We start from the raw sequence: 72,089 nt of genomic DNA on the forward strand, positions 1-72,089 counted from the left end.
AAACATTTCAACCCGAATAAATTATAATTCAATAAATAAACACAAATTTAAATAAATAAACAAACACATAATTAAACAAATGTAATTAGCAGAAAATGTACTCATCCTCAGCCCAGACTAGATGTAGATGCGTTTGTTTGTTCATCAGAACAGATTTTGGAGAAATAAAAACATCACAATAATCCACAAGTAATCAACGTTTATCCCCCATGTTGAATAATTTATTAGAGCAGCTGTTACTAGAATGATTCACTTTTACACTAAAAAATATTGTTACTGGCAAAAAAAAAAAAAAAAAAAAAAAAAAAAAAAAAAGATTGAAGAATCTTGCTCTTGCTTTAATGAGACACCTGAGCTCGTTTGTCTGTCACACATCTTGACAGTTCTGCGTGCAATCACAGAGAAACTTTCTCTGAGAAACACCTAATGGTGAATTTATTTCTAAATTAAATCCAGGTGGGGCTTGGGTTAACAAAAAAGTCAAATAATTTCCATTCTTTGTATTGTGGAAGATGAATACCAAGAAAACTCAACAAGTATGAAATACGCCACAAATGAACCAGAAAAAAAAAAAAAAATTATGAGAAGTTACACATTTCAGAAACAAAGAATAACAGTTTTAACAAAGAAAAATTATAATCTTTGAGCGTACCACCAGGTTGTGAATCATTGTTTTAAACCAGCAAAAAAAAAGAGAGAAAAATACTAGATATCTTTCTTCTTAATGGCTTATTGTAGAAGTGTAAATGCAATTGATTGTAAGCTTTAATAATTAAATAATTAATTTAATAATTAAAGAAAATAAAAGGAAGAGAAAAGATTACTTATTGCAACTTCAATGTTAGTTGCATTATATTTTAGTTTTATTTAATTTTGTTTGAAAAAAATTCTCAAAAGTTTTAATTCACGGAAAATGTACTCACCCTTGGCCCATCTAAGTTGTAGATAAGTTTGTTTCTTCATCTGAACAGATTTAGATGAATTTAGCATTACATCACTTGCTCACCAATGGATCCTCTGAGGTGAATGGGTGCCGTCAGAATGAGCTGATAAAAACATCACAGTAATCCATGTCATTCCAGTCCATCAATTAATATCTTGTAAAGTGAAAAGCTGTGTGTTTCTAAGATTTTATTTTAGAATACACCAAGGAGAGTTTTAGGTGTAACAACTGCATGTTTACACTTTTTACAATGTAGTTATATACTCAACTGCAGTCCAATATTCTGAAACCACAAGTATAATGTACAATCTTTCTTTCTTTCTTTCTTATAATCTCATATTAATATAAATTATATTAATAGCTTAGCAAAAATATATGATACAAATTTGCTGAATTTGAGAATGTTTAAATTCCAATGAACACATCAGTTTGATTAGAACATAGAAATATTGTTGAATACTTATTTTTCTTTCTTTTTTCTTTTTTTGAACAAAAGACTTTCGAACCTTACTAAATGTAGTTTACATTCTTAAATAATAAATAAATAAATCATTTAATTATATTGCATTTTATTTTTCTTCAAATTTTGATGTGTCATAAGCACTTACACTAAAAATATCCCAAAATGGACTGAAGCGGGTGGATGGATGAAAGCCGAGATGCAGTGAGATGGTAGAAAGAGTGAGGGTGTTTGAGTGCATGACACAACCATCCTGTTTTGTCCTTTTTCTCCCACTTTGATGTGAAGGAGGCCTTTTTTTTCCTTGTGTGATTAATATTCTGGAACAAGTGCAGTTTTCTGCTGCCGATGCCCAGGAGTGCAGATACACAGGTTATATTTACAAACACACAGATTGCTCCGTGTTTGACAACTTCTTTCTCTTTCTTTACCCCGATGTATCTAAACGGCAGTGTAGCACTGCGATCCTATTAACGTAGCCTGGCTCTCCATCCGAGCCTTGTGAGCCAGCTGTCATGCATAACAGTCATTCTGCCATTCCCTGTCGGAGGGGGCTAGATCCCCAGGGCAGATGGTTAATATATTTTTAAAAGCGCACAGATTGTCTACATCATTACACAGCGAGAGTGCGGCAAACGTGCGGCAAACATGCAGCATGTAGCATCTCGGCGGTGGGCTGATAGATGCAGAGGCAGGGCTGGAAATGGCCTGCAGGTGAGAGGAGAGCGGAGAACAGACACTTACTGCATTCCAAATGTGGGAAGATGAGCATTAATGAGCTGTGGGAAGAGAGAGAGATTGATCTCTAGTATCAGAATCCCATTAGAGTAGCAAAGCCTTGAATTCACTCTCAATTATTGGTCATTGGCTCAGTGACAGGTTTATGGCTTGATTGACTGTGCACAGATTTATGATGAGGATAAAACTTGGATTCATAGCCAGTTGTTGCTAATGAGAACTCTGAAAAGCATCATATTTGCACTGATTATTTAGCTGCAAGTTTTAGAAGCACTTTACAGAGCAGCAAAAGTTATATTTAGACTTTAAATTGGCCTTTATTTGCCATCAACAACCGGTTATGCTTAAAGTTTGACTGATATGGATAATAACATCTTGATGAGGTGAAGTTCTGTCATCATTCATAATTAGTGGTTCTTGCTTAGTGCTCTGCCATGACAGTAGTTGACATGAAGGGTAAAACCAATTGTAAAAAGTTCACATTAATGCCTGCTATAGCACTCCTTGTGACAATGCTGAGAATGCAGCACAATGTTTAGCTAGATCTTTAGTACAATAAAGCTAGTATCACAACATCTAATTAGTATATGAATTTTTTTTTTTTTTTTTTTTTTTTTTAATTCCATACATTAGCATTCTGGGGTAAGCAGTGTTGCCAAATCCCCTTTTTTCTCCTGGAATTGGGATACTCTTACATTGTTTAGTCCGCGGGTTAAACTGATCTCCCTTCACTGGAACTTGATTTCGATGGAGGGAATACCCAGTGTAGTGGAAAACTGTGGAAAAAAATACATTTGAGCTATACTTTCGGGCAAGGCCGGCACAAGCCATTTGGGTGCCCTAAGCACAAATGCTTGGCGGTGCCAATACACCACCCCCCCCCCCCAAACCAACCACCCACCCACCAAAGAAATAACTACCATTCAGAATTTCTTAGTTAGGTTCTCTTTTCTTCCAAAATAACTGCTGCAAATGAATAATTGGAACTGAACAATGTAAACACAGAAAGTTAAAAGTGCAAAAAAAGTTTAGTGCAAATAACAGTATAAGTGTATGAATTTTATGAAGTATGAATTTTAAACTGCACATTTTAAACTGCAAATAACCATGCATAAGTGCACAGTAGAAATTACTCAACAGAGGGACTACATCTCTATAAAGAGACCATTCTGCTATTCTATAGAACTATATTAAACATTTTCACTACCATCAGTTGTCAGAGGCCCTACAAGAGGCACAAGCCTACATTACATGTTGGGAACGTTACTTAAAAAAAGTAATTAGTTATAGTTACTCACTACTTGTTACAAAAAGTAACTGAGTTAGTAACTGAATTACTCTATAATAAAAGTAACTTGTTACCAGGGAAAGTAACTATTTGCGTTACTGTAAAAAAAAAAAAAAAAAAAAAAAAAAAAAAAAAAAAAAAAAAAAAAAGTTGCTACATGTCAGAGAATTTGTACTCTTTTTTTCAGTTTTCACAAGTCAGTTGAAATGAGTAGAACAGACCGGTACATAACTTTCAATATTTATTGCACTTCCACAGACAGCAAGAGTTTTATCCTGCACTTCAAGTATTATCTTTGTAAGAAGTGTTTTTGGCCACTAGCTTTGTAGATGCGTGTCACACATTGCATGTACACATTACATGCACGTTCTTGCCTTTGACCACAATGAATTTGAAGTAGTGCTTATATCTTCACCTGAAGAATGCCAACTTTTCATGGGATTGCTCCTGACTCGCCATCTCGACATCTCTGCTGCGAATCTCTATGTAGCTGTTGCGTGTGTGTGTGTGTGTGTGTGTGTGTTTGGCGCCGCTGGCGCAGCCACGTGTGCCGGCATGTGTGTAAAAACACTGGCTCTGATTGGCTACCATGAAAAACATGACTCTGCCTAAGCCAATCACAACCGCTTATCTCGTCATTAACCCACCACTCGCTGTGTGAGCCAGGGGTGTGTTCGGATTACATAGTTTATTAAATCAATGCGTAGTAACGCACCGCATTTAACGTTCAGTAACGTTAACGGCATTGTAACGACGGGAAAAGTAATAAGTTAAATTACCGAAAAAATAACGTCGTTACCTAACGCCGTTCTTTTAAAACTAACATTTTTATTTAAAACATTGTCTTACCTGCAAGCGACGCGCGAGCATCATCCCGCTGTCTCTTCTTTTTTCCGCCCCCGACTCTTGGTGCCTTTTCGAGGCCATGTCTGAGGTCGGTGTCCAAATTTGACATTGATTGAGGCATAATCGAACAGACCACTGGGAGGTGGGGAAGGGGGGGAACCAGAGGGAGACTGGCACAGAGATTCACCTTTTTCTCGACTAATTTGGTCTAGGCCTATATTACTTTTGTATTGCTTTTGTATATTAACATGCTTTTAGAAATATTTTATTTGTTATTTATACTAGTATCATATTGTGATGATTTTTTCACGACCCAGATTTTTTGGTGCCCCCCCAAGCACTTGGTGCCCTACGCGCAGTGCGTGATGTGTGTGTGCGGAGCGCCGGCCCTGCTTTCGGGCTAACTTTAATTAGAAATTGGGCTGGTTTTGTTTCGCAGACGTGGCAACCCTGGGGGTCAGTCATTTTTATTTTCTTATTTTCACCAAGCCTGTATTTATTTGATCAAAAATACAGTAAAAAAAAGCAATACTGTAAAATAATTGTACATATATTATTACAATTTAAAATAACTATTTCTATTTGAATATATATTCAAATACAATTTATTTTTGTGATGCAAAGCCGAGTATTCAGCAACCATTAATCCAGTGTTCAGTGTCACATGATCCTTCAGAAATCATCATAATATGCTAAATTGCTGCTTACTTATAATAATTTCAATGCATCTTTGCTGATATTTTTTTTTAACAAACTATTTTAACAGTTGCATTTATATAATTTCATAATACACAGGAAAAAAATGACTTTTTGATTTAACTTTATAGAGTTTAAAAGAAGTTATATTACTATATACTATATATACTATATTAATCAATGTTTATGGTATTTTAAGACATAGATTTTTAGTGTAACTCAGTCAGTGTTTTATAGTTATATAACTCAGTCAATACGGAAAAGATTCCAGTATACAAATTTGTGTTTTTGAGCAAATATAAATACTTTTTAGTGTTCACTTATTTTTAACATTTAAATAACAGGTCTTTACTTTTACTAAAAATGCATAAAATAATAACTAAATATTCAGCAACTGTGTTGCTTTAGCTCATTTTAATTGGTTAAAATGACCATAAAATATATATATATATATTTTTTGCGATTTCTGCGTTCAAGCACACACATAAAGCTTTCCACAGAGCACCAGCAAAAGTAACAATTGAATGTATCAGGAAAAAATGGTTAATTATTAATAAACTAGTTTTCTTTACTACAGAGATGTATTTTAAGTTATATCCACTACAAGGGGAGAAAAATGCAGGTTATCACACCAGCGCCTACATGTCCTGCAAGCGCGCTTTCTGCACAAACTCTTGGATATGTGCTTAGTAGTGCAACGTTTAACCTAACTAACATTATGATGTGCTTTAAGTGATTCATGTCTATGGGTTTTATTGTAGGTATAAGTTAAGCATTGATTTGAGAAGGCTACATTAATCAAACATGGTCAACTCGCTTTCGGCTACTTGATCATCACTTAAAAAAAACAACAGCTTGAATTTAACAAACAAAAAATACTACCATTGCTTGTATGAAAAATGTTTAATGAGATAAACATTACTGAGAGCTCCTTTAATTATATAGTGGGTGTTAAACAATAAAAATTCATGAGAACAGATTATGAAGTCTTAGTTTCTGTGAAGAATGACAAAAGTGGCACACAGATTCCTGTTTGCTAAGTGTAAATATCTCAAAGATAGCTTTGTCTTAGATGAGCAGCTGAAGTTGTCTTCATGAGGGATTTTCCTTTTGATCATTGCCTTTTCTGTTGAACTTACATCAGGTTTGTATGACCTTCTGTCTTTATCTCAATTGCTTCCTTCCTTCCGTCTCTTACTTTCTTCCTCTCTCTGTGGAGGTCCCATAACAGCTGAGCAACACTTCAAAAAGAGTTTAACGCCAGCCAACTGCGCACTCTTTCTCTCTGGGACAGCAGGACCATGTTAAGATTAAAAAGCGGAAGTTTGAAAGTGTTTGTGGAGAGATGCCAGTGGATTGTGCAGGCTCTCGGCCCAGTCCAGCTCCATTTGGCAGCTCCATGCGTCTTCGGTAGGCCACGCTTTCATGTGTTTTATCTCCCCATGTCCCTCCTGAGCGCATGGCTGTCTTGACTCTCGGCAAAGCCAGGATGTAGGAAGAAGAGATGCTCACTAACAAGCTCAGCTGTTTTCAGAAAGTTTGTGAAAAAAGCCTCATGGACACAACCTTGCCCCTGGACATGCCTTGTTCTACCGGCTAGTGATCTCAGTAAATAGAAAGTCTGTTTCTTTCTCCCTAAAACACACAAAGGGTATCCTACTTCTCCTTCTGTAAACATTATACATATACAGTGGTTTGGCGGCGTAATCTAAAACTTGTTGAGACGGTCACTGCTGTTGGACCCTTTTCAATTAAAACAACTTTTTAAAATGGTTTTGGTGAATGATGCACTTTTTGCTGTTTTAACAGGTTTTTTGAAAATCTTTGTTCAAAAATGATCTTTTTTTTTGCAGCTATTTATTAGGTCAAAATGTTTTAGTGTCTAATTTTGGTTCTTAAGGATACCTGGAACTGAGTGAAAATGCAATAAGAAGTGCAAAACCTTACAATCTGAACTAGTAAACAGGGATATCATTGTGCACTGGGACATTACACAGCCTTAGTCTTCTGAATTAAAGAAGCAATATCCCATTTCTGGCTTTGTATTTTTTTTATGTATTTGTTGCTGTTGGACAATTTCACTTATATATATATTATCGATATATCAGTATGTGTGTAATGAATGAATATAATATACAAGTTTCACTTTTTTAATGGAATTAGTGAAATAAGTAAACTTTTTGATGATATTCTAATTATATGACCACATAGCATTCAGAAAAATAACTCTTACCAGCTGTATGCTTGTAATGCTCTTCTCTTTCTTCCAATTATTTGATAATGTCTACAGGACGCATGCAAACAAGATGGCAGCTTTGCCCTATAGTCAGTTCTCATTTATGCAGTATATTACAAGTGTGGTCAGCCAATGCAGGAGAGATTTACTTTGCAGGCAGAAACAGCCCAGAGCATCACACCATCCATCCTCACACAGCACTTCATACAATGTTCTTACATTTCTGAAGAAAATATGCGTGCAGCTTGCCTGTACTGCGAGTGGTTGCAAAGATATTCAGAGTGTTTTTGCTGATTCTAAGCTATTTGAATACATACATTTTGAAATTATGATTATTTAAATAAAATCAATAGATGAAAATAGGTAATAGCACAATATGCCAGAAATCTTGTTTCAAACTTGCATCAGATTTATTAGATTATTTATTGTTAAAACTGTGTAATCCAAATGGATGGAAATTTGAAATGCAATTCAAATATATAAATCTAAAATCTAGGCCTAATTAGTTAGAAAAGAGCCCACCATCAAGTCTTTATGATATTCTTGCTTTGATTTCCGATTCCCTTCAGACCTTCAAACTTCCAGAGAGCATACTGCAAACTTAAGGTCATGAATAAAACATGTGAACAGGCACTTAATGTTGATTTTCCAATTTCTGCCACTGCAGGAGCCCACCAACAGACAGGAGACAGGTTCTCCACATCGCCCTCTAGAGACCGACATATAAACTAAGAGCAATGATGCGTTCTAAATCCTTCCAGACAGACCCTTGGGAGCGCCAGTCGATTCTGTACACTATACATGAATGAAACATGCCCTGTGGAAAATAGACCCTTCGGTATGTGTCCTAATAAAGTCCAGTGGAATCGATTGAGTGACCTTTTGGATGCTGCCCCGTGCTGTGGAGGTTTTGTGCAGATGTCTGAATAGAGTTTACTAAGAGGTTCCATTTGCTTTTTGTATTTAGTGGGCACTGCCAATACAGGGATCAATGCAGACCAGAGTGAAAGGGAACCCATGCAGGGACCCGTCCGGCTTTCCATGAAGGCATTGCATGCTTACTTGAACAAAATTCATTATAGGCTTTCCATGCATTTACATTAAATTGGGGCCAAGACTTCAAAAAGCATGCAAAATAATTTTAAAAGTATTATTAAAGTATGACTGGAGTTTCATTTGAATCATGTTCATGACATTTTTCTCAACTTGACTGATTCGGTCATGGATGGGACTGATCTGGTTCAACTCACTTACTCCAGTTGCAATGGAGCAGACATTCAGCAGATTTTTTAATTAGGTTTTCAAGCAGTGAATTTATGTTGTCAAGATAACATAACACATAATTTACACCAGGCTTATCAGCCTTAATCACACTAAGAACGAGCAATGCATTATGGGTACCACATAAAGCTCACAGCTGATGCTTCCTGCCAATGGGCTGGATCTATGAAAATCTCTTGGAGGAGTGTTTCTCTCTCAAAGCAGGTGATGCACCCAGGAGAGCATCAGGAGCAGTGAAGAGAGACGGAAGGAAGCCCCTTTCTCTTCTTGTCACTCAGTGTTAGACGTGGGTGACACTGTGAAAATTTTTTGCTCTCCACTGAGAGTATGTGTGTGTGTGTGTGTGTGTGAGTGCAAAACATGGGACACCTGTCACTGTGTGGAGGGGCTAGAAAATGCCTCAAAATATGGGCGTTGTTTGGAGGTTGAGATTCCAATGGTCAAAATAGGTCATCAGGTCATGATATGTGTACCTGGGTCCAGCAGCAAGAGCTCCGGTTCACAGCTAGAGTAAACAATGGTGTCATTACACCACCCAAACCCATCACAGCCCCAGATAACCCATAATAAGACTCGTATGTCTCAGAAAGAATGGATAGGTTTTTTACTAAGTGCATATAACGTAGGATGCATACAGAAAATCCCTGATAGGGAATCGAACACCTGCTTGCGAATGTGCCAGAAATCTGAGCAGAAAGCAAAGATAACCCACTCACACTGAGACAGATTAGTGTGCGTTGGATGACTTCCACCAGCCAAGCACCTTTTGATTAATATGTTTGCATTGCAAAGTGCTATGCATTTCCACCTTGCACATGAAAAATAATAAGCATCTTTTTCTGTAATGTTGGCATGCTGTCTCGCGCTAGGGTTTGGGAAGCTTTCAGTCTCTTGTTTGGACAAATCTGACAAAGCCTTTGAGTTTAAGAACAGCAGTAACTCACTGCTTTTCAAACTGAATGTGAATTTTTAAAGATGAGTTTCCATTAAAGAAATGCCAAAGGGGATGGGATCTTTCCCAGCCTTGCGAAAGCATTAGTCACATCTCTTCTTGTTTGAGGGGGGTCTGTGAATCACGTCTATCATGGTTGCCCATGGAGAAATACATGCGCTGGAATGAATGAGAGGAGCTTCATGTGCTTATAGTACTGTTGCGCATAGAATGCTGTGTAAAGGGGAGTTCATATGAAGGTTGTGTTCCATCAGTGCTATTTTTCACTCAAGATGTGATCGTCTTCCCTTTGCGGATTTTTTTTTTTAATTATATGTTTATATCAGGGTCTGAAATTTAGAAAATCCAAAGAATAGTTCACATATCCGTAAGGGTAAAAAATAAATAAATGAATGAATAACAATGATTAATTTAGAAACAAAACAGTCATTCGTTTAACCAATTCTTTCAAAGAACTGATTCGTTCAGAAAGCAACACTTGCCTTGTCCAAAAACCCACACTTGCAGTCTTTGCCCATGACCACTTGACTGCTTACATGATGTATTTCCTGTGTTTGGTCCAACCGTGCATGAAGACCACAAGTGTGTGTAGATCTTTTCGTTACCTCATGGGACACACTTATGGTGTTGTAAAAATGCAGGTGTTTTTATTTTCAATACTTTGCATTTTAAAATCAACCTCTGAATGTCTGTTCAGTAGTCTCTATAACAGATGCTTAAAAGGCAGTAGCAAATGTTAATGTTAAATATCAACACTACTCATTTGCACCAATAAAACGTGCAACTCTTTGTTTTATTATATAATATCTAATTGTCATTAATATTTAACATACATTGGAAATGTTTCCCTGACCTCTTATGAGATCTCGGCAAAAAGTCTCACGATTTATTTCGAGGACATGATGCATGATGGGATACACCATAGTTGATTAAGGCTGTGTTCACTCGCTAACATCCCTCGTCCCGTCCTGTTTACTCGGATGTTTGTCATTGATTATGTTGCATGATTGGCCACTACTGGCAGATCTCTTGAAATAGGCTGAATTGAAATGTCCTTAGCCCTTGATCACTTAGAATTCTCTATGGAGTTGGTATGTTGTTTACATTTTTTTCCCCATTATTAATTCGTTTTATTAATTATTAATTAGAAACTTTTTTCCCAAAACTTCAAACCAGAGGGGGGTAGGTGGGGGGGGGGGGGATTAACTTCAAACGCACTTCAAAATGGCATCGGGGATTCCCCCAAGAAGTGCTTAGGGAAGTTTACAAGTGTAAAAAAAGTGCGTTCCAAACGGATATATCGATATGTCAAAAAACATCTTGGCCGCCACTGAAGGGTCGTTCTAAACTGAAGTGCTCAGAACTGGCCACTTCAAAGGGCCCTTCAGAATGAAGGATTTCGAAGGGTACAACTGATTGACACTTCTGGCCCCCATGATCCTTTGCACAGGCAAGTTGTTTGGCATCACAGAGAGTTTGACTTCACCCATAAATGTATGTATAGTCTAGTATTTTTCTGTACTACTGTAATATTTATACAAGTTAAATTTGCTACAATATTATGGTCAAAACGACATTGAACTTCAACAAAAATACTTTACAGTTACCTTTATTAGACCATTCAAACGTTTTAAATACCTAGACACAATATACAGTACAAATACATATTGCATTACATGAAATTACATTTCATAAACAAATATACATTATATTTAACGTAAGAGGCGATTTGGGGTCAACTAGGATATACAAAATGTGTGACGAAGGGGCCCCCTTGATCATCTTGGTAAGATAAAGTGCGTTCTAAAAAATTATATATATATATATTTATTTATTTATTTATTTATTTATTTTTAAGCCTACTCCGTTCATCGGTTCAAAGCTCTCACTACAGACGGCAAACCCTTTGAAGGGATTAGGGCATAGATATGAGCCCTTCCGAATGCAACGCAGGATTAGATTAGTGTTCGTTAAGGCCACTGCGCTTTGGTGTTTTTTACTTCTTGTCGCGCACACGCGCTCTCAAGTGGCCAAGACCACAAGTGTGGGTATATGGACAAGACAACTGTGTCCGAATATGCCTACTTCCATATACTATATATAATGCAGGCAGTGTACGCTCTTCTGTGTCAGCCACGCCACAAGAATACGTTTACGTGTATTCACGCTTTAATTTGAAAGAAAACTGCGCATCATGTGTCATCATGGCTGACACAGAAGAGTGTACACTGCTTGCATGCTCAGATTCGCCAAAATAGCACTACGCTCATGTGGAGTGACACAGAGGACACATATTGTTGAATAAAGTCGTTTTTATTGCTTTTTATTTGCATACAAAAAGTACTGTCGTCGCTTCATAACATTACGGTTGAACCACTGATGGCAGATGGACTATTCTAACAATGCTTTTCACACTTTTCTGGATCTTGACAGTGTAATTTACTTGGCAGTCTATGAGACAGTCACAAGCCTCCCGGTTTCCATCCTAAATCTCTTCAATTGTTTTCTGAAGACGAACAAAGCTTTTACAGGCTTGGAACAACATGGGGGCAAGTGAATAATGACAATTTTAATTTTGGGGTGGAGTATCCCTTTAAGTGTGCATTCGATGTACACGTTACTATCACATAAAGACACAGAAGAGGATTTGTGAATGGCAATGAAATGATGCAACAAGTGATCGGTGACATGGCAGATGGAACGCATCCGAATTTCGTTACTCCATATACTACCACTGATCTACAATAGAGAACACTATATAGATCAGTGCATAGTAGCCATATTCGTAGTATATCTACTTTTTAAGAGTCGTGAAGTACATTTCAAACCAAAAAGCGTACGATTTCGGGTGCAGCTAACTTTTGTGGTTGAATCACTGATTCATTCGTCATCAAGCATTCAAGACTGACTACTGCTGCTACAATTTATTTTTTTCGCTTCGATAAAATAGTGCCCATTAATGATCACCGGGATTCAGGTTAAATAAGTTTGTCTGACACTGGTCTATACACACGTGTCAGACGGATACATCGCATATCGCACAGGGACCGTCGCGTTTTAAAACAGCCTGCAAGGTTAAAAACAAGCAGATCAACTTTTCAAAACGCGCCAAGAGTGTTCCAATCCGTTACGCACGTCTAGCTGCTGAAAGCAAGAGCGCGACTTGTGTAAACGCCTCCCAACACCTGCGGCGGGAAATACTTTGTGGAGAGCAGCAGCTTACACTCAGACTAAATATAGATCCATCGCGAGGGAACCCTGACACCGCGCTTCCCCACGCACCGATCGTTTATCTGCATGTTGTGATTAGCTAGAAAGTTTGATTGTGTCGGTAGCATATTTCCCCGTTTTTAATATAAATATATAATTTGATTCTGGAAAAATAGGATTTCTTTAAAGAAAAAAATATCTTAACCTATAGCAACAACTACACACGCGTAAAGCGCATTTTGTTCTAATTGTTCTTGGCGGTGCGCACACACTATCCAACAAGTGCGAGCTCGAAGCTCTGCTGTGTCTTAAGAAGCGATTGAGGAGAAAACAAGCATATGGAGATCACTGTCTAACGATTTGGAGCTCGAATCGATCCAAGCAACCTCGTCGAACACGCACATACTTTGTCGCATTGATTAAAAAAAGCGCGTCGTGTGATCTGGTGGAGTTTTTTGGATATGCTATAGTTTCACCTCCAATGGAGCCGCCGTAATTCGTTGTCTTTGTCATTTGTAAAACAAACTAAAGGCGGGGCGGTTTGCTTATATTGTGAAGATCCGAACCCAAAAGCATTACATCTAGACCACTCGTGACCTGTGAAGACTTGTCCCTACACCTGGTTTCTTGGAGAGGGCTGCACAATTGCGCAAGCTGCGAGATAAAGGACCTTTCCATGGAATCCACTCCACGCGTGGTCACCACTGAGGGTTTCGGTCCTATCTGATGTGGGATAAAAAGTTGCCGTCTGGACAGTAAATCACATATATGAGGACGAATACACACGTGCTAGCCAACACAAAGCGCAAAAATGCCTATGCATCCGGTGACTTCCACTTTGATGTACCGGGGGATCTGCACCATTCCTGATATCTTGTCGTACCGGGCACCGGTCAACCTGCCTGAGGACGAAGTGGAAGGTGAGTAAGAGAGTCCTGATGGTGCTTGAAGCCTATATTCTGTTCCACCCTATATTAAAACGACTACATTTTTATGAATTTTCACTTCGCTTTAGTGCATTTTAAGATAGAAGGTCGGTGTTTTGCGCACCTGTTTGGCGTTTTTTCTTTCCTTTTTTTTTCTCTCTCTCTCGCTTCTTATTGACCCAGTTTCGATTTATAATATATCGTAAGTGAAAAGTAAAAGAGAAACACATGTTATTATTGTTATTATTAGTATTTTTTCCGTTTGGATTGAACAGTTTGTACGGATTCAGCACCACGGACAGCGAAGTTCACTTAAAACGCGTGAAAATCCTGTTACCAGTGCGTTTCTCAATGAGGCGGATAAATCTGATGGTGTGATTTATGGAAAGTAGGTCTATCACAAGCCAGCAGAAATACCTCTGAGTGGTATGTTGCAGTTGTGGCATCTCTTTGGCTTCAAACTGTTTTTCAGCGTGTGTGAGTGAATCGGTAGTGAATCCAAATATAAAGTCTTTGACGCGTCGTTCTAACCCATTAAGCACTTTTATTTTTAGATTCTGAAACATAGTAAACTAAATATACAAATTCAGTTCGACAGAGTATTTTCATAAATCTGTTCCTATTTTTGTTAGAAAGTTCACTCTGATGAGTATTCCACTGGATATAATTAATATAAAAACAGATCAAATTTTAATACCTACTGTACAGTATAATTGACTTTTCTGATTTAAATAATGTTTTGTGTGATTTAAGGAGAGTAGGTCTCACATAAGCCATCAAAAAGACCTGATCATGGTGCAGCACTAATGTGTTTCATTGTCCATGAACAACACTCTAAGCATAAAACCAACACTTAGAATGTTTTAGAATCTGAAACACATTGCACTATACAATACGCAGATGTATAGGCTGGTTGATTTATACAATCACACCAGTTTACCCCAGTGTTCCCCATAATGGTCATGGAATATCCCTGAATTGCACATTTTGGATGTTTCCCTTAATTAACACACTTGGTTTATATCATCAGCTCATTAGTAGTGGTACCAAGACCTGAACTGGTGCGTTAGATAGAAAAAAATCCAAAATGTGAAGTGTTGTGGACCAAGAAAAAAACGATTGGTTTACCTTGATATCCAATTAAATAAAATCATTAAAATGTAATTTGAACTAGATGCATTATAGTCTACATGTTCAATAACAGCAAAATAAATGGCATTTTACTTAAAAAATAAAATAAATTGCTGTTTTTCTTCTAATGTGCAATGCTTTTAAGTAGGCCACATGTTCTAAGTTCAGGATTAAAAATCACTCGTTTACCTTAAGTATCCATTTAAATAAAATTAGTAAAGTGTAATTTGAACTAGACACATCATGTTCAATAAAGGAAAATAAATGGCTTTTTATTAAAGAAACCACCTTATCGTGCTTTAGGTAGGTTTCATGTGAAATGCACACTATGATCAGCTCGCTTCAAAATCCCATGCTTTTTCATTTAATGTCTATGCATGTTGACAAAATTTGAAATCAGTTTATTATGTAATTGCAAAAATATGTTTGTAATGTAGCATTCTGTAAAAAAAAAAAAAAAAAAAAAATACCTGTGACATCAAATGCATTCATTCAGATGAGTTTTTCCATTAAATCTTTAATATCGACATCTGACTGGTGTCAGCTCAGTTCAAAGTGTCTTTCCAAATCAATCTTTTGAGATTCAGGTTTAATTATTAATCTCAGGACCTCTTCACAATTCCATTCATCAAGGGACGTTTTCTATCAGTACATTTAGTTAAATAAAAATCCTATAACCCAAAATTTCAGGGCTGCTTCTCATGCTCTTAAACCCCTAAAAACATTCTGTTCTGAACTAATACGAGCTCAAATGCGATAAAGAGACACATGCAAAAGACAAGAGGTAACATACGGATGTTTCCTGTAGTATGTGATTGTGTGCATTCTGTACATCTATCCATGTGCAATTGTGACAGTCAGTCTATGTGCAAATGTGCCTGCATGTTCACAGAGAAAAACTGTTCCACATGTGGTCATCCTAGAACATAGGCCACAGTGTAGTTTGTGTAGCATTTCCATAGAGATGGAAAATAGACAGTAAATATGAAGAGACCAAACACTGGGTTTCAACCTCATAACAGTTTTACTTTTAAACAGATTTGCTCGGTAAATATAAATGTAGCTCATTGACCAAATTGTTGGTGCATTTGCCTCACACTGATGAAGTAGGCCATGTTCAATCTCGTCCTTAGGATATATACGGTTGTTTATTTGTGAATCTTGAGTTTTAGCTATATTTTTTATATTTTGTATTGAACTTGTATGACACGCTGGGGGCAGAGACTGAGATGTAATTTATGAGCTAGATCCGTGCATCTTTATTTTAGTTAGCAAAATTTCATCATAAACCCATCCTTATTCAAAATAAAGAGTGAGGATAAAAGCCTCAGCTAAAGCTCGAGGAATTCATTATTATTCTCACTTGAAGATTGCTTAAAGTCTGGTTCATCCAAAAGACATTATCTCCTAACTGTATGCTCACACATACTGGTTTACCGGCTGATAACATCCTTTAAAAGATTAGTTCACATAAAAATGAAAATTCTAATATAATTGACTCATTCCAAGCCATGTTTTATTCTTCAATGGAGAACTAAGATGAATTGTGAATGGAGCTGTTGAACTTTCCAATTCATTTCGATGACTTGTGTGGTGTATTTCAAGTCCTCTGAGGCTTTATGTTAAGAACAAACTGCAATGTAAGGCATTTTTTACTGATAATCTTCAGTTACAGTGGGCTTTTAACCTCTGTGACTGAATCAAGTCAGTGAGTTGAACACAAGAATCGAATGAGTCATATTAGTGAATGAATCTTTAGTGAACTGGTTCAGTTGGTTCATTGAAAAGACATGATAAAAAAAAAATTAACAAGTCATACATTGATTCTCACTCACTAATAATTGTGAGTTATTCATATTTACAGTACACACAGGAGATCTTCTTCAGTCCTGTTCCTCATGTACATACTATGTACTTATTATAGCAATTACAATAATTATGTAATAACTAGGTACTAACTTGGAACCTACCCCTAAACCTAACCCTACCTCTTGTATTTACCCTGTATTACCAGAGCTTCCTTAGATAAATACAGTGTAAGTAAACTATAAGTACATGTAAGTACACGTACTGTAAAATAAAGCGCAACCAGATTTTCAGTGGATAACAGCTTACATTTCAGTTTGTTTCATCATGCAAATATTTTAAATGTAGTGCAAAAGTCACTTTTATAATGTGTTTTTGTCATTAAAAAGACTGGCCAGAATATTCTATAAAACTCACATTTGGTGTTCAGAGTTTGTTTTTATTTAAAAATAAGTACTTATTTTACCCATCATGATTCACAAGAAACAGAAAGCCTCTTTTTCATTGAATTGTTTTTTTTTTTTTACTAAGAACCAGTGACCCATATGATTCACATGAATTTAATAAACATCCATTCTCATTAAGGCTTTCACTGAATGTGCATTCAGTACAAACCAGCAGCCACACAGCTTTGTGAGAGTTAAATTCAGCTATAATGTGCATGGTCCTCCATGCGCCGGGAATAACCCAGCTGTTAACCGCATCCGACGTCATGTGCCAAATGGTTTTTCTGTGGCACTGCATGACAATCAGACATCAAGCTTGTTTGAAATTTCATTAAAAGAGGTTGGCAGCAGTGACGAAAGCAAATAAAGCTGTGATTAAATTTGGTGCTGGGGATGGATTTCAGAAAGCAATCTCAAAGCCCATTGTCACTGGGATGGTTAGGGTGCCATTTGCAGCATCTGAGAGCATGCCAGCCCCTCTTGATCAAGACCATGCTGACAGCACATGGTTGACTGATGTTTTACATGCAGAGTCATATTCAGCTTCAGGGTGAAAAAAAAACTGTTAAAGCTTCTTTTTTTTCAGACAAGAACTAAAATGGGCTTATCATAGAAAACAGGATTTTCTTTGCTCTTCTTATACACTAACATGAAGCTCAAGTCCACCAAGAGCATTAATGTTTTTTCAGAAATCATCACAGTATCTATGACATCACAAGGAGTTTCACACACTGATGGATGGACAATGTAAGCAGAGGGTTAGCCAATCAGAACAAAGATCCCTATTTGGGATGGGAAAGATTATTATTGAATAACAAAAAATCAATTAATACTTAAAATTGCATTAAATTTATTCAAAAGCAAATGGAACGTGGCAGTAAGTTTTAATGCATTTTAAATGTAACAAAAGGCTTCTGTTTTAAATTCATAATGTATCAAAAACAAATGAAATAAATGCTGTTCTAAATGCTAAGAATCCTGAAAAAATATCAAGGTTTCCACAAAAATGTTAAGTAGCACAACTTTTTTCAGCATTAATAATAATAAGAAATATTTCTTAAAACAAAATCTGGATATTAGAAGGGTCATTTGACACAGAAAGACTGGAGTAATGATGCTGGGAATTCAGCTTTATATCACAGGAATAGACTGCATTTTAAAATCTATTAAAATCTATTTAGTTATTTTAAAGGGATGATCCACCCAAAAGTGAAAATGCTGGCACTATTCAAGGCCGTAAAATCTCTGTTCATCTACTGAAAACAATGTAAGATATTTTGGATGAAAACCGGGAGGCTTGTGACTGTCCCATAGACTGCCAAGTGTGCATTCGATGTACACTTTACTATCACGTAAAGACACAGAAGAGGATTTGTGAATGGCAATGAAGTGATGGAACTGAAGTTGAGTTGAAATAATATTATACAATTTAACTTTTTTTTCCCCGACAAAAACATGCAGCCTTGAGTGAGCATAGACTTTTTCAAAAACATTTTACAATCTCACTGACCCTTAACTTTTGAACTGTATCGTAGTTATTAATAAATATTTAGATTGACAAATTACAAGTATTAGTCTGTTGTCTTGTATTTATATATTTATTGTTGGCAAAGTTATATTGCTTTATATTTTCATTATAGTATATATTTCTCTATTTCTCTGTACAGTGTTTTATTTTTGTGTTGCTCATATATCAGTTAATTCGGAAGGGTGTCAGCTTTGAAGTTTCTGAATACGGTATCTTAGAAAGAATGTATTGCACACTGATGTAACATCTACTGATGCATGCAGATCGGTCTGATTTGGCTGAGAGAAGCGTAACCAGCTGAACAATCTGACAGATGGTTTCAGTGCTGGGGAAAATTCAACCAATTTCCCAGTGATCTACTACCATAACAGTATAGGAAATTGGTTTCTGCTCATAAAAATAGCTCACAATGGTAACTAACATCATTCTCACTAATGAGAACTACTTATCCTTTGATTAATACTAGTTCTGAATAATTTGCATACTAGGAAAGCCATGTAAGTGTTACAGATGTGGCTATGGGTAGAAACAAAGCTATTTAAACACAGTAGCTTTAAAATGGTTTCTAGAATGATTTAAACGATTCTGTGTGTCCAGAAACTCAGTCAAAATATAAAATGTTCAATAAGTAACAATAATTAAGTTACTAAACTTCTCAAATTAAATTAAGAGTTTTCTTAGAACAGATTTGTTTTAATATTCTTGTATGATTTTAAATTAATTTAGTTATGCTTCTATATGCAATCATAATGTCAAGGACATCTGAATATGTTTTTTTTTTTTTTTTATCAAAAATTGGTTATTGATTTTTCTTTCTGGCATAAATAAGGAAAAAGGCTTATTTTAATTTAGTAGAGTGCTGAATTAAATGATCTTGAACAAATGTTGTCAGGCTTACATTTAAAATGAACTTTAATAATTTTCCAATGTGACTGTGTCTGTCAGGATTTACACAAATCCGGTATGGCATTCAATCCTACCATAGTAAACTTCCATTGAAATAAAAGTTGTGACAACATTTTTGAAAATGAAGAAGCATTAGCTTTTTAAATATTTAATAGCTGCACTATTAAACTTTAACTCAATATGTACATACAATGCAAGCTTATTTAGCACACAGCCTATTTGTAATAACATTTATGTGAGGTATTTATGGGTCTGCATGTGTCTGGCTCATAGTGCTTGTGAAAGGAATTGTATTATTACGAATAAATCATGCCTCTGTTGCAAATTTGTACTAAACCATCATAAAGACCAGTAATGCCAGTCATTTAAATACAATGAGTAGTTCACTCAAAATGAAAATTTGCTGAAAATGTAAAATGTACAGGCTATCCATGATGTAGATGCATTTGTTTCTTCATCAGAACAGATTTGGAGAAATTTAGAATCACATCACTTGCTCACCAATGGATCCTCTGCAGTGAATGGGTGCCGTCAGAATGAGAGTCCACATGACTCCAGTCCTTCAGTTAACATCTTGTGAAGCAAAAAGCTGAATGTTTGTCATAAACAAATACATCTTTAAGATGTTTCTAAGTCTTCTATCCATAATATTGCTTTCTCCACTGAAAAAGTAATCTCATCTGAATCAGGAGAGAAATGTGAACAGATCAAGCACAGTTCACAATCAAAACAGTTCTTAACAAATTGGTGTTAAATTGTGGATTATGATATGAGGGGACAACAGAGGATGGACCTTTTCACACAAGGAAGCATTATTATGGATTATGGACTTGTATTGTGTCCAGAAGTGACTCGTTAAAGCTAAAATGCTTTAATGATGTTTTTGTGAACTGAAAAGCTACGTGTTTGTAAGAAACAAGACATTAAAAGATCGACTAGAGTGGTGTGGATTACGTGTGGATTATTGTGGAGGGTTTTATCAACTGTTTGATGCTCATTCTGATGGTATATATATATATATATATATATATATATATATATATATATATATATATACCATCAGAATGAGCATATATATATAGTTTATTTTGTGCCCTTTCTCTCTCTTAAACTTTAAAAACAAGTGTTTAAGATACAGATAATGGACTTATAAGTGGTCATATTACATAGGTAATTCAGTAATGCATAATTGAAAACGTGCCCTGGATATTAAGTAACACTTATGTGTTACTAACATCCTACTTAACAATTCGGGAAGCCCAGCATTTTGTAATTGCATTAGTCCACATTGATAAAAGTTCTGACTAAAAAAAAACAACAACAACACATTTATTCTGTTATACTTATCTCTCTCTCTCTCTCTCTCTCTCTCTCTCTCTCCGTGTGTGCGCATGTAATGGCCACCATAGGAGTAAAATCATGGTTTGGGTGACACGGTTTCAGCAGGTACAGATCTTCCTTTCCTGTTGGAGTGCAAGTAAAGAAAGATCAAAAGGCTGTTTGGCAGATAGTCTGGTTTAGAAAAACACACAAACACTGGAGTGATTCACTTGAGTGTATCTCACTGAGAGATGAACAGAAGAGCAAACAAACCCTCCACCAGCCAAGGTCTGTTTCCTGTCTCTTTTCCCTCCATCGTATTTCTCCTTCCACACAGTGCTTGTTTTGCAGGAAGGTAAATGAGAGGAAGCAGACGGACAATGGCATATCTTCTGTTTGGATCTTTCATTTGATGCAAATGCAGAATAACTTCATTTTTCATGTCCCTTTTGCAATCTGGTTTGTTTGCAGAGCACTCAGTATAATTTTTTTTTTTATTATTTGTGAGAAATAGCTTAAGGACACAACAAAAGAGGACACAGAACATATTTTGAGTGTAAGAAATTGAAAATGCCCTTGTTTTTTCCATAAAGGTGCATAAGGGATTCGGAGTGTTAAAGTAAAATTAAATCCTCTGGCTAATTTTACTGAACACACACACAATGGACATAAATCCATTTTGAGTAATTTTTTTTTTTTTTTTTTTTACCACTTATCTTCTGATAAGTGCTGCATGATTGCATGAATATTTCTAAGTGGCAAAAGCGATAGATGTATAAAGCAATATATTGTGAGAGGGCCACTTGTTACCATGTCCCATACCACTAAAAATAATAAACCACAAAGTTACCAAAACAATGCACTCCGCAAGCGCTTCTCTGCTGTCTTAACATGCTATCTGAAACTTCATATTTCCCATTTATGAAGTCGTGATTACGAGCTTGTTGCATTCTTTTCTGTTAAAATATAACGGTAATAGTGAGAATCTCCTCCTGTGACCCATTATTTGTCTGTTTGTGCATTCAGAGCCAGTGAGCAATGGACTTTCATAATAATAATAATAAAAACTGTGTTAATGCGCAATAAAATAATTATCAGCGTTAATCATTTAATGTGTAACGCATTAACTTGCCCAGCCCTTATATAAATAAATACATATACACACACACACACAGAGAGGGAGAGAGAGTGTTATGTTTCATTCATATATAATAACACTCAATATGACAGCTGTAGTCCCACCTTACAGTTAAAAGAGCCAATAATCAGATTTTTTTTTACATAAAATATAACTGTAATAACCGCTGAGTAAACTAATGGCTTTAAAGTGACTTTGATGTGGAAAGAATATGTACTTTTTATACCTTAATGAATTGTATTTGCATTTCTTCACATTCTGTTAAATGTTTAAAAAGACTTGTTGAGAGATAAGTTTTTTTCCCATTGAAAGAAATACAAATTAAAGATATGTTTTTTGATTATGATTTCATCAGAAGTGTATCAGTAATATCATAAAATATGTGCACTTTTTGTAAAGAATAATGTGCTGTCATTTGGTCATTATCAGAAAGTAATCCCCAGTGGTGTGATCAAGCATTAGCCTATAAAAGGCTCATTTTGCAATAGTAGTTGATTAATTTTACTATCCTGCTTATCACATTACCACACACCAAATAGACAGAAATATTTATTTTCAGTTTAATTCATTTTTTTTTTTATTTGGCAACAATCTGACTTTAGAATAAAGAATAAAGCACTCCAGAGAGCCATGCAATTATCATTGTTTATGCTTTCATTTGACTGATAGTTTTAGATGACTTACATGTGACATTTGTCTGTTTTTTTTTTTTTTTTTTTTTTTTTTTTTAAATAATGATATCCCACAATTAGGAACAATAATAAAATAGCATAATAAAAAGTAATCAAACAAATGTCTAACAATTCTGTACTTGCTAAAAATAAATCTGTGTATATAAAGCAGCTGTGGAGCATTTAAAGCTGCTCATGCGTTTCTTTGTGAGGGCAGCTTGTTTTGTGGTGCGTGGACAGGATTGGCAATTTACACATATTATGATTTTCAATTACCAACATATCCACTGGTGAGAATTCAAAGAGGGTTTGCTTCAGCGGCTTTCCAAAATGATGCTGCAAATCCCTATTTCTTTTAAGAAAATAAATTGTTTTTAGACTACTATATACAAGATCTTCTGACTGGACTCTCACTGAACATGTGTGGATCTGTGTTTGCTGCACTTTTTAACAGAATGCACGTTCAAATAAATACAAATCCTGACACTGACCCATGCCATTAATCCAATATCATACCCAACCTCAAATCAAGGTGCTTGACATTTAATTAAAGGCACTGCACTTTCAACAAATGACCCTCTGGGACGGGCACCAGGTTATGCCATGGACACTTGGATTGTAATTTAAAGTTAAAGTGGCTTGAGAGACAATAGGCTGGTGTTGATAGATGGGGGTCTTTGTTTATTTGTGCTATGTTTCAACTCTTTTGGGAGGGGTGAAATATGGATCACTCTACAGCCTACATGTTCAGACACTGTAGTCAAGATCAAACTTGATGTTTTAATTTTAGATTGAAGATCTTTATGTGCTCCCAACAATGAAATTGCTAATGAGCTGTTTAAAATAAAGCAATAATAAAACTGTATTATTGCAGCATTGCTTTTGATGACTTCCAATACTATTACCAGTGTATTTATAACTGCGCTTGAATTGGTTTGTTTGAAATGATAAAGTAAATTTCATAATGTTATCATTAGATTCATGTTCACGACTCTCTGTACACCAGTAGATTCAAGTATTGGCATGATAAAAGGCTTCATATTGCCAAAACATTGGTAACATAAAATTACAGAAATACAAATTACATATAATAAAGAAAGATTCATTCCGGAACGAAACAAGCTGACTGTCTTTAATAGCGAATCATTGAATCATTTACCATGATTAGTTCAAAAACACTTGCTTCATTCCTGAAAGATGTAATATGAGCGAGGCATTGAATCATACACTAAACAATTCCCAATTCTAAACAATTGCTGCTGCCTTCTACTTTTAGCTGTTTTCATTGGCAGAACAAAAATAGACAACGCAACTGACAATATTGTATCTAAAATGTAAGTTACTCGCATCCACAAATTATTTATCATTCTATACAACAAGGTCTTGTTTGTAATTAAGAATACTGTATGAAAACAAGTTTAGTTTCATATGGTGTTTGTTTGTATGATGTTTACTTATTGACCATGCACCAATTACTGTATGAATTTTAGACACTTTACATGCGTTACTACATTGAACCATCCTTTTCATATATATACTGGAATTTAAAGCTTTTCATTTGAAGGACATTTAAATGCACATGATGTGGTGCAAGAGGCATTTCAAATGCACCAGATATGTTTTGTCTCCTGTACAGAGCACATTCTATCTATCTATCTATCTATCTATCTATCTATCTATCTATCTATCTATCTATCTATCTATCTATCTATCTATCTGTCTGTCTGTCTGTCTGTCTGTCTGTCTGTCTGTCTGTCTGTCTGTCTGTCTGTCTGTCTGTCTGTCTGTCTGTCTGTCTGTCTGTATTATTTATTTATTTATCAGCAAATTCTGAATGGATTATATATAACTCTGAAAGTCCACAAAGAGCGCTCGCTTTATAATCACTGAAAAGCTGTTTCTCTTTTCAGTTCATCACCATCTCACAAAGTTCTGTTATAATTGATTAACCTCTGGACACTGCACAACAATTTTCTTAATTATGTCTCAATTTTGTTTGTTATAATGAATAGTGGGTTCCACCACCTAGTGTGCAGGTGTAAAATGCAGTCTCAGTCGGTGCCACTTATCGTGCAGGCTTGAAATAACTGAAAAAATCTAAACGTCATGCTCAGTGTGAAAGGGATTTAATTCTTAAGCTTGCAAGACAACAATTAAGTGTACAGTAATGCATTTACAATGGACATAAATGCATTATTATAAACATTTCAGTTCTATATCGTTCTTTTTTTTCTGTAGTGTGGACTTTTACATGTATTGAACCCAGAGCATTTTTTTGATTCACTATTTTGATAAAAATCCGACAAAAGCCTTTTTTTTGAGTATCTATACAGGATGTTACTATGTCAGCTGGGATCCTGACTGGCAGCGTGATCGGTGCTTTAGGAGCTTATCCAGAGCAGCGGTTTGTCTGCATGAGCTTTGTGATTCACATTGGCTCTTGTAATGTTGAGGGTAGGCGTTATGGGGGTGTAAGTTCATATAGGTCAAATACGGCTCTCTCAAATCACACTAGGAGCAGAGACAACGTTGTGATATAAATTTTGGATCAGGATTTACAGAGCCAGCTCTAAAATTGTATGCAGGCTGAGGGCTCAGAGTACACTGAATCAGAAGATGCCAAAGAGGGGAAAGTAACAAATGAGATGTCTGTGGTCTCATGGAGCTTTTATCATTCTCTCTCCTCTCTTCTTTTCAAATCCCGTGATAGATTTTTAGGAGCAGTTTTTCAGACAGCAGATCAGCGTTCCTTTGTGAATGTTTGACGATGACTGCAGACATCTGCCTTCCGCCTTGAGTCAAACTTCTGTCACCCTGCAATTATCAGGATGAGAACTGACAAAAGAGAACCTCATTTTATTGAAGTCAAATTTCATGTTTCTATGAAACCATGTGGCTCAAGTCATCCAGTGTAGGCAGTGTACACTTAAAAAAAAAAAAAAAAAAAAAAAAAAAAAAAATTAGACTATATATATATATATAGCAAAATTTACATGATTTAATGTTTTATTGCAATAATGTACACACACATTTCATGAGTTAAATTATAGTTCAGGCAAATATGATTTTTTTTATATATTTTTATTATTTATGCAAAATGTTAATTGGAGAGGAGGGTAAGAATTTTAATAGATAACCACATTCATTTTTTTCCACACATCTATTGTTTTGCTTCAGGGTACTGGGAATGTAGTGTACTGTACAAGGCTTGTGTACAGGTGCATCTCAATAAATTAGAATGTCGCAGAAAAGTTCATTTATTTCAGTAATTCAAGTCAAATTGTGAAACTCATCTATTAAATAAATTCAATGCACACAGACTGATGTAGTTTAAGTCTTTGATTCTTTTAATAGTGATGATTTTGGGGTCAGTGCACCTGTATTTATTTTTCAAGTTTGTCACTGAACAGTCCTTGCTACTCATTGTGTCATTTATTTATTTTTTTATATATATATTTCTTTCTTCAACATTTCGCTATGATTTCGGTCTTAAAGTTTCTATTCTGCATTCTGAAGTGATCTTTTATTTTATTTATTTTTTCTGCTTTTTCTCATCTGGACTGGGCATACTTGTTTGATTTTAATATAAAAGTTCTATTTTTTTTAGCAAATGTAAAAGCACTTCCATTAAGCAGTAAGTAATTGGCAACAAAGTTACTGTCATTACTTATTTAACAAAAAAGTAATAAATAAAATATTAAAGTATGTATTGGTGCTTTAAAAAATCTGTTATTTTTGCCTATGCATGTCCATTCATGCCTTTTTATTTTTTGAAAGAAATTGAGTCCCATTGTCCTCTACCGAGGACATAGCATAACTTATGAATGAAATATCTTTTACATTACTTTTAATGCTCTAAACAATATAAAGACGAAAAAACAAAAACAAAAAAAAAACATCCTAAAACTTTTTATCTCTGGACTTAAGAGGTTAAAGTTTTTAAAATTAATTTAAAAATCAGTTTAACATGCATTTAAATGGATGTTTTTGGGTTCAGTACAAGTTAACCTTTAATTCTGCGTAAGATACATTTTTCTAAAGGGCCTTTTCTGAGCGCAATTAAGTGATGCAAGTGTACTGTACAACACAATTACATTCTTGAATTAAAGCAGTAGATCCCTATCAAGCTATGCACACTGGGTTCAATCATTCATGGTGTGAAATTTTATTTTTTTTATTTTATTTTTTTTGACCAGTGTGTTGATTTTTTTTCCCCATTGCCCGATGATGAAATGAGCTGTTCAGTTAGATTTGAGCTTTAGCTTCAAATATTTTTGTGTAAATTAAAAAGTAATTCGTTACTGTACTAGTTACTTGAAAAAAGTAATCTGATTATGTAATTATGTATCCCAACACTGGATTTTAGAGTGTTGTTATACAGTTGCTAGGTCGGAAATGCTGACCCAAAACATGTTTCACTAGGTCTGTCCTTCAATGAAAGTTGACTTTTTCCTCTTTTTTATTTAATGATATAGTGGAGAGTTTAGAAGAATCTGGAGAGACTGTGCACTCTGGCTCTGACTGTGGACCATTTAATGTAGAAATCGTGCCGTGCAAATGGCGTTTGGTGCAGATTTTGTGCTGTGTTATGCCGTTACTTGATTTGCATAATTCCTTTAGTGAATCAGACAATAAAACAATGCAGACAGTGCTCGGAAATAAACTGAGCCATCAGCAGACACAATTCATCCTCAGTGAATTCACCCCTTAATCTTTTTATCTCTATTTTACAGTAGAATCTGGAAAATTGCATTGATTAGATAGTCTTTTATCATCACTGACCTTATGTTTTCAAACATGATGAAGCATAAGAGTGAAACATGATAAGAATAGGGATGAATTTCACTGCTCAACTCCCATTTTTAGATGCCTTTATTCAGGTGACTGTGAGGCAAATGCAACTGCTTTCCCACAACCCCAAAACCATGTGAGATGTAGCCTCCTCTTGAGGTTTACAGGATCAGAATCCAAAACAAGAGTAACCACCCTCCAAAACAGAGGCCCGGCGCTGTATTTAATGCTTAAGTGAATACTCCAGAGTCTTGTTAAAATATGGTTAGTGTAGTATTCAGATCTGCTGGGCCCTCTCACCACACAAGATGGATTAAGCCTGCCACAAATGTATAAAAATAGTCCTGAGGCATGCACACACAGGCATAGACGCTCATAGACACGCTAGTATAAAGACACACTCTCATTGTCAACCCACAAAGTTTAAGATTGTCTCTGAAGAAATTGATTTTTAAGAGTTTTACATAAAGAGCTCATCTGAGGGAAGCCTGTTGTGGAAGGGGGACGGACGCCACAGATAGATCTCCACTGGGGAAATAAGAGATTATGGAATATAGCTGACGGAATTGCCAAGTGTTGGAGTTGAGTCATTAAAAGTATTGCTGGAAGGAATTAATCCATCCATCCATCCATCCATCCATCCATCCATCCATCCATCGCTCTGTCTGTCTGTCTATTCATAATTGATGAATAACTTAAAATGGAAAAACTAATGAGTGAGCCATTGCATACATAATGGATTATATTCAAGTCTTCCTTGCATAATTTGTTTGCAAGTGTGTTTAAGAGAAAGGAAGTGGTTTGTGTTGAAGGCTTGACAGTTCTTTAACCCCACACATGCATTTTCATGTCTTTCTCTTTCAATAGCATCTCTATATGAGAATAGTGAGAACACATTACAGCTTTGAAGTGCAACTGCACCTTCATACATCAAACAGGGCTTCAGTGTGTACTAGAAGCACCCTGACGTCAGATGATAAAGATCCTGCAAGCCCTTTCAAGCTCTCAGGACTTTTAAAGGGAAGCTGCACAGGGATTAAACACAGAGGTTCAATATCAGTAAAAATCCCAGGACAACAAAGGGACAGCAAAGGGCATTTGAAGTCGATGGCAGAATGTGATCCGAACACTTTGTGAATTGTTGGTAGTGTAATGTCATGCTTTCATTATACAATCACTGACTCAGAACATCATGAACATTAACCCTAATTTCAAACTTGTTAAAAAAAAAAGATTTATGCAGAATGTCCACTCTGTTCTTTTTCATACAGTGAAATGGTATGCAGGGTCAAACTCTCAATGAAAATGATAAAGATACACAAATTTGGTCCATATGATGTCCAGATTTACTGAAACTATATGGAAATGAGAAGTGTAATCATTCTGCTCCTTGTTATAAATTATATGGATTGGAATGACGTAAAAGTGAGTAAATGCTGGCAGGACTTTAAATACGGATTGCATGATAATCTTGAATACCTAAAGAGTATATTGTATCCTTCATATATCAGACGAGTCTTTAGTTTAATCAGATTTATAAAAGAAAGATACAGCTGTACAGCTGCTCTCTTAAAACAATTGAGTTCCTGGGGGTGTGCTGTGGGCGGAGCTAAAGAGTCAAATCTAAACAGACACTGACATGAATAATTATTGAATAAAGGGTTCATGAACTATTTCTTTAAATAGCAATGATATAAATAACAGACCATTAATGAACAGATATTTAAGTAAGCAGCAATGCTTTGTATGGAAGAATATTTGGTCTTTAAAATTAAACACCACAGTTACATAGAATCTGTTTCTTACTGTCAGAATGCATTGGCAACCCCCTGAACATATAGTCATCAGATATGATTGCCACGTGAGAGGGAGCTGAAACGGGATTCAACTCTTCTCTGTACATCCGTTATCTCACTGTAGGACAGAAAGAAATATAGATAAATTATCTCTCTTTCTGAGCAGCAATTTGCATTTACATCCCGTCTTGACTTTGTCAGTTTAATCCCTCTATAAGAAGCTCACAAAGAGAAAGTTAGCACAGGAAAATGATTAATTAGCTCTCTTTGAAGAAAAACTTCCTTCATCTCTCTTCTCTAGTTACTCCTTCTCCAAGATTTTATATACAGTATGCATCTGTTTCCCAAAGTGGAAAACACTGTTTTGACTAGTTGTGTGTGGGGTCTGGATGGCAGTTATAAAATATCAGGCAAACATTGACTGTTTTTATTTACTTCATATTTTGCAGTATAGTTAGTACACATGTTCAGAAGTAAACAACATCAGAATGACACATTTAGAGTAGAGCTAGCTAGAGCTTTCTTTTTAGGAGATCCCTTAGGATGTCTTCAGTGAATTTATGCGGTTTGAGATGAAAAGAAAGTGTTGGAAGTAATGGAGAAATTGAAATGTTAGTGTTAACTAGTGTTGTTATTGTTAAACTAAAACTACTTAAATAAAGCTCCATTCACAAAGTGAAAATATAAGATGAAAAAAAAAAGATTCCCTTGGCAACTAACGGAGATAAATAATTATTAATAATATTGTTAAAAATTAATAAAAGACATTATTAAAAAAAAAAAAAACAATATAGAAATTAAAAAAAAAAAAAAAAAAAAGGATGAAAGCACATACAAATAATGCCAATACATTTGCTGAAAAATATCTTGGGTGTTATTTCAAAGACAAAAAAAGTGTAATTCTGTTTATAAATATTACATGTGCAATGGGCTGAATGTTGTAATTATGTAAACGCAGGTGTGAGTCAAGGCACAATGGTTTTTGGTTGATTTTGATCAAAACAGTAAATAAAACATTAGCTGTTCAAACCTTCCTGTTTAATGGAGTTGAATGATGAATATTTTGAAACGTAGTCATTTGAAAACTGAGTCACTGATGCAGCTTTGCAATGTGCAGAGAAATTACAATATTTTTATTCACTCAACCTCATGTCATTCCAAACCTGTATGAGTTTCTTTCTTTTGCAAAACACAATCAAAAACTGTTCTTTTTCAGAAACGTTGCTATTTTGCAAGTCTTTTGAAGTGAGTATGATACCTTAAATAATTTTACACTGATAATCCTTGACGATAGTGTGCTTTGAAATTCTTTGAGTCTCCTTTGTGTTTCCAGTTAAAGTCATAAAGTCATTAGAACTAGGAAAAACATGAGCATGAGTAAATGATGACAGAAGTATAATTTCCACCCCCCAAAAACGTATTTGCTGAAAATGTATTCACCCCATGCCATCTAAGATGTATATTAGTTTGTGTCTTCGTCTGAACAGATTTGGAGAAATTTAGCATTGCATCACTTGCTCACCAATGGAACCTCTGCAGTGAATGGGTGCCATCAGAATGAGAGTCCAAACAGCTGATAAAAACATCACAGTAATCCACACCACTCCAGACTATTTATGTCTTGTGAAGTAAAAAGATACCTGTTTAAAGTAAATAAATCCACTGTTAAGACATTTTTAATTTCAAACTATTACTTCCGATTAAAATGATTCCATAATTCATAATGTTGCGTTCTCCAGTGAAAATGTTATCTCGTTTGAATCAGGAGAGAAATTAAGGGACAGCTTAATGATGGATTTATTTCTTACAAACATGCAGCTTTCCACTTCACAAGATGTTAATTGATGGACTGGAGTGGTGTTGGTTACTTGTGGATTATTATAATGTTATCAACAGCTGTTTGATTCTCATTTTGACGGCACCCATTCACTGCAGAGGAACCATTGTAGAGCAAGTGATGTAAAGCTAGATTTTTATAAATCTGTTCGGATGATAAAGCGAAATCGTTTACATTTTGGATGACCTGAGGGTGAGTACATTTTCAGCAATTTTCAACTTTTGGGTGAATTATTCCTTAATAAATTCTAAAAAGCGATATATTTTTTAAATTGCATCGTTGAAAACATGCCACACTGGATAATTTTTAGGCACATGCTTGACTTTCATTATTTCATTATTATTTTTATAGAAACTGCTATTTTTATGAGCGGGTACAACTTTTTGATATACTGTGACAAGTGTGCGCTATCAGTCTGGAAGGGCTTTGGTCTAATCACAGCCCTTGCAATAGTGGGTTGGAACAGTTGTGCAGTTGCCTAGCAACAGACAGAGGTGGGTTTCCCAAAAGCTTTGTTGCACAATGAACATTGTTGAGTCCACTATAGAGCCTTGGTAGCTTCTCAAATTCCCCACATTTTACACATCGTGTTTTTTATAAGCTGAGTTGAGAGGTGTTTGTGACAGAGAGGCCTGATTCTCTTTTCCAAACAACTCCTACATAGCATCACATATTCATTATGCAATGACATAAGGGTACACTTCTCATTTCTCAAAAAAAGTTGAAGGCTAAAGTTTAGAGCAAATCAGTCAGTCTAAAAGAATGCTGATACACTTCTTTAAAATTTGAGCATGCCTATTATTAATATATTGGCTGTTTATTAGTACTTATAAGCACATATGCTGCATGAACATATTCTTCAACCCTAATCCTACCTAATACCTACATTTAACAATTACTGTAGCTTACTAACTATTAATAAACAACAAATTATGAGTTAATTGACACAGAATTTGTAGTTAATGGTGTGTTAATAGTGATAATTGGACCTTAAAATAAAGTGTAACCATAATTTGGGAAGTCACGTAAATGTCACGTAAATGTTTTCTGTTTGTGATGAATATTTGCAATCACATGTTTTTCTGAGTCACTGTATGATGGAGGTCCCTTAAAAAGTATCAAGTCCTTTGCATAGCAGTAATTGCCTGTCTGTCATTCAGAATATATTCAGACTGTTGTGGCCTGTTGTCTATTTCTGAAGTCCAGAAGAAACTATTAGACATTTTTTATTTATTAAATTGAAGAGTTTAATGTTTCAAAACATTTAAACATACTGCACAATTTTTCTTAAATTTTTATTACCATTTACATTTAATTGTTTAGTATTTTGTTTTTTTATTATGATTATTAAAACTTTAGTATATTTAGTATATTAAAACTTGAATTAATCAAACGCTGTATAGTTGGTTCAAAGACAAGACATCTCTCGTTTTGGTGTCCACATCAAATTAGTTCACGAAAATTTTATATACATAAAAAAGCTAATTAGCATATCAAAAGTGTCTGCTTTAATGTTTCAAATAACTTTTGTGGAAATAAAAGGTCTAAATACGGGTTAAATAATGTTCCATTGTGTAATGTCCTGAATGTGCCTCACAAGTTCTTTTGTTATTTGAACTGTTACAGTATGACATTTTAGTGGATGCCTTCTGTAAATCATGGTAAAAATCTATGAGAATCATTATTTTTGCTCAGAAAAAAATAAGACAGATTTTAATGTACAAATAAAATTTAAGATGTATTAAAATTGTATTGTTTTGATGCTTGAAAACCCCTTTTTCATCTTTAACCCAGTTACTGGTTGTTCAAAGTAGTTAACGTTTGTTTGTTTGTTTGTTTAGTATTGTTGAAATATGCTTAAGGCCTATTATTGGATTGCATCTGTGAAACATCTAAAAGCCATTAAAAATCTATTTAAACACATCTTTTATTTTTTTATGTATTTCTGATCAAAACTATCTCATAATTTGACAATTAAATTGCATTGTTTTATTTTCTTAAAAATGACTAAAATAACCATTATTGGAACTAATTTCTACCTGTCGTTGTTATTGTGTTTCATACACTTATGATCTATTTGTTGAGCTTCTTGAATTAGTGAAGTGGAGTGTACTCTAGTATGGTGTCCCATACTGGGAATTTACAATCCCTGCCTGTACAGAGACTCAATCCCTTGACTTCTGTTACAAGTCTGACTCTCAAACCATTAGGCCACGACTGCCCAGTGCTTAATGAGCATGTTAATAATCATTATAATCAAATGCTAATGACTCAATATTCAGTTTGTCTTTTCTATCTTCTGGTTGATAGGGCATCCTAGAACCATGTTATTTTTCTTTAAAACATTTTTTTTTTTCGGCCTCCAAATTTGTTGCTTGCAGCTAAATTGTTTTCCTTTGAAATGAGCAAATTAGAGCCCAGGCTTTGCTTCCGTTTGAAATCTGCTGACTTCCACCGTAATGCAGAGTAAAGTTGCTTTCACCATATGTTGCTGTTGGCTTATTTGGACTGCAGTACCATCATTTCTTGTACTTTTCTCATATTTCCTCCCTCATTCCCTTCACTCAGGGGAGCGATAGATTTAATATGCTGTTTTTGTTTGGACCCCATGTCCAAATAGCCATTTATCAAACCTACAGCAAAGTGAGCAAAGCACAGTAGCGAATACTCCTGTTCAAATTCCGTATTGAATATATTATTTGGATTTATAGTAATATCTTGCAGCCAGAGTGGCTCATATTTCATAATTATGAATATGGCATCATGGTGTGACAAGTGGAAAATTGCAAATGACTTAATGATGATGTATAACGCATATACGGTGAAACAAGTTGGCTCAACCAAGCGTATATATTGCAGCATTTTAACGCCTTTAAACAAGCCTGTTCGAATTCAATAGAAATCATCCTCTTCTTTTGTTTTAAATCAATCAAGTCAAGAAGGACTGCACTCTGCTGAAGTTGAAAGTGAATTATTGTGTGAAAAATCAATATACTGCAATCATCCATTTTCTTTGAGCCGCTTGAGTGTGATGATTTTAATATATGTCTCTTATAACAAAGTTGTAGAGTAATAGTTATAATATTGGACATATAAAGCACCGTCTTACAGATCTGTGTGTTGCTGTCTTCCTCAGAAATCCGGGAAGCATTTAAGGTGTTTGATCGAGATGGAAATGGCTTCATCTCAAAGCAGGAGCTCGGCATGGCCATGCGTTCTCTAGGGTACATGCCCAATGAGGTCGAGCTGGAGGTCATCATTCAAAGACTCGACATGGATGGTGAGGAGTCACATACACAAAACTTTGAATGGGGTACCATGCTGAAAAGACCAGAATAGCTAAAAAAAAATATATATATATTTCACATATTTTATTAAATCATTCCCCACTAGAGCTCTGCCTTTCATCCCAAGCCCTGATTGGCCCCAACTTTTTATACCACCTTGGGCCAGGTTTCGGGCCAATTTTCACGTCAGAGTTCAGACGCATGCTGGGCCTCGGGCCTGTTGTAGGCTTCTCCTTATTTTATATTTTAGACATACATCAATTAGTGATGAAAAAACTGCTGCGCGGGTCGAAAAAGCACGAGACCGTGCTGCTGCATCTGTCAAGAGCGGCTCTGTGTGTAGTGTCCTGCCAGCAGCAGCATGTATGGTGCATGCCATCAGTGCAGCTGAACAGTTATGCATTCAAATGCATGCAATAGCCTTAAGCTGGCCGCAAAGCATCAGCAAAAGTAATTACCATAAATGTGTCAGGGGAAAAGAGGAAGGAGATATTTTAAATATTTACTAATAAACAGTGTATTCTGAGTTGGTGTTGCAAGGATGAAGTTGCGAACCTGACTCGCCACCTCTTCATTAGACTCGCCTTTAGTGAGAAGTGCATGTTTATGGATTATGGTTATAATGAAAGAGATTTATTTTTTATTTGTTTTATTTCATTAAGTGGTAATTTATAGCTTTCTATAGATATATTTATCATGGCTGTGAGGCATGTATTCGCTGAGTTTCGTTTCATTTTTGTGACACGCTCCTGTTCAAGAAGAGACGGCAGAAAGCACATCATGTTTGCTTTCTTTATTTTATAAAAGCACAACGTTTTGCTGATATTGTGAGTACACACAAATAAAAGTAGACCCTTTACAGTTACTAATGATGTATTACTCTTACCTTTATGAAGCTGTGCTTCAGCTTGCACTCTCCACACAAAATATTGGATATAGTTCATATTTATCTAGGTTTAACCATTTTAAACATTGTTATATACTTGAACTATTTTATATCAATAGATTTTATTTTAAGTCGTGATGATTTGAGAAGGCCGCTTGGTCTTTACTATAAAAAACAATAACTGCTCCAAACATTTTTTCTAAATTAACTTAATCAAAAATGAAATATAGTCACTTTGCCATTACATACAAAACTGAACTATTTTAATAGCTGGAACAGTAGTATAAGCTGTTTTGGGAGAAGGGGGAAAAACACTGGCTCGGGTTGGACTCGGGTCGGTAATTCTGATAAGCTGTTGGACACAGGCCGGATTAGGGTCGGAGCATCTTGGGCCAGGGCTGGGCTAGGGCCTAAACTTGAGGCCCGTACAGGACTCTATTCCCCACCATTGACAGAATTTTCCAGCTTTCATTGTTTTCACTGTTATACACTAGGAGGTGCTATTATGTATATTCTGAAAGAATACTGAATGACTGGATCAAAAAACGGCAGAGAAAAAGCAGAAACATGTGGTTAGTGTGTAAGCAGATGTAAAATAATGAATCATCAACACATTAAACAGCATATAAGATCCAAACAACGCATTTCAGAAAGGCAGGACATAGAGGAGAAACAATAGTGTACAGTATGTGGACAATAATTAGTTTTTTGAACCTTAAACAGTATAAACACATTTCATTGCAACAAATACACAAAATAATGTTCTTTTAGAAACATCATATGACCCCTTTAATGAAAAACAACATTATAAATCAAATAACCAAAGACTAAATTACTTCAGTGAAAAACAGTCAAATCGAATTTCTGGGAATGACAATTTGTGATTTTTCAACATTAATTGTAAGATGACTTTCAAAAACTAAATTTAACAGTATTTTACTGTAAAACATAATATTAAAGTTTATAAAATATATAAAGTGAGATAACTTACAGCATTAAGCAATTACAGGTTTTTACTCTAGCATGTCTACACTTTTTAAATGTTTGTTTTATAGTAATAGATGGTTCATGCAAAATGTTAATATTTAGTGAATATGTGCTCATTTGCTTTTGTCATCCCAAACTTGTATTCTGAGGAACAGAAAAGAAGAGATGACTCCGAGTTTTTATTTCAAACTATTGTCTTTTGTGTTCTGCGGAAGATAAAAGCTTGAAACAACATAAGGGTGAGCTAATTTTTACATTTTCAGTTTTAGGGTGAATTATCCCTTTAAGGAAGCCCACCAGACACCAATCAGATGCATTTAGTGGTGCTGTAGGAATACCAAGTGCAATTGACAGATATTCAGTAATACCATTTATTGCTCCAAACTATCATATTCTTCACAATGCATGGAGACATAGGGATTATGCATTTGCTAATAATGAGAACACTGTTCACAGTAGGCGTTTTGAAGTTTGACAGTAATTGTCTTGAAATGAATCGAAGGCAAAAGCTTTGCTTTGATGGCTGTAGTGGCGGTGTTTTAAAGAACATCTCAGAGATGGTCTTCAGCTCGATTAATTAAACCACATAATAATCATTATCATTAGTTCTCATAATAATTGTAAATTATATTATTAATAATTATTAATCAAATTCTGTTGTTTAGAGTATAGAGTATATGTTTCTACATATACATATCTACATATACTCTATTTCCAGGATTCCCAAACTTTTTTCTCTGTCAAACCCCTTTGACCTAAAGTACAGTGTTTACTTAATACACTTTAGAAAGTGTTTCATTTAGCTCTTTTTTGTTTTGTTTTTGTTTTAAATTGTTTATTCATTGTGCTTTTTTATTTTTACGATTACATTTATTATTAGCTATTCACAAACTTTCTTTAATAGCTTTCGATAACATGTTTATGGATAATTCATATTATTAAAAGACTTTGCAAGGATATCATTTATTTTCATCCCATTTAAATTCTTTATTAAATTAAATAACACATCACATTGGAACCTCGATGCAAATGTGATTTATTTTCAGTGCAGGCATTCTGAGTTTAGTTCTTCATAGCAAGATTCTGTGACTTAGAATGCATCTGATACTTCACGCTCTGTTTTTTAGGAGACGGCCAGGTGGATTTTGAGGAATTCGTTACTCTCCTGGGGCCCAAACTTTCGGCTGCTGGGATGCCTGACAAGTTCAACGGAACCAATTTTGACTCTGTGTTCTGGAAGGTGATTATTAGCCACTCCGGTCTTATTCCAAGTGACAACAGGCACAAAGTCTGCTGCTTCCGTCTGTCCCTGTCACACAAAGATACCAGATTAGATACACTTTCAATGCTCTCTATGAAATCCAACAAACAGACATGAATCACCTTATGGGAATTGATTCATATAAAGGGCTTCTTATCCTTTAAACATGAGCCAAATTTGCATATCTGAATACATTTCAGTACAGATATATTGCTATGTAGCTTTAAGCAAGATTTATTAATAGATTTCACAACAGTCCCTTCCGCTGCATGTCTCTGAGTGAGAAGAGCAGAATATAATTTGTACGGGCCATATGGTGGTTCCCCCAAAGGGTTTGCTTCTCTAATCACAGCTCGCTGCTGGTGCATTTTGTAGCAGCGCGTTTGACCCTAAATAGCTACGGGGGTCTCCCTCTTAAACGTCTCTCTGTGTGATTATGAGTTCAGAGCTATGAATATATGTGCACTGAAATCTAAATCAAACTCATCTACTTTTTTTGCGAAACATTCCTGGTCAGAAATTCATCAGTGCATGTTATTTCAAAGGACAGATGCTTGTCTTTGGAATCAAAATGCATGAAAAACAAAACAACTTTCTGGAAGGATGACTTCTCGTCTGTCCTTAAGTCCATAATTTGACTTTCAATAAAGTTTGATCAAGTTGCATGAATGCATAAAATGTAGTTTGAGCAACTGAATGGAGCTCAAGCATAGTTCAGGCAGACACGGCGTGACAGCCAGTTACCAGCCGACAATCAACTGATCGTAACTCCTCCCACTATCAATTAACAAGATGTATAAATACATCCAATCTCACAGACATGTGCTTATCCATCCTCCGTCCCCAGTGGACAGCTCAGAATCTGAACCTTTCAGAGTGAAACCTGCCACCAAAGAAATGTTCAGGACCTTTACAATAATCTTAATCCAACGAAGTGGTCCTGACTGAACTGATAAAAATGTATACCTTAAATGCTTTGGATGAGAGCATGTACTGAATGAATACATGTAATGCATTTAGACTAATTAAACATTATATAGAATTTCAAAATGAAATCCTACTGTTTTGTCTCTGTTTTTAGTGTGATATGCAGAAGCTGACTGTGGAAGAGCTGAAGAGACTCTTATATGACACCTTCTGTGACCACCTCACTATGAAGGACATTGAGAATATCATCATGACAGAGGAGAATCACATCGAAAATCCTGAGGACTGCCAGGTTGACATTGACAGTAAGAATGTTTTTTTCTTAATGCACAACTCTGGCTGAAATAAAAGTTGACTTATTATTACTTTGCAGTGAAAATTATCATTTTCATCACCAGTTTGGTGCATGAAGACCCACCCAAAATATTAATATCTTGATCTATGCATACACTACCAATCAATTGTTTGGAGTCAGTTTTATTTATTTATTTTTTAATAAATAATTGTATTCAGCAAGGATGCATTCACGAGTTCAAACTTACATATAATTAGCTGAAGTATTATAATGCATATTTGGCGTGCTGTCCGGGGAATGGGGAAATTTCACTATGGTGCTTAAGGCATGCTTCTCAATAGGTTTTTGAAAGGAGATGTGGCTTCTTGCAATCCTACATATATATATATATATGATATATAAACTTTTTTGGCGAAGCATCCAGTAATGTATACTATCTTTCAAACACATTTTGGTCACAATGTCCCACATTTTTCATTTAATTTCAGTTAATCACCTCCAAACCTTGTCCAAACACTTTATTCCTCCTGATCTTCTGATTCATTTCTCTCTGCTTCTCCAGCGGAGAGTCCAACCCAGCAGGTGAAGCAAACATGCGTACGGAAGAGTCTGATCTGCGCCTTCGCAATTGCTTTCATCATCAGTGTCATGCTTATTGCAGCCAATCAGGTGCTTCGCAGTGGCATGAAGTAATGGAATGGACCGATCACAACGTTGTTTCAATTCAATATAACAAATGACAGTGACAAAAATGGCAAAAAAAAAAAAAAAACATTCCATACACAAACTGGAGCAGCTTAAAAGTTCATTTTATTTAGATGAAATCCAAATGTGGTGACACAAATATTTTTGAGACGAGCTACGGCTTCCACAGGACAGAATTTTTAATATTTGACAGCAAACGTAATGCACACAGATTTAACGCACACATACTGTGTTTTACCCAAAAAGGTATGATAAAAAGTACATGAAAAGAGAGGAAGAAGAAGTTTATATTGTAACGGACTCTAACGGAAAGTTTCCCCTTCAACCGCTCTCAATATGTTTTGGGTGAGTTTAGCCGCATGGATATCTACAACCGAGGATCCTACTCTTCAATGCATGACGATGCATGGATTTACAATAGCCTGGATGTACCAGTAGAGCTCAGCTGTGCATTCATCTATATATAAGACCCCAAAACAAATTTTCCAAAGAAAGACCCGTCTCACAAATATAAAGAGTTGGATATGCAGAAGAGACCGATTGTGACATCTTTTACATCCAGTATACTGACCCCCTTGCATGAGAATAAGGGCTGTTTAGGGCATGCTCATGTCATGCAATGTTAGTCTTGTGTTTGTCCAGTAACTATTGTTGGTTTTTACCAATTGCACATGCCTGAAATGATTGTTGTAGTACTCCTTATGGCCAAAAGGGGGAACATCCTAAAACATCCTAAAAGTGATACTATACCACTAGTGACATACCTGTACAGTATTAAAGGAATAGATCACCCAAAAATGAAAATCACCTTCACGCCATCCAAGAATTTAACATTACGTCATTTGTTCACTTATGGATCCTCTGCAGTGAATGGCTGCCGTCAAAATAAGAGTCCATACTGTTGATAAAAACATCACAATAATCCACAAGAAATCAATACGACCCCAGTCTATCAATAAGTGTCTTGTGAAGTGAAAAGCTGTTTTTAACTTCAAACCATTGCATCCGACTGAAATACAAGTCTCTAACCCATATTATTTTCTCCACAAAAAAAAGTAATCTTATCTGAATCAGGAGAGAAATATGCATGGATCAAGCACAGTTTATAAGTGGGAAAAAAAAGTCCCAAAAATTTTCAAAACAGAAATGTTGGTGGATTTTCATTTGAGAGGACAACAGATGATGGATTTTTTCCCTAGAAAATGCATTATTAAAAATTAGGACTTTATGAAATATTTTGTCCAGTTTTAAAGTAAATGTCCTTCACGTCTTCACAAGACATTATTTGATGGACTGGAGTGGTGTGGATTACGCACTTTGTTTTTGGGCTAACTATTCCTTTAGTGTTTTACTGTTGACCTGAAATACACTGTACATTTACAGGCTTACTGTTGCATGGCAGTGCAAATATGTGCACTGTAGTTATCACATAGAGTTGATAATTAGAAGCTTTTGGATTGAAATGACATGACTGGCATGAAATAATACCAAATTATTACATCAAGACACATTAAAAAAGGAGTATTTGATTTCTGACATATCAGGAAATTATTTAATGGTTGTTTTTGAACCAAATCGATGTCCATTTAAGCTTATTGCTGAGTCTAAATGGACGACCATGATGTCTTTATTTGTTCACAATGTAAGTAATATGTATATTAATATAACCTGAAAGCAAACACTGTGGTATTTCAGTGTTTCACTTCTATTTCAAAATATAAGGTTCATATGTCCATATGAATGTTAAATTTGTGACACCGTTCAGTGTTTTCCTGGGAAATATAGCAGTTTATGTCCAGGTCAACTTGATGATAGCAAAGCGCGGTATTCTAAGGTGTGAATAATGTTTCAGATATGAATGTCAGGTTTTGAATATGTATCAGCTGTAAGTGTGTCATTCTGTTGAAGGGCATTTTCCAGGGTATAACATTAGTTTCCAACTCTGCCCAGGGCCTGAATTGATTTAGCTGTTAGTTACAGCACCATGAAACTCTTATATTTGGATGTGCAGGTATAAATGAAATATGCAGCGGATGGAAACACCCGTCTCAGCGCACACACAAGCACTACAATCGAGTGATAGTCAAAGAGGAGTCACAGGACAACAATGTACAGGTTTCCCCCATTGTACAGGCATGATTCTTTATTCATTATTAGAAATGGGAAAGCTAATTATGTTTCTGAGCCGCAGACAAAATATTATCACTTGAAATAGCAAATTATCCTAAACCAGAAACTAGCTATTATTAAAAACTCATTCAGAATTTAAAAACCTGATGAGAAAATTGTATTAAATCATTACCAGATTGGCTGGTAACCCCATCTGCCCCAGATTTAAATCACATCCAACAATTAATTATTCACAATAGCTGCTTATTGATAAAAGACAAATACAAGAAAAACAGAGCACTGTTGAATGCTTAGATTTAGGTGTATCACACTGTATAAGTGGCAACTTTCATTAAGGATCTATTTCTATTCGCTCTATCTATATAAAAATGGTTTTATCTAAAATTTTATCACTTTTCTTCAATCTAAAACCAGTTAGTTTAAAATGTTGACCATGAATAAATAACAGTTAATGTAAGATTTAAGATTTAACAAATTACATTTTCACCATGAATAAAATCATTTAATTTAAGGTTTAAAAATGTTTAATATATTATTAAATTAAAAATTTGACCTTGAATAAAACCAGTTCACTTAAGGTTTTAAACCATTTTTTTTATTAAATTAAATAATATGTTTTTTACATAAATAAAGTCAGTATATTTAAGGTTTAAATTACTTTATTTTAATATTATTATTATTTTTTAAATTTTCTGACATTAATAAAACCAATCCATTTAAGGTGTTACCACATGAAGCTAAATTTTCAGGTGACCTGACAATTTTCGCCGTGAAGTAAAGACTTATCTTTTGAATACACTGGCAAAAGACACAAGACAAATGAAGTGCAAAGTGATGCCTTCTTGATGTTGCCTTGACTAAAAGCTTCATCTTAAGCTTCATTACGCTCGTTACTGGGGGACACCTGTATATTTATCTTATGTTCCATTTTTAATTGGAACTTAAACATTCAAAATGTATGGTTAACTATAATGTACATTAAATATTAAACAATATATCACGGTATATATAAGTATTTCATGTGTACTCGGAATCCTGAAAAAGGGTAACTGGAAAAAAAAAATAATAATTATGAGGTTTGTTCTTTGCGTCATCAGAGGGAATATTGAGTATATATTTAAGCAATACATGAAAACAAATAGAAAATGTGGATTGAAAAACGCTAAGAACATATAACTGTGGATTTTAATGAGAATGTTGGTTTGTACAAAAAAAGTATGTTTTTGTCATTAATCAGACCAGTTTATAATCTGTAGAGCACTTTAATATCTAAAAATTTTTCTTATAGCCAGATTTTTTTTTTAATACATACATACATTTCAAGATGTTTATGTTTTTAAGACTAAACAGATACATGTAGAGCTTCATTATTTTTGTTAAAGAGATGGCAATATATGACACAGGCTTTATTACGTGAGCCACTTTTCTGTGTTTTTCTAAAGAGACGCACACAAATTCTGCTCACATTAATTTATGTAAACAATTATTTGGCCATGCTTTGGCCTGTTTCCATACTTGAGACGTCGAGCGTGTTGAATGTTGTCCTGTGACATTTCTTACTTTGCCTTATGCTGTTTTTTTAATGATCATAAAGAATATTGTTTACTTTGATGACATTTCTATAATATTCCTATCAGGTCTGAATATACTTCTGTTTGGGATTAACTATTTTTGAATATGGATAGTCAGTGTGCCATGCATATGTTTATGTGTTTATTAGTGGGACTTACACTCCCATTGTGAAGTGTGTGTTTACCGAGTGCACAAATGTATGTATCCACCTGTGACATTGTACTGTATTCCAAATGAATAAACATAATACCAAACTACAACGGAAGAAGATGCTTTAAACAATTATTGCTCTCCTACAAACTGTTTAATACGGTACAAATTATTTTCTAAACTAACATTTTACTGAACATAAACTCGAATGTCCTCCACTGGTTTTGTTGTGTCATCTTGTTTCTAATGCAGTGTGCATGTGTGTGTTTTACATATTTATAACACAGAGTCTGAAATTATTTTTTCGTTTTTACAAAACCAATGATTAATGAAGGGACAATACATTTTATTTTTTTGTTAATTTTATCAGGGTTATTGCAGGTTTTATTAAAGTAAATTGAAAACTTTTAAGACAAAGTAAATAACAATTTAAAGGAGAAGGGAACACAATATGTCAAATATGTTCTCTGAATGTTAATGTCTAGTCAGTGCACAATGAGTTTAATTAGCAACACTTTTTTCTAAATATAACCTCCAGCTGATCTCCATAATGTTTTAATTCGTTTTACCAAAAAAATAAATAAAATAATAATAATAATAATAATAAAAAAAAAAAAAAAAAAAAAAAAAAAAAAAATATATATATATATATATATATATATATATATATATATATATATATATATATATATATATATATATATATATATATATAATCATGGCTGGGGGGCTGAAATACATCTGCACCCAACCACTAAAATATAAATAATCTTTACTATAACTTCTGATTACACTGAACACTGAAAAAAAGCACAAATGTGTAAAGATTCTTAAATCAATATCTATTTACTTGAAATGTAAAGTGACATAGGATGAAAAGTCTTGTTTTATGAGAAATTGATAAAAATTATGTGAGTGTATGATTTAAAAATGCAAATTTGCCGGTGGGCTCAGAAAAATCGCCTTAATTCAAAAGTAAAGCAAGTTATCATTCCCCATTGATAGATATTTGTTCTTGTTAAACATCAACTTAATTTTATTCAGTTTTTCAGAAATGAACACATTTTGCATCTCAAGTAAATTTAGCTTGATTTAAGGATTAGTTTTTTTTTTTTTTTTTAACAAGACAAAAATATGGAGCTAAGATATTGATTTTAAGCAATGCATGCAACATTTTGCAATGCAAACAACATTTTTTTTTTTTACCATGATTTGTGTAATTTTCCTACACATTAAATTAACATAAAAAATACAAAATATTTATAACATATAAAATAATAATAATAAAACAATTTTAAATATTGGGCTAAATCATATTCTAATTATAATTGTCAGTTTATTAAAGGAATTAGATTTGTTTGTTGTAATCCTTTGACATAATCACACAATCACAGGCTGCCACATCTTACAGCAGTGACCATAACTAATCCTGATCTCAGAGCAAATCTGACATATTCATTTTTTTTCTTGTGAAAATCCCTTTATCTCTGTAAAGAACCTGCCTATTTACTGATCACAGGTTGTAGATATATGATGCTATCAGTTTCCTAATTCTAGTACACTGTGATACTTTCAATCCAAAACAAGAGTTGCAGACTCTATATCCTTTCCCTTTATGCTGTTTGATTTCTCTTTTTTTACGAGCTAACAGAGATTGATCAATTTTAGCTATAGGTGGGTAGGCTTATCATTAAAAATAAGTTTTGATATTTAGAGAGTTAAAGTACAGAACAGTTAAAGTGGGTAGTGTGTAACTTGTAAAGTGTTTTGTCTGGCTGAACTATCACAGTGATAAAGGTGTTGCTTTTTATTATGTACATATAGCATTCTGTGAAGTCACTGCAGGACATTTGAATCACAACTGAAAAAATAATAAAGAAATATTGTAGACAATTAACTAATAAATCAATTCTGAATTTATACAGTTTGTGTGTACAAGGGATTTCACACATCACACACCATATTCATATAATTTTATAGATCTCCTAACCACAATAATAATAATAATAATAATAATAATTCCTTACATTTATATAGCGCTTTTCTAGGCACTCAAAGCGCTTTACATAGACAGGGGGTATCTCCTCATCCACCACCAGTGTGCAGCATCCACCTGGATGATGCGACGGCAGCCATATTGCGCCAGAACGCCCACCACACACCAGCTTACTGGTGGAGAGGAGACAGAGTGATGAAGCCAATCAGCAGATATGGGAATTGTTAGGAGGCCATGATGGTCGGAGGCCAATGGGCGAATTTAGCCAGGATGCCGAGGTCACACCTCTACTCTTTTCGAAAGACATCCTGGGATTTTTAATGACCACAGAGAGTCAGGACCTCGGTTTAACGTCTCATCCGAAGGACCTTCAAAAAACACAGAAAAGTAACACAGAGTAACTTTGCCTCAAGAACCACTGCTGTCAATCAAATCGTTCATTAAATAATATATTAAAAACCAGCTTTTGCTAACTAGTCCTAGGGTTTTAACTATGATAAAAAATAAATAAATATATAAATAAATAAGCTTCAATATGGATCTCCAGTGGAAACAGTTGGTATGGGTCGGTGATGCGTCTCTCATTTCAGCATGTGATGAGAGAGCAACAATATCCATGGGGACAGAAATATGACATTTTTAGAAAATCAATATCAAAGGACCAACACTAATCGCTTCGCAAGATTGCCATTGACACCAATTTCTTATCATGCTGTCTTCACAATACTATGGTATTTCATGGAAGTTGTACTGGTATGGGTAATATTGCACAGAATATTCTCTGAAAAAACTAAATAAACCTTACTGCGTCCAGCGTAAAATGACTGTTGTACTATTCATATATATGTCTATCCAGGTGCTAAGGCAAATATAGGTGGAGGTTCATTTATACTATGAGTAAACCACAAGGATTTCAACCATGAGCTATTGAACCTACGTACAGTACTGTAAATAAATAACCCTGATGGAATCTGATATCATGGGTGCCTGCTATTATAACTGTAGGCTGTTAAGTGGCAGTGAAGATCCATCTTTTTCTGGTGCTTTTTCCACACACTGTAAGATTCCAGATCAGAGACGGGGGCAAACTTGTGTAGAAATGATAGCACTCCCTATTAATCCTCAACAGGGTCCCGTTTCTCTTCTCATTTCTCTCCCGCAGGATATAGAAAACACATATTTTCTTTCCAGTCACATAAATCAGTGTTATCTTGAATGGTTTGGGGGCTAAATAGTAATCAAAAGCCCCCATGATGCTCATAATCCGTCTTCTCCTTTCAAACGTTACGATCTGAGCTGCAAAACAACACAGAAAGAAATATTTAAGAATGAACAAAAGAATTGTAAGACTATAATGGGAAATTAATGGAAACATGTCTAAGTCATATTTCTATACTGTTAATTATTATTATTATTATTACTATTATTATTATTTATGTTCACAATGGCTACATTTGTTTGACCAATTCTGAAATATTACTAGCTGTTTTTATTTTATTTTTTAACATATTTTAAATTTTAATTTATTCCTGTGATGCAAAGCTGAATTTTCAGCATCATTACTCCAGTCAGTGTCACATGATCATGCTGAAATCATATATCCTGACTTGCTGCTCAAGAAATATTTATTATTATTCAATGTTGAAGCGTTTATTCTTTTTTTTTTTTCATATTTCAGACCCAGACTCTCTCATCAGCTGCTTAAATGAGAGATGCATTACATCCACTGGAGATCCATACTGAAGCTTTGGCTAATTTGTGTCTTTTTATATGTCTGTTTGAAACATTTTTGTTTGATTGTGTCTGTTTGTTTTCTCTCAGTACCAGGTGTTTCTCCACCAAAGCACCTGAGCTGCCACTTTATTTCTCCAGAATGTCAGAAACAGAAGCATCCCGAGAAATCAAATCAGAGAGCTCAGGAGGAATCTGAGAAACAAAGTACTCTCTCATATGGGGTTCGTTTACACAATTCCAATTGTTTTTTTTTTTTTTGTCTGTTTGTTTGTTTGCTTGTTTTTTTTTTTTTTTTTTTTTTGTAGCACACAGGTTTTATCTTAGTATTAAATAAAAGTTAAAAGTCAGGAGGATTTTAGTCCCTTAAAGTGTTTGCCAGAAAAATGAGTAATAGGAAAGTTGTGATCTTATAAACAGAGGTCGAGGTTTTATATTTATTTCAGACTCCAGCCATATTATGAAAAATCTAATTTGAAATTACACACTACTTGGAGGAACTTAATTGATGGAACACATATTTAACAATATTAAAAATAATATTCCCCAACACTCTCAGTCAGAAAATGGTAGAATAATTGATAGTTTTAGAAGTGTGACGTTAAAATAATATCCAGGATGTTTATGTATTCTTCACTCCTAGGCCAGGGATTGCAAGACCAAAAACAAAACAAAGCCACCAACATTATTAATTTGAAATGAAATCATTCAGAGGAAAATAAATAAAATGCAAGCTGAAGAATAAAAATGAGCTTTATATATGATATATAGGTCTCTGCAGTGTTGATATCTTGTGTGGCACAGAGTAAGAAAATCTGACAAAAGGTTATGACTCCTATTAATAATTTATTTCATCTATCAATAAGAGAAGGCCAGAAAAGCAAGAAAGACAATAATTCATAGATGACATATCTGAGTAAATCATTTGTGAAATACAGAGGGAAGCTTTTGCCTACTAAGTAAGCTGCATGCATCTGAAATGAGCTGGAAGATACTAGAAAACATTTCCTTCAAAGAAGGAATTCTCACTGTATCAATCACATCTGCTGCAAGGTGAACCAGTAGCCAGGTCACAGTGACACATGCAGAAGCACTGATAGAAAATCAGAGGAACTAGATCATTTCCATTCTTCCAGGGTTATGGTATGTTCAAAAGGAAGAGCTTTTCTCTCCACTTCAAGGATAGTGGCAGTAAACAAAAAACTCAAAGTCAGGTGTAATGTAGAGAAGTGGGAATACTTCAAATCCATTTGGTAGGACCCTTGTGCAGAAACTGGTGGGAATGAAAATCCAAACAGCAAATCCAAGCTCTCTAGAGGAACGCCTGGAAAAGGAAGAAACAGAGACAAAATTAAGACCTGTAATGGATGATTTACAGAACCACGCATAAACAGGAATAGAGAAAAAAACTAAAAGTCAAAGGTAATTAGAAAAGATGGAGTGACATCAAAGTGCAGAATTACAAAGAGTTTCAACTGAAACACACACATATCAGTGACAAATGGGAGACACAAAATCTTATTTTAAATGCTTGAAAAGAGAAGTACTATATGTCCTGTATCAATATAGTACAAATTCTTCCTAAAACCTGCCAAGCCAATGTCCAAGTCACATTTGACCTGCAAATCATTTTACATGCTTATTTTACATAAGCAACATGTGTTAGGACAGTTCATGACAATTAATAACCTTTCTCTCATATTCTCATAACCATTATCAAAGAAATACTCTAAATTACAGTTACGAAGACCTGGCCAATCAGAAACCTTATCTTTGATGATTTCAGTAGAACAGACTCCTTCAGTAGAGGAGTCTGTTCTGTTAATTTACAAAATTAATTGTAAAATACAATTCATTTATTGTTTATTTACAATAAATTAATTGTACTTTCATTTATCTTTATTAACCTATTTATTATATCTACATCTATTATATATTTCTACTCCTGTTTCTGTAGGTTTGGATTCCTCCAGAGATTATTTGATTGTATTTTGAGTGTCAAGGGGTAGGGGAGAAGATATTCCCCCAAGGATTGGGACACCACCACTATCACACGCCATCATTCGTCTACTAGCTCTTACAATACACACAAATACTGGTGTGCATTAGAGCCTTTAATTATCATTCTGTATTAATGATTGGCACACACACGTATCGGAAATCGCGCAGCTCACACATCCAGGAGAAAATAAACTTCTCAACGCTGCCCCACGACTTTTAAATACAGTTTAAATACTGAATCGCTACATTATATTTTCAAGCGACGAGAGGATACAATCGCTGTTTTTAAGAAAACTCACTCTAAAAATATAAACAAGAAATTAAAAAAAAAAGTTTAGTGCATTTTTCTGTGGCCTTTGAGCTTCACCGCTCTGACGTCACTGAATTGAAATCCACGTTCAGATTCATCCACCAATCAAATTATGGCATTTGTGCGTGATAGGTGTGGTCTTTCAGGTATGCTCTCTAGGCCTGTGCGTAAAGGAAATGTGTGTTGAACAGGTGAGATGGATTTTTGCCAAATGAATAGGTAAGTGCTTTTTTCCACATTTATCTAATGCTTACAGTGGGTTTATCGAAGTGTACATGTATACTTGGCTAGCTTGTCATCTTGTTTTTGTTGACGGTTTTCTTGTAGCTAAAATGTTTCTCTGGCAACTGTAGGCTACAGTAACCAAACTAGTTAATGGAACAATCACACATTCTTTCAGTGCCTCCTTGAATAAGGTGTATTTTTTATTTGTAATGTACTTGTGTATACATGTATTTGTTTATTTAATTTGTATTTATTTTGCCTTGCATATTTCTGAATATCTATTTTGTGTGGGTATATTTGTTCTTTATAATTTCAAAAGCTTGGTGTCACTGGATAACTAAGAATATTTTCTTTCTTTTTTTTAAAGAAAGAAATTAATGGCTACAACAGCACATATTGCTTTTTATAAAATGAAATATACACTGATCTGTCTGAATTTTTCAGGTACTAATATATTGAGAGAGAGAGAGAGAGAGAGAGAGAGAGAGAGAGAGAGAGAGAGAGAGTGTGTGTGAGTGTGTGTGTAGTGACACATGTAACTGGAAAACTTGTACAACACAAAACTAATTTGTGAGGAGAACCATATTTAAATAAATTAGTCAGATTTTTGCAAATCAATGCAGAAAATGGGGGAGAACTGTCTGCAGATTCCATGCAGACCTGAAGGCCTACTTGGTATGTTGTGGCCCAAGAAAAATTGAATTAAATACACTTGCAATGAATGAAAATGTAAATTTATTAGCATAATCTGCACACAGTTGACTATCAATGGCAAAACAGAGCCCTGTGGATACTGCTTATTTTTAATGTACTGTTGTTTTCTGGCTGTGTATGATGGATCCACTAAAACGAAGTGGCTAAGGTAGCTCATGGCATCTTTCAAAATGTGATAAAGGAGCTGGCTTAAACCATAAAGATGGCTTCACTGTTGAATCTTATACTAAGAACTTAATCAAAATTCTTAGTAATACACTGTATATTGGAATATAGACAATTGTTGGATAAACTGGGACGGGATTATTCATTGTCATATGTTCATCAAAGAACTAATAGGCCTCCGAGGGAATGTCCTGTACATATGCATAAGAGCAAAGTTTAAAGAAAATAGCTGATTGCAGAATACAGGAGTACCGCATGTCATTTTTTCATTAGGTTTCTACACTGTAAAGACACTCCTAACGTCTTGAGCATTGTTGTGTATTCCTCTTATATGGAGGCTCATGTTGCCTTTAAGCTGTGAGAGATAAACTTGAATATAAAGCATAATTATGCTTCATGGATAATTTTAGCATCTTGTGGATAGTGTAGTCTCTGATGCTTGACATCGGAATTGTTCTGCCACGGTACTTCTGTCCACAAGAACCTGAGCTGGTTTTGTCTGCAAATTTTGAGAGTCTGATGCTCAGGACTCAACAGGCACACTGGTCTCTCCGTATGGGTCTGTAAATGTTTATTTGCTTTGGTCTGCCGTTGAGCTAACATGTGTGAAGAAAGACTGTCTAGGGGTTAACACCTGATCCCGTATTAGCTTTGCAGTAGGATACGGCTCTTCTATTCCAGAGTACCGCTGCGTGAGGAGCATGTTGATATCTGAGACTCACAGATCCTCAGTCCTGTGACGGTGGAAATACAAATCATATGTTATCTGTGCATACTGCTTGTAGGATGCTGTTTTATTTTCCCCCTTGTAATTCTCTGCTGGTTTGCTCTGTCAAAGGTGATATCTTTGTCTTGTATTGACTTGCACAAAAAAGTGAATGTTTTTTCCTTTTTGAGTTCTGAAAGGGAGTTTACACTGACAGTGATTTTTAGCAAAAAACAGCTCCTTTTTCAATTAGACTTGATGACTGTTGCAATCGAAAGAGACCCACCAGTGGCTGATTACATTGATTAATGCAAATTAATATTTAATGCCTCTTTTTAATAAAAAAAAAATATTATTTTGCTACTGTATTTTTAAAATGTTATCCAAATGACCTTGTTTATAATCAGGCAATCTCTTGAATTATGTAGAGAATCAAAATATATCGTTTCTTTCTTTCTTTTTTATTTTTTTTAAATTTTACTAATATCAGTATAATATTATATAATATGCATTATATAATTTAATAACTTAAATAAAAAAAAAACTGTTAAATCTTTAGCAAATATACATTTTTCATACTGTACACTCAACAGTTTGGGTTCAGTAAAACTTTTTTTGTTAAAAAAATAAATAATTTTTATTTGTGACAATAGAGAAATTTGTTACAAAATATTCAGAATTCTAATAAATTGTGTTCTTTCTTAAAAAAAAAAAATGTTTTCACAAAAAAATTCTTACCGACCCCAAACATTTGAACAGTGATGTACATTATAATATAGCGATGCCTAAATTCACTTGTAACAGTTAAAATGACTGATTTCGTTTTTTTAAGAGCTTTATTTTTAATTTAAACAAAATTTTCATACTGGTCATAACTTTTGGTTCATCTATATACATGAGCAGCAACACCGATTAAAGAAAAATTTAAATCCTCTTTTTTTATGATATGCCTTTAGTTCAAGAAAAATTAGATAATTCCCTTAATAAATGACACTTGCATTAAGTCTGAGAATTAGTAACACAATGCTATGGTTGTCATTGTTTTAATTAGCACTGAACTCTGTTCATTCACTGCAGGTATAAATGATGCCAGTTGAAAGGCTATCTGACATCTTCACAATTAGTTTTCAGTAAATGTATGAATTGAGCTATGGAATTATAACAATGCATTGTTAATATTTATTATATCATTATGTCATTGCAGTCTCACTACTGGCAGTTTCAATTAGTTCCAATGATAATGTTGTATAAATACACGGTTGCCCTGTGTTAAATATTTCTGTTGTATCAGTGATAGACTTGAGTTTATCTTTATAATGGCAGTTTGATTAATTGAGGTCTTGACTCCTCGAATTGTGTCCATTCTCCAATTCGAATATTTTCCCCCTTTGCCAAACCCACTTAGCTGGTTCTTAATTATAATAATAAGTCGGGGGACATTGTGACATTGTCTAAATTTAATCAGCAATCAGCACCTCACCACAAGCATGTAGTAAAATGAAGAAATTTTATTTTGCAGTCAAAAAGCACTTCAAAAAGTTCACCTGATTTGAATAAAGATAACATTGATGTATGTCAAGTCTTCATGAATTCATAGATATATTTAAATGTGGAACAGACAGAAGTGTAAGGGATTTATTCACTAATAATTTATTTATTTATTTTAATTGCACACTTTTAACATACATGTGATGCATATTTGTCAGAAATGAAATGAGTAAGATTGAGATTTATGCTACAGTACTAAAACCAAATGTTTATACAGTAACCAGAATTCTGTATCATATACACACTTTATATAGACTTATGTTTTTTTAATAGATTGAAACTAAATTAGATAAAACAGAGATTTTATCATAAAACTAAGTATTTGAATATAATATTACTAAGACATTTTTTTAGGAGATGTATATTGACACCTCATATTTCTATTAATTTTATGTCAACTCTTTTTGGAAATAGAGATAAAAGATAAGATTACATATTTTTGCTCATTTTTGGTCTGAATAAAATGTAGGTGTTTTTCCAAACTTGAGTATGTGCTTTATATCCTCACTATATTCTTGATATTCAATAAACTGTTCCATATAAATAAATGTGATTCTTTTTATAACTTATTTCCTGACATGTTTCAAAAATAGCCACTTTTGAAGCATGTTTAGACTTCTTTTAATTGGTTAAATTTAATTGTTTTCATGGTTAATATTAAGTTATTTAAATATAAAGTAAAATTTTATTCTGAATTGTGTATGGAAATGTAACTATATGGAAAGTGGAGCATAAAATGTCCCTTTCACATTGCATGAAAAACAATAAAAGCTTACAGGTTTGGAAGTGACTGAAAATTGTTCCTTTAAACAGTCTGCATGATTTAATATGTGTGTGTGTGTGTGTGTGTGTGTGAGAGAGAGAGAGAGAGTTTTTGCATGTGTGTATGTGGAGAATCTATCAAGACCAACTGGCGGCAAAATGTCCCTGGAGCATTGAACAATTTCATTTCTCATACTCTAAATTACATTTTTACTCCCCAAACCCCTGGAAGCCTCACCTGGACACAATGAAATAAGCCAGTACCACCATCTGGATTCCACACAAGGTGATGATGATGGTGATTTATGATATTCTTTATCAATAGTAAATAGTAGCTTCAACAATGAGTGCCGCATCCATTTACTGAGGTTACTAAGGTTTTGAGTGGTTTGCAGTGTGCTGCTATGGTTCTGTGTGGTTTTCATGACAGGTGTTTACCTGAAATAGTAGTCTTAAGAATAAAATGTTATAATTTGTGCTCAGACACATTGTGGAGTTTCTGGGGCCTTGCATGTTGGGATATTAACCGGCACACCCATCCTGACTCATGACGGTGTTCCCACCTTTTCAGGAGCTCATCTTTTCTCAGTTTCAGGATAAATGGCTGTACCCACATCTGCATTGATAATAAGCCAACCGTATGGTGAGAAATCAGGCTCTGGCTTTCATTAATTATTCATACAGGACCTCTCCAATTTTTACCATGACTCAATTAGTTTTTGAGATCCTTCTGCTGGGCCAGGGAACAGAGTTCTGTAATTAAGTATGCTGAGCGAATCCATGATGGGACTTATTTGAGATATTGCAGGGGGGAACATAGCCGGATGATTGCAGTTTCAAATACACACACTTGGGGGACACCGACTGTTATATTGCTACAGGGGACAGTAGTCATCATCGCTATGCAAGGTTAAATATGAAACATGTAACAAATAGTGGCTTGACAGTTAAAGTCAACATGAAGTCAGAAGTGACCCTGTTTACTTACTTAATACTACCTGGTCTAATTGTAGGTTTTGCTTTGTAATCTTTCATCTTTCAAAACAAGTGTTTTCTCCTCTATTTTTGTCACCTGATGGGTTTGCTTAGTTGGGGTTTAAAAGACACTTAATATTCAGTAATATCATTGATTTTACAGAACTGACACGATCGGATGTGAATAAAACTTGAACTCCGTTGAGCTGTATAATGACACTTTTGTAGACATTTGTACTATACACACTATTTGAATGACTTTGACATTGTTAATATTATCCAAAAGTCATTATAAGTCATTTAATAGCACTTTATCAGTTTAGATTGTTTCAGAGCAGTTTCACAATACAGAAAAACATCAGATTCAATGTTGCAAACTTTAAATATTTGACCATTTCTTCTTCAAAAATTTGACAATTTCTTCTGATAGCACTCTTGAATCAACACTGAACTGACTCGAGCTGAATAATGACACTACTGTCTTCTTTAGAGCTGCTTACAGCTGAATTTAACTTGTTTCATTTATGAAATTGTATGTCATTATTGAACCAGATCTGAATCAACATTGAACTAACTTTATTAAATGCTTAATAAAGTTAACATCCTTGATTCTGTTTTTTTCCTGTTTATTACTGTGAAACTGATTTGAATCGATCTGCTATAGAAACAAAGGTTGACTTGACTTTTGGATAACATCATCTATGTGCACAGGTCATTGTTTCATGCTAACCAATAGCCAAATTTAGTGATTTAGGGTACTGTTGTAAGTCATTTAATGTTTTTAGAGCCATAAATTTATACATTTTCTGCAGATACTGTAATACAAAGTTATTTACATTACCTTCAAGGTAAATAATGTCTTCCCTGGGAATAAAATTGTCAAAATAATTTAATTAAATATTTATATTCAATAAATATTTATTTTAGGGTCAGTACACTCAATTGACTTAATCACTTTGACAACTGTTTATTTATTTAAATCAAATCAAGTTAATGAAGAATCATTCCAGAATCAGATGTAAAATCGGCAGAGATTTTTTTTTTTTTTTTTTTTTTTTTTGTGTGAAAATATTGTGCTGATTAACTTTGGGATATGTTGAGAGGGTGAATGCAAACTTGCAATTAGGTACCGGCTCCATCATGGAGCCACTTTTCATTATCCTATTCATTTTTCATAAAGTCATGTAACTTTTACGTCCTGAACTGTTTTATTTTATTCTAGTTCAATATCCTGTTATATTCAGAGAAGAAAAAAAAAATCACATTTATAAAGTATTCGGTTTCATATTGACTTGTTTTTGCTCAAACATGCAATCAATAGGTCACACAAATGTGATTTCAAAAAATAAAAATACAAACATGATTAATAAAAGAGAGGAAGAGTCCAAGTTTGACTTTTTAAATGCAACCTTTCAGTGATTTCCTACCCTATTTCCCTGAGCAGCTGGCCTCTGAACTTCTTTTACAGTTCCTTGAATGCTCCCACATGGACAGAAAGCTACTTGGATAACAAACTCCTTAGTGTGTCTTGGAAGGGGTGCAGATAAGACTCCGTGTGACCCGTGGGTCATGAGCGTACGGGTGCTGTAAGGAGCTAGAAAGGTTTAATTACATCTGATGCCACAGTGGCATTAGAGCACATCTGGCTTCCATTACATCACTGCCTTTATGTGTCAGAATGAAAAACATGTGATGTGAGATTGAGCGGCCCACTGGGAGAATGCTTTAGCCGATCTCTGGACAGGTTATACATTACTGAGCATTTGGTTAGCTCCAGGAAACAGCTATTTGATGACAAGTTTTTTTTTCTCCAAGGAGCAACAAGTATGCTGTAATGTGTAATCACCGAATGCACAGTTTGTGGGGAAACAGAAATTCATAATTTTATGTCGCAATAATGTGTTACATTTATCAAAGGTGACAGTAAAAACATTTATAATGTTGCAAAAGATTTCAATTTCAGATAAATATTATTTTTGAATTAAATAATCCTGAATCGACATTGCATGGCAGAATCCAATTTTTTATATTTTTTATTTAAGCAAAAGAATGAAAAAATTAAAATAAGAGTACATGAAGAATATGGTTAGTTGCTTTATTAGCCTATATTTTAATCTAAATAATTTCAAAACCTGAAGCAAAAACCGAATGGTCTGACTTTAGCTTTGGGAAATAGGCTACGCTAAAAAAAACCAAACAGCAGATGGGTTGAATTAAAATGCATATTCACTCTCTTGTCAGCAGGTGGCGCTTCAGGAACAGCAGTGATGCTTTATTTCCTTAATTACCATGAATACAATGTTATATTGAGCCAAGATGAAAGGAAAATGCCATCTAAACTTTTTCTTAAGACAGTCAGTTCCCCTCAGAGATACATTCATACTTTATGCATTGTGAACAGTGAGCTTGCTCTGCCTGCTAATGCATTTAAAGAGTTCAGATGCAAAATGAAAATTCAATGCAAAATCCTCTAAGCTAAGTTTTTCGAACTGTTTTATAAGGCTCCTATGTTTAGTTTCAGTATTTTTACTTTAATTCCAATGTACAGGTTGGCTTTTCTATGCCATTAAAGTAAAATAACTGAAGATAAATATAGGAGAAAATGCTAATTTTGGGAGAAAATTTCAGACGGCACTTAGAGGGTTTTGCATCTGAACTTTTCATGGTCTGCTCTTTGGGTTTACAGACTCTGATATATAAAAATAAATAAATGATAATATAAAAAATGTCCGATTCTGATTCGTGGCCAATTGTCGATCGGTACATCTCTGCAAAAATTAAAATGTTAAATTGCTTTTATTTTAGTGGTTTGCCAGCAGATATATACATGTTTCAGAGTGAAGCGCTGCATGTCATGGGCTACACTCAAAACCATTATCTGATTCACTTTGAAAATTGCTACGCATTGGTATTTTTATAAAAAATTTATGATATGAATATGGCATTAAGCTATAATGTGATATTTATTCAATTTAATATAGGCAACCCTATGGATGGACGGTGCATTTGCCCATTCTGCTATGTGACAGGGCGGCTCTGAGTATGATTAATTGAATAAAGTAGGACAGGTTATCCCTTACAAGAAATATAAGTTGTTCTGTGTGAACTGGTCTGTCTCCAGGTAAATGTGTGGCAAAATTTAAATGTCTAGTCTGTGACTGTGCAACACATGCACTTACGAATATTTAATTGATAATACATTTCTGTCAAACATAGCATGCAGGAGCACACTTGAAAAGAGGAGAAAGTGGCGCACCACTGGCTTCAGATTTTTTTGTTTTGGCCCAGAATTTTCGTTTTGGTGCATCCCTTATTATCACACTATATAGAGCTCATATTTGTTTTGTTTTTTTGCATGGGCCTTTGACTCCTCAAAAAAAAAAAAAAAAACACCCCTGCTTAGCCAAATCAGTAGACCTGAATATCTAAGAGACACAGAGGTTTGAATACGGTTATACACAGGGAAAGGTGACAGGCAAATCTGTAAATGCCTAAACTAAGACATTAGTTATCTTCTACCAGTGTTAATTTTGACACGAAATTTTAATTTAGTTTTAGTCTTAGTCTTTTGACTATAATTCTTTTTAGTTTTAGTCAAGTTTTAGTCATCTGATTTGTTTTAATTTTAGTCTTATTTTAGTCGACTAAAATTGCTTGGTATTTTAGTCGACTAAAATTGCTTGGTATTTTAGTCGACTAAAATAAGACTAAAATCAATAACAGATTTACTAGACAATTTTTTACAGCTGGTATAGGAAACAAACTTAAACAAAATATATAAAACACAAATTCAACTTTATTTCAACACAACTGTGTCTTTATTTCGATTCAAAAGCTTTTATGCAGCAACAAACACTGTCATGATAATGTAAACAATAACTAGCTGCCAATTGACCATCAATAAAAGAAAAATAACGTTATGGTCCAGGACCTTAAAGCTTACAGCTGAGCTGAACAATAAGTGCATACATTTAAAGTAAATATTTAATAAGTTGGCAGCTAGGTGGATAAAAAAAGTAACAAGATTTTATAAGGTATTCATTTGTCTAGCAATATTGTATGTTTTAAATACTACAATATTGCTAGATTTGTATGTATAATGATAGGATGTGAACATTCATGTTTCACATGACTAATATAGAAATATTTGTGATATTGTCAACAAGTAGAACATTATAAAATATACTAAACATTAGTATTAATCAAATGTATTTATCATGATATTACGTATTAGTATTGTGCTCGCATCTAATTTGAAGAAGGGGCTATTTTACAGTACTTTTCAGTTCGTAATATTTAATGCTACAACATCTACGCACTGCACTATTCCAATTTTGCTTAGCTCAATAAACAAAGAACATCGTTGTAAAATTACATTTGAGAAAATGTCCGGGTGGCTCGTCTGTAAATGTCTTTTCAAATTGGTTGTGTTCTTGCCACGAATGAGCGCTCTGCGTGCTTTACACTTTGTTTTGTTTTGTTCGTCGTCAAACGTGAAGTGAGCTGTGGACATTTTGTCGCTCTTTTAGACAGTAGGGACTTTAAGCAACAGCTGCGAATGGAACGGCTACAGCGACCGGAAGTTTGCCGTCACACCGCTGTAGCCAAGAAGGTAAAAGTCACTAAGCAACGGTAAAACAGAACAATTGAGATCCAAAAAAATATATAATTTAAAAAAGCAAGAGAAGGATTGCTTTTGGCGTTAAATGACAATCTTTTGTCAGAAGAGGAGTTTTTAATATTGTATGATGTAAATAAGTCTAAAAACATAACATTTATTTACCTAACCTCTCACGTTGTAGCGACTCCGGCAAATCAGCTGTTCTCCCGTAGTAGACCGTTAAATTAGAACGTCACAAAGTAGCAGTTAAATTCGCGCAGGCGCAATACAACGCCAGAATGGCGTTGCCGTTCCACCAGAGGCTGTTGCTTAAAGTCCCTATCACCTCTTCGAATGCCGACTTCCCGGGAGCTCATAAAAACTGAAAACCTTCGCTTCACGTCTCAATAAGTCAGGCTCGGATTGGTTCTCTTCTCTCATGCAGTCTGTTCTGTTTTGCTGGTTCTTTTGCTCATTCCTCGCATCTCTGCCGTCTGCTGATTTGATTTTCGTCACAGTCTATTTTCGTCTCGTCCTTTATTCGTTGACGATAATGTCAATCAATTTAGTCATAGTTTTAGTCTCCATCAGTGCCTTCTATTTTAGTTTTCGTTTCGTTTTCGTCGGCAAAAATATATTCGTGACGAAAATAATGACGAAAATATTTAGTCAACGAAATTAACACTGTCTTCTACCCAGTTGTTTGTAGGATCTGGGGCATCAAACCTGCAAAGCACACTGATATGAGGGATACTTACAATACAAAACCTCATTGCTGGGCAGAGCCCTGCTTATTTGTGTGCAGCACATCTTGTGCGTTTGTCTTTAGGAGTGTGTCTGTGTTGGTGGAGATAAGTCTTATGTGCTATTTGTTTGGTAGAGAATAGGACATTGAAACAAAATCCTGCTTGCAAGGCATGTGCAATAAGTAGCTAATTTTTAAGTAGCCTCAAAATGTAATGGCACTAAATTTAAGCATTGTTTAACATTTGTTATATGGCATTTATGGTGAATAATGAATGACCTGCAGCTGTGTGTGTCTCTTAGAAACCATTAATGTCACATTGTGTGTCATGAAAATGGGTTGGTTTTTGAATAATAACAGCCTGCATTAGCGTGTCTTCACCTCTCTTTTAGTCAAATTGTTTCTTGTACATGGCCTATTTTCTCTCAGAAATGTTTGCAGACATTAAACATGAATGGATTTTATTTGGAGAGAGAGAAAAAAATCAGGAACCCAAATATGTCAGAGGGAATATTAAACACATTGGAAAACATGATGTCCTGAAAAGGGGAACTGCAAATACTTCATGATAAAATAACATGTCTATGAATTTAGTCACAGGGGTGAATATATTTAAAACTAATGCACAAATGGTACCTCAAATGGATAGATTCCTGGTTCTTTTTTGTCTCATTAAGATAAAAATAAAATTCAGTTTTTTTTTCTTGCAATTAAAAGTCATCTCCCAATTCAGAATTGTGAGATTATATGATGCAATCCTGAATTCAGAATTTCAAATTAGTTTTAATTTCAGAAAATGTTCTGCCCTTTTGCAACACTATTCTAGATTGTGAGATAAAAAAATGCAATTACCTTTTTTATTATATTATTCTGTGGCAGAAGTAAGATTCCATAATTGACTGATATACAGAAAATTTTTCAAAAGTATATTTTGTTTCTGCTTTTTGAATTATAATAGCTAAATGATTATTAGTGACTACTACAGAAAAAAAAAAAAAAATTGTTTTAATTTTATATAGTTTTTTAACAATAAATGTTATTTTACTATTATTAGCATTATTATGATTAAGAATTTAAAAAGTTAACAAAAATATTTTATGTAATACAAAAATTATACAAAATAGTATTCTTGTTGTTATTATTGGTCTTAAAAGGATACTCCATCCCAAAATGACAATTTTGTCATTAATCACTTACCCCCATGTCGTTCCAAACCTGTAAAAACTTTGTTCATCTTTGGAACACAATGTAAAATATTTTGGATGAAAACCGGGAGGCTTGTGACTTGTATCCTTGTGTCGCGGCTGACACAGAAGAGCGTACACTGCCTGCGTTCAGCTCAGTTCTCCAAAAGTGGCGCTACAGTGATGTGGAGAGACACAGAGGAGACAAATTGCTGAATAAAGTTGTTTTTTAGTTTTATTCGCGTGCAAAAAGTGCATTAATGACAATAATATAATTTTGGGGTGGAGTATCCCTTTAATGCCATACTTTTGCCAAATTTTGTGAAACAAATGATCTTGTACTAATACAAAACACATGGAATTAGCATCAGTATGACTATGAATATTGGTAGTATTCTGCAGTGGTTTTACAGAAATATTTGATCGCTCAGAGATCACAGAGACACATTTACTGCAGAATGTCTGTTCTATTTATATTTATTTATATATATATATATATATATATATATATATATATATATATATATATATATATTAGTGCTGTCAATCGATTAAAAAAAATTAACTAATTAATCGCACAATTTTTTAAAATTAATCGCGATTAATCGCAATTAAAAGACTGAAACTTTTTGGATATGTAATTGTAAAATGTAAATATTTAATGTAAACTCAAGACAAAGAAACTATTTAAATTCAAAATATGATTGTTTATTGGAATTTTTGTTTAACTTGTAACACAGATTTTCTCATGTAAACAACATACCTGCAATAAACCATCAATATCCTCCAAATTAACTGTTGGCTTGAAAGCCATATTTATTACAGAAATAAAAACACAGGCATGTAAGTACCATTTGAATTTCAAAACAATCAATGCCAATAAAAAACAAAAATGATTTCCATGTTGAATTCTAAGTGGATTGCAAAAAAATTCCAAAGTATAGTCATTGCCAGTGCTTTAAGTGGGCCGGTAAGCACCGGTACTCAGTACCACCACTTCCAAATATAGCTCTTGAGCCCACCGCCACCTCTCCGTGCGCCCAGAACGTGCTTGAAGCGTATCGGTACGCTCATTTGGACATCTGTTTTAATAGAGGTTTTAATCTTTTACCTGCACTGCCGATTTTCAGAGTGCCATTCACAATGCAAGCTTCCTAATTCATCCCACCCAGAGCAGAAACTACATTACCCATTCACCCTTAAGTTATACAAGTGAATAGCGCATGTGTCGCTTTTCCCACTGTTAAGTGTCAACAACTCAACGTGGCCGGGTGTGTGAAACTCGTTGTGAGTTATACTAAAGCAAAATCTTGAGTATTTAATGTCTGATAAACATTAAAAACTGTCTGCGGAGGTTGAGTCATCCTGCAGCCCCCGCTGGCTGTTCATTGGCTGCAGCATCTTTTTTCTAAGTTCTAAACAAATACCGTAGACGGCAAGGCACAAATGTAGATATTCATTTATCTAATTAATCTATAGCCTATGCACAAAGACAATATGATCTTTTTGTTCCCTTTTTGTTTTAAAGCTTGATGAAGAGAGAGAGAGCGCAAGTTGCTGCAGCTGCGAGGAGGACAGTGATGCACGCGCACAGGAGTGATTGACAGTTCGCGGCACTGTGTACAAAAAATACTCCGCTACACAATTATTTCGTTATATTCGTTTAAGCTTATTAACGTTAGCGTTACAGAAAGGTCTAATTTAAACAATGACATTTGAGTTCATGATTTTAATGTTGCTGTTTCTTGTGGCAGACTAAATGAAGAGTAATTTTTCTTGTGGCAGACTGAAGAGTAATCCGGCAGAGTTTTATACTGAAACTTTCCGTCTAAAAGTCCTTCCTTGGTCTTATCCATATTTCTTTGCACGTTGAACACACATAGGCCACAACTGGAAATAAAAAAAAACTGCAACCGCGTTAATTGCGTTATTTTTTTTAACGCGTTAAATATTTCAAATTAATCGAATGCGTTAACGCGCTAATTGTGACAGCACTAATATATATATATATTTTTTTTTATTATTATTTTTTTTTTTGTAGTCTAATGCAACAAGATTTTAAACATTTAGTGCAACTCGGCTATCAATACTTTTTGGGGCCACACACTATATGCAGTGTATATAATTCATGCATTGCATCAGTACAGTGCTCTATTGAGTGACACCTGAATGCTCGGAACATTTCTCATCCTGTGGTGAACGTCAAATGTAGTGTTTTATTCAGCTGCTCGTCAACACTGAGGCTAAAGTCATTAACCGTGCGGCAAGTTCCTAACAGGCCCAGTGCTCATGGCTGTCACACAATCCTGAGATTAAACACAAACCTCTGCTGAGCCAAATTCATCAACGTCCTGAACAGCCGCTTAAACCACCTGTAGGGCTCCGTTTTTTTCAGAATTGCCTCTGACACAAATGGCCAGACAAATTGAAAATGTGATTTTCTCAATTGGTGTCTGGGCAGACAGGCTGTGTGGATGCAGCTAGCTAAATAAAACTCAATTCTCATGCCAGAGATGAACTCCGCTCACTTTCGAGGGCCACGCTTCTGCATTACTCTCAAGTAACAATGACTGGTTTAAAAGCACACATTGCATTGTCAACACTCTTACTCAGGAATGCAGTACTAGCAGCATAGTGCAATGGCATTTCAAACAGAAGTTTGCTGCATTGCTGTGCCATGATCTCACTATGCTGCATATTTATTCAACTAGATCTGCAATCAGCCTAGAAATATTCAAATTAACATCAAGCTATTGATATAGCATATTATCTAAAAGAGAAGACAGGGGAAATGTATTTTTTATTCTATTCATTATTGTTATATTGACTGGCTGACATTATTCAGCTTTTTAAGCCTTTTCTAAATAAATAAATAAATGGCATTGGAATGGAAATATTGTCAAATTAGTCGAATTCAACTTTTTAAGTTAGCCTATTTTATTATGTGAGAAGGGAACCAAAGTTATACATGAGACATGAAACTGGCACAGCCATGTAGAAAATTGTTTGCTTGGTAAATTATGCTGTTTAAGTGTTATTATACAAAAAATTTGCATACTTAGCCAATCAAAATAAAGTATTACAAATATATGTTATATTGACTGGCTAACTATACATTATTTTGCGTATTAAACCACATCTTAAAAAAAAAAAATTAAAAAAATAACCACGATTAACCAATCAAAATTAAGTATTCAATGTTTTATAAATACTGTTGTTTTGCATCTAATTTTGTGTAAAAGTCTTATTTTTTTGTCATTTAGATCCAATAATGAGAAACTGAGTTAAATTCTTGTTTATTTCAGAGCTTTGGTTTATAAATGTGTTTGTGCATTGTCATATCATCTGCCTGTTCCCGTGCATAAAGACAGTTAACATTTTGTTTACATATTGCAAAAATATTGTGGAGGATGCTTTACACTGACATGTTAATGTTAAAAATTCACAATACCTTCCTTATGAAATAATCATGAAAATTGTACAGCTTGACAGTATTATCTGGTTCACTTTTCCTATGATGTGCAGTTCTAGAAACAGATTCAGAAATTATATTTCCACAATTGTTAATAAAACCTATCAATCATGCACAGAACGGTCCGAATGTGGTTCCCAAAGGACATTCTATCTGGGTAGTGTCAACATGTAATGAAGCCGTCCACACAATGGCATCCATCACTTTCCCATTATTGCTTTTATTTTACGCGTCATGCAGCCGCGGTGAGCAAAATGTGCAGCATTCCCAGAAGAAGGGCTAAATAGAATCCAGGGAATTCCCTGTTGCCCGAGATTCTCATTTGGCAGGCAGCCATTGTGTCCCTCGTCACTTCCAGGAATGCTAACTTACTGTATAGATATGATGACTTAACATATTAATCTTTAGATTGTACTTGCATGCATTTGATTAAGTTCATCTCTAAATAGCATGGCCACATTTTCCAGGTCATCTCCAGCATCTTAAAAAAGATACTTGGATCAACTTAAAAATGCAAAGGAGATTTTCTTCTTTAGCTTTTCCCCACAGACTGAAGCAGAAACTGTATCTACCAACCTCGAACGCTTCAGAAGTGACTTGCTACACAATACAAAAGCTCATTTTATAAGAGTCATATGTACAGATTATAATGACCTCTGCTGCGAGAGAGAGGAGACGAGAAGAGATTAGAGAAAACTGAAGAGTAGCAGTCAGAAGAAGAGGCTTCCTCCAGCAGAGAGTTGGTTCCTCCTGAGGTTTCTTCCTTATCACATTCGACATCTTAGAGAGATTTTCCCTGACTCTGTCGCCTGTGGCTGCTTACTAGAGGGTTTGTGAGCTGCTATTGTTTGTAAAGCTGCTTTGGAACAATATGCATTGTGAAGAGAACTATACAAATGATTCCATTTGAGGTGAGAGACAAGAAAAAACTAGAAAAAAAAGAAGAAAAAACTAGATGAAATTAAAGTTATGAAAAAAGAGAAACTATATGATATTTTTTGTTATCTTTGTTGTTTTGTTAACATATGAAGACATTAATATCCTAATAAGTTCATTGTTTTGAACCTATTTTACTATTCCTCATGTTGTATTTTATATAGTAGTTTCTGTAATAAGGTCACTATACTGTAGTTTCGGCACTGTTCAAAAGTTTGGAAAAGTAATGAATATTATTATTATTTCATATGTAATATTAATATTAATGCTTATCAAGGCTGCATTGATTTGACAAAATACAATTAACAGTAATACTGTGCAGTATGCAATATTTGTCTATTTAAATATATTGTAAAATGTAATTCATTCCTGTGATCAAAGCTGAATTTTCAGCATCATTATTCAGTGTCACATGATCCTGTATAAATCATTCTAATATTCTGATTTGGTGCTCAGGGAATATTTGATATTATTATCATCCTGCTTAATATTTTTGTGAAAACAGTGACTATTTTATTTTATTTTATTTTTAGGATTCTTTGTTGAATAGAAAGTTCAAAAGAACAACATTTAATTGAAGAAAAATAAAAAGAAAGATGTTTCACTTTTGATCAATTTAACGGATCCTTGCTGGATAAAAGTATTAATGTGGAGTATATTATCTGATGTTTGAATAAGTTCAGAATTTCAGTAACTGGCAATATTTATCTATTTTGTCACAGTGTATGTATTTTTGTGTGGTTCTCTTTTTGTCAATATTCTGTTTCGTCAAAGGAGACTGTTAATAAAGAAAGATTTGAATGTACATACACTGATGTGCTTACACTCAAACCGGTGAGCTCAAAAGGAAATAAACCTTCATTTACAAAATGATAAGAGAACTCTTGCACCTCTGCAAAATAAAACCCACTTCATTTGTCAGTTTGGTTTGCGGTATACAAACCTCTTTGCATTTGAAGCACTACAGCATTTTTAAATGCAAACAACAATGTAGAAAAAAAAATTATGCTGTGAAAGCAGTTCCCAAAAACCACTGTAAGCCAGACTGCTAGACTTTATCTTCTTAATTGACTGCGTTGCATATCCAGACTCTGTTTAATGCAAATGAAAAACAACACAACACCTTGAGCAACTGCCAGCCAGACTGTCTTTGGCTCTGAACGCAGGAAAGATAGATATTTATGGAAAAAAAGATATCTGTAAGAAACAATGTGAAATATCATCCATTATGTTGCATAAACAGAAGTGCAGACAGAAATCATTAGAAATAAAATCAGAGGCGAACGTCTAATCTCGCCAGTATTTCCGTTAGCATTATAATGTTGTTCCAGCATATGCTGACAGGTCTCCCATCTGTTATATTAATAATTAGGTGTATATCAGCTTTCTGCACACTGACAGAGACTCTCTATCTCTCCAGGAACTGCCAAATTACTGCTCAAATGTAAGACACAAGTCAATATGGTGCTCAAGTTACTTTTTATCTTCTTGCTCATGAAAAGCCCCTCAGATCTCAAGAGAGTGAAGTGTGTGTGTGTGTGTGTGCGTGTGTGTGTGTGTGCGTGTGTGTGTGTGTGCGTGTGTGTGTGTGTGTGTGTGTGTGTGTGGGTTGTACCTCCCACCTGGCAGAAATTGTTAAAACAAACACATCATGTGGCTAATGATCTGTAATAATGAATTTGGATCATGTGTACATGAGCCTATGTGCACATACAGTACGTTAAGTGTTATAATCTGTCACGTTCATAAACATGGTTATTGTTTAAAAAAAAGTGCATTAAATCAGATGATTTTATGTGCCAGTTAATTCTCTTAATTGATACATTCTGCAAGATGAACTGTTAGTTTTTGGCTTGTTACTGTGAAGCTGTTTTGAAACAGCTTGTATTGTATAAAACTTTATATAAATAAAAATGTGACTCGACTGTTTTAATGCATCGTATTCTTTAAAGGTGTAACAATTATAGGTAATATTAAAATGTGTTCTGACTGATTGCAAGTATTTTGGCAAAGGTATAATGCATTGCATTCTGTTTTATGAATACCTATATGGAGGCATTTCCAATGTTAGGTGGATTTGCATTAAGACAGTTGGATATATTTTACTATTATTACATCGTACTTCATTTTTACAAATATGTTCATTGAAACACAGGTCTTGATGTCACAGAAACGAGTGTAAGAGTAAGTCTGTGTGTCTCTTGGGAGTTAAGGCTGATGAGTCATTCTGTGAATCTGTTCTGCAGCAGTGTGGAGACTGGACTGGTGAGGGAAACAGTCTCACAGCGCCACCATGTGTCTAATTATATATCGCATTTGTTATGTTGTGACGTATGATGTATTTTATATGTGTGTATATACATTATTACATATAGATTATATTTATGTGTGTGTGTGTGTGTGTGTGTGTATGTGTATACATATTCTTTAATTCAAAAGAAATTAGTGTTTTCTTTTCTTTTCTTTTTTTGCATTTAAATATAACTGTTTCCTATTTTAATAAACCATGATCTTTTTTTTCTGGATTTTTGATGAATAGAAAGTTAAAATGTATAGCACTAATTTGAAATAGAAATAACATTTTAATGTACATATAACATTATAAGTCTTTACTATCACTTTTGATCAGTTTTGTGCATTCTAATGCATTAGTTTCTTTAAAATAATAATAATAATTATTATTATTATAAGTATCATTCATAATGATAAACAATATAACATTTATTCCAATATATATTTTTTACGTGAATTTTTATCAGTGAGGGTTTATTTCAAAATTCAATATCTGTATAAAAAATATTTTAGGTTATACCTGCAAAAATAATTACAATACATGTCCACTACTTTTGCCAATAATGTTGTCATATGGTGTAAGCTTTCACAATGAGATCCTTTCATTAAACTCCCTTTTTTAGAAAATAATTTGGAATACAGTCCAGTCTTCAAGTTAAAATCTGCCCACATTAAGTTGTACTCAAGTTATGACATTTCTGAACTAGAAAAAAAAAATCCTTTAATTTGTGTAATTGCACTCGAATCGTTTTGGAATGCATGAACTCCAGTCCTCATACGGTTACTGAGCTAAAGTGTTTGTGGCAACCTTCTGTGTGACAACTAGCTGCTTTTTACTAGTACTTGTTATGGATTTGTATCTTTGCCATGTACCATACTCTTATTGCAACACAAGTGCACTTATTTCTGAAGGTCACATTGTGGAGGACCGTACCAACTGTTCGATTAGACGCCCAGATCATTAACCACCAGGTTTCATAAACCTTCATAATACATCATCTCTCAATCAGTAAGGCTGAATGTCCCTCACAGGCAGCACACTCCTGCCCCCGTACGGCAGTCCAAACACAGGCAGGGCGTCTGCTGTATGGAGACCCTGGACAGGGCCGAACTGCCTGATGTGAAACTGCTGGGCGAGTTTGCGAGTCATGACGCGCAGGGCGAGAAACGAGGCCAGCAGCTCGCCCAGCAGGAAAGCCAGATAGAGAGAGTGAACGGCCCTCTCCAAAGGAAGAATGATGGTGTCTTCATCAGTGATGAAGAAGAGGATGATCGGCAGCTGGAAGAGGAAGGAGATCAGCCAAAATCCAGCCAACTCTGGAACCTCAAGACAAGAATGAAGAAAGGAAGAACTAAGGTATCATTTGATAATAAACATTAACATTTAGATTGCTACTTAAATTCATTCATTTCTCAATGATTATTTGTTTACATTTAATGTATATATGATTTCTATATATGATGTTTTATGTTTCATATTTATTATTTATAAAGTTCATAAAATTATAGAATATCCATTTTGGAGCTTGAATGCTCTGGTCATTAATTTTATGTAGTAAATGTATTTATTAACTTTTATATATATATATATATATTGATCTTATAAAGATGAATGTACTGTCATAATTTTAATGATGCTAATGAGTAACATCAAATGATTTCTATTAACATATTTTCATAAATTAATATTAATTTCTAAATTGTTATTATTTTTATATCTTTCTTCATAACTATAACATGGTTTACTTAGACCCAAAGTAAAAAGGTTGACTTTTTCTAGATCTCCTGCCAAACAATAATTAAATTTATCTCCCGCCAGACATAAAAAAAAAAAAAAAAAACTTACCGGTAGTAAACTGTGAGTAAAATTAGCATTTAATCTCATCATATTTCTTACTTTCTGATAATCTGATCTCTCTTTATGCATTCAGGCCCTATTAGGCCATGAGCAGTGTTTAGATTGAGAATGATTTCTAACATTTCTTGCACATTACCTTCTCTTTGAGATTCCCAACATAACCGAGATACAGCCGCAACACCTCGAATATGCTAATCAGAACTAACCCCGTCACCAGCAGACACTGGTAATACACCGGAAGATAACTGATCTATGGAAATGAAGAAAGAAACAGAGGTAAGATCACATAAGACCGTAAAAATATCCACAACCCTATCTGACCTCAAAAATTCCAACTTATCCAAATATTATTACAAGTAGGTGAGCAGGGAGGGAGGGATTTTCATGTCTTGCCATTAGAAATGATAAGCAGCATCTCATTGAATTGCTGTGATTTAGCTGAGCTATTAAAGGTACAATAAATAACAGTAGCGCTTGAACTTCAGTGTGCAGTTCACAAAGGCAGACCATCACAATGGATACAGGCGCTGTTCTAATGTTTGAAAGCCTTTTATCTTGCATCGCTGCTAATGGCCTGCCAGCTGCAGCTATTACGGATGCCATGTTCATGCATTCATTTTAATAAACACTTTCAGCAAAGTCACTAAAATGCTCCCTAGAACTCATTTGTTTACACATCATTTCTCTGGACCTCTTCAACCTTCTGCATGTTATAGACATAAAAAAGTTTTAAACAGTTATGTTTGTCGTTTTATTATTTCCCTGGGGTCCACTCACAATGCTGCTAAAGTCTGAATTGTATTCATGTTTTGCAGGGGTTCAGAACAGGGTTATTAGTTAACTAAAACTAGAAAAAAAAAAGAAAAAAAAAACATTACTTGGTATAAACATGAACTGAAATAAAATATTTTTTCAAAACACTTTAACTTTATAAAAAAAAAAAAAAAAACTAGAATAAAATTACAAATGAAACAAAATCTTAATATAACAATTAAAACAAAATATAGACCTGTTATTAGATGTTTTCATAAACTAAAATAATAAAATAATGAATTAAATAAATGTTAACTGAAATGAAATGGAAAAACTTATTTCTTTTTACTTTTATTTGACAAGGTAGCATTTCTCATTTTCATTTAGTTTTACTTGAAGTGATAAAATAACTAAAACTGAAGATTTAAAAATAACTACAAAGACATGTTTGTAAAAAAAAAAAGACAAGACAAGATTTGCTAATACTTTTTACTAAAATAAAAACAGAAAAAATAAAAACTAATTCAAAATGTTAACAAAAGCTGTAAAACTTTGTGAATGATGCTAAAATAACTACACATTTGAATATGTTTTCATAATGTATTGTGTTTTATTTTATAAGATCAAAGAACTTCTCATAATATCACCCCAATGAAGTGAGGATTTGTTTATTGAAAATGTCTTTTATGATTATAATTGAATGCACCTTTAAGTGTAGCATTAGCAGCTCAGAGATCCACCAGAAGGGGAAGTAGAAGATGTTGAAGTAGAGCAGCATCTGCAGCGGGAGATGAGACGCCACCTCAGTACACACTAGACAGCATAGAATAAAAGATCAACACGGTTGGGAAGATCACTTAACCGGTGGCCAGGTGCAGAAACTACATAGACTCTTAATGACGCTTAGTCATTCAATTGATAAGTCATAACTTTTTTTTAATTCAGTTAAAACAAAAAAAAGTATCTTGGTCTAATTTGAATCCGAAAAGTAAGATCTGCTTAGTCAAACTAGTTCTCAAGACACAGTCTTAACATTGTGACTAACAAATGTGTAGCCTCTATAATCTAGGCAGGCTGTGGAGTGGTTGCATTGTGTTTGGAAGACGTCTCACCTTCATTATCCTGATAAGGGTCCCTGAAGTCTCCGCTGTCTCGCGTCCTGTTATTTATAAACACTGAGCCGCTGACGTTAGCCAGACCCACTCTCAGGTTGTGAGGGATCGGCGTGTAGAACACAGGCATGCTGGAGACCTCCACGCTTCTCTACTTCAGTTTGTGTGGCTGAGATTAATTGGAGTCGTCCAAGTGCTAATCGGATTAAATCTAAAGCAAACAGATGGAGTCTGACATCAGCAGATTAAGATGTTGCTCCTTCACCATGGTAACCATAGGAACTACATAAAAACATAATAATAATCAATTTTAAATCATAAAAACTACCAGCAAAAATATTTAAACAAAAACATACTTTCCCCCCAATATATATATATATATATATATATATATATATATATATATATATATTTTATATATATATATTTTCAATACATATTAGCAAATTATTAATTGTTTTAAAAAATAAGATTTAACCAGTTTAGTGAGATTTATGCTTAAAACAAGTATAATATTTATATAATACAATATAATGCACACAATCGGTGGATTTAATTTAATGAAAACAAACAATACAAAATATAACTAGGTTTTATTCACCACTATATTTTTAAATATAGAAAATAAAAATAACTTTTAATAGATTCAAATATATATTTTATACATTTTCTAGATAGATAGATAGATAGATAGATAGATAGATAGATAGATAGATAGATAGATAGATAGATAGATAGATAGGAATGTATAAGAAAATTTAAGTAAATTTAAATATCAATTAAAAATATGTATTAATTTTATAAATGTATTTATGTATACAATTTATTTTTCATTTTTTCCCATATTAATTTGTGTTT

At 34.4% G+C, this 72,089-nt stretch overlaps 2 protein-coding genes and 1 long non-coding RNA gene across 3 annotated transcripts; 1 reads left to right on the top strand and 2 right to left on the bottom strand.

Moving 5' to 3' along the window:
• Positions 1-1,715: 1,715 nt before the first annotated feature.
• Positions 1,716-2,920, bottom strand: LOC127988136 (uncharacterized). The gene is made up of 2 exons (XR_008161513.1): positions 2,837-2,920; positions 1,716-2,182 (listed from the first exon to the last, which is right to left on the bottom strand). It is a non-coding gene; the product is annotated as an uncharacterized LOC127988136 (long non-coding RNA).
• A 9,671-nt stretch (positions 2,921-12,591) lies between these two features.
• On the top strand, positions 12,592-43,245 carry LOC128014195 (calcium-binding protein 7-like). Its single transcript, XM_052597559.1, has 5 exons — positions 12,592-13,570; positions 34,083-34,226; positions 37,234-37,346; positions 38,449-38,599; positions 39,152-43,245. Exons 1-5 carry the CDS (start codon positions 13,462-13,464, stop codon positions 39,280-39,282), a joined length of 648 nt encoding a protein of 215 aa, XP_052453519.1. The 5' UTR covers positions 12,592-13,461; the 3' UTR covers positions 39,283-43,245.
• Positions 43,246-67,950: 24,705 nt separating this feature from the next.
• zgc:112294 (transmembrane protein 17A) lies at positions 67,951-71,530 on the bottom strand. The gene is made up of 4 exons (XM_052590588.1): positions 71,232-71,530; positions 70,826-70,932; positions 69,503-69,616; positions 67,951-68,832 (listed from the first exon to the last, which is right to left on the bottom strand). Exons 1-4 carry the CDS (start codon positions 71,359-71,361, stop codon positions 68,515-68,517), a joined length of 669 nt encoding a protein of 222 aa, XP_052446548.1. The 5' UTR covers positions 71,362-71,530; the 3' UTR covers positions 67,951-68,514.
• Between the last annotated feature and the right edge of the window lie 559 nt (positions 71,531-72,089).

Source organism: Carassius gibelio, chromosome A5 (assembly GCF_023724105.1).
Source record: "Carassius gibelio isolate Cgi1373 ecotype wild population from Czech Republic chromosome A5, carGib1.2-hapl.c, whole genome shotgun sequence".
NCBI lineage: Eukaryota > Metazoa > Chordata > Actinopteri > Cypriniformes > Cyprinidae > Carassius > Carassius gibelio.

What these genes read in the sequence shown, in the direction of transcription:
- LOC128014195 (XM_052597559.1), top strand. Translation starts at nt 13,462, where the DNA reads ATGCCTATGCATCCGGTGACTTCCACTTTGATGTACCGGGGGATCTGC. An exon ending in TTGACTCTGTGTTCTGGAAG is followed by an intron (nt 37,347 to 38,448) that starts GTGATTATTAGC and finishes CTCTGTTTTTAG; the next exon opens with TGTGATATGCAGAAGCTGAC. An exon ending in CTGCCAGGTTGACATTGACA is followed by an intron (nt 38,600 to 39,151) that starts GTAAGAATGTTT and finishes CTGCTTCTCCAG; the next exon opens with CGGAGAGTCCAACCCAGCAG.
- zgc:112294 (XM_052590588.1), bottom strand. Translation starts at nt 71,361, where the DNA reads ATGCCTGTGTTCTACACGCCGATCCCTCACAACCTGAGAGTGGGTCTG. An exon ending in CCCTTATCAGGATAATGAAG is followed by an intron (nt 70,933 to 71,231) that starts GTGAGACGTCTT and finishes TATGCTGTCTAG; the next exon opens with TGTGTACTGAGGTGGCGTCT. An exon ending in TTGGGAATCTCAAAGAGAAG is followed by an intron (nt 68,833 to 69,502) that starts GTAATGTGCAAG and finishes TCTTGTCTTGAG; the next exon opens with GTTCCAGAGTTGGCTGGATT.